At 45.9% G+C, this 72089-nt stretch overlaps 1 protein-coding gene across 1 annotated transcript; it reads right to left on the bottom strand.

The window, feature by feature from the left end:
* Positions 1–23889: 23889 nt before the first annotated feature.
* On the bottom strand, positions 23890–60729 carry Acer2 (alkaline ceramidase 2). Its single transcript, XM_051164024.1, has 6 exons — positions 60504–60729; positions 47351–47465; positions 46447–46588; positions 36490–36627; positions 27431–27568; positions 23890–25039 (listed from the first exon to the last, which is right to left on the bottom strand). The coding sequence occupies exons 1-6, from the start codon at positions 60609–60611 to the stop codon at positions 24853–24855; spliced, it is 828 nt and encodes a 275-aa protein (XP_051019981.1). The 5' UTR covers positions 60612–60729; the 3' UTR covers positions 23890–24852.
* Positions 60730–72089: the final 11360 nt, after the last annotated feature.

The raw sequence follows: 72089 nt of genomic DNA, 5'->3' as shown, positions 1-72089 counted from the left end.
AGCATCAGATGCACATTTCATTCTTACCTGGTGCTGCCTCATCACACACACACACACACACACACACACACACACACATACACACACACACACACACGCACACACACACACACATGGACCTTGGCTAGACTGGGTGCTATACCCTTTTGCATTTCAGGAGAAAAGCAGTAAGGTTAAGCCATTGAAAGATTCGGGTTTGAGTCACATCTCTGCCACTTTAGAAAATACACCACTGCACTATCTTTATAAAAATAAGGTGTTTGACTAGGTGGCCTCAGATTCTCTTTGTTGTTTCAAAGCTCTACAGTCTGTCAGAATATTCAAACATAGCCCTATGTACCTGATATTGGTCCACTTCGTGTTAATTAGATGTTCTGAAAGGACCATGGCAGTGAGCTACTGTTGTTAAATATCAGTAAATATCAGGTTTTCCAGTAAGTAGAGGCATGTGAGAAAACTCATTTGCTTAAGAATCAACTTTTTCCAGCTGGTAAAATGAAGTGTCAGGGTTCTTTTTTTTTTTTTTTTTTTTTGGTTTTTCGAGACAGGGTTTCTCTGTGTAGCCTTGGCCACCCTGGGCTCACTTTGTAGACCAGGCTGGCCTCGAACTCACAGCGATCCGCCTGCCTCTGCCTCCCAAGTGCTGGGATTAAAGGTGTGCGCCACCACGCCCGGCTGAGTGTCAGGGTTCTTATCTTTACTTTTTTACTTTTCAGTTTGGTATGGGGGGCACATGCACCCCATAATGGCCTCACTCGGCTTCATTCATATGTAACCTCTGAGTGCTGGGATCACAGGTGTGTGTCACCTTGGCCAGTGCTGGGGGCTCAAACCCAGGGCTATGTGCATGCTTGCATGTATTCTACAAGCTGAGCTCTATCCCCAAACTCCCTGATCCTTTTTTTTTTTTTTTTGATCAAGCCTTGTCTTTGAAACCAAAACCTTCTCTAATATGAGGCATTGGTCCTCAGAGTATGCTCCTAACCACCTCTTCAAAAAAACTTGTAGGAGAATTAGCAACACGAGATGCAAGGCTAGATAAAATAATACCATGCAAATCAACATGGTGGCCCTATGGCACTGGGAGGCTTAAGAAGCAGTCGCCTGGTGTTTTCTTCCTCTTCTCCATCATCACCTTGGGGGAAGAGGCCTGAACTCCACATAATTAGCTGTGTTTGACATGCTCAGCAGACGTGCACTGGTGCTTGCTCTCTGACAGAGTGAGAAGTGAGCACCTCGCTCTGGAGAGCCTGTTGTAAGGCTGTGGTTTTGCTCGTCTCTCGGTGGTCATCCCAGGGTGTGGCATATCCAGTATAGAGCAGGCCTCTTCTACAACTGAGGCTGCATCTTCTCCAGAAGCTTCTTCGGGGACTCCAGCTCTGCCAATAGTACGAAGCCTCAGCCTCTCTTCACGGCCCCTTCAGTTCCAGGATTTCCACCACACCTGATGCTGCACCTCTCCTGGCTTCTCTTCAAGGAGACTAAAACCCTTGCCACATAGTGCCTCAGCTGTGCTCCATGATCCTTCCATGCTTTCAAAACTAATACCATGGTAGGAGATTCTCATTACACATTATAAAGTTCAGCTGCTGACCTCACTCACAGCCCTAGCCCTGTGCTGGACCACAGCTTCTGTGTGCTGACACTGAAGAACCAATTCCCAGAAGATATGAATTTAAATTATACTGGTCTTTTATTAATTGTGCTGACTTTCAGCTCAATCTAAGCAGCATTTATTGTCCCCATAGAGCAATGGTTTCATTCAGTTCCAAAGATTCTTAATTTGAAAATATCACACACACACACACACATACACACACACACACACACACACACACGCACACACACACACACACAAAATGGTACCAATAAAGTTTTAAAGGGACTTCACAAGTCAGTCCTCCACCAACTACACTGCTCATGTGATTATCTTCCACACTCCCACAGTAAGGCCTGAGCACCCAATGGAGTTTTTTATCCCAAAGTTCCAAGCACTTTTACAGTACTCCCAAAAACAAAAAAACAAAAAACAAAAAAAAAACCAACAACAACAACATGGTCGGGTCTATCACAACAATAACCTTCTCTCTGATACCAATTTCTGCCCCAGTTTACTTTTTGTTGCTGTAGAAAAGCACTGACAAAAAGCAACTTTGGGGAGGGAAGGGCTTGTTTCCATTTCCGTTACACAATCTACCATCAGGAGAAGCCACGGCAGGAAACTGGAGGCAGGAACTGAAGCAGAGACCTAGAAGAAACACTGCTCACTGCCTTGTTCCTCGGACTCCGCTCACCTACCTTTCATCTACAACCCAGGACTACTTGCCCAAGTTACGGAACTTTCTGACCAAAAGGAATTTAAGGGGAAGAAGAGCTTATTTCATCTTTAATTTGTAGTCCATTGTTGGACCCTTTGGTCGAATCTGTCAGCCCTCTGAGGCCTTGAGGACAGAACTGAGCCTGGCTCAAGGATCAGCAACAGTCTCTGGTAAATATTTCTGCATAGGAATGACTCAGCATGGTCCATCCAGGCACATTCTGGTGCAAACCCTGCCTGCCAACACCACCACGTAACACAAACCAAATGGTCCCATAATATCAGGCCACTTTACCTCCTGGGAGATGTCATATCTCCCGACACCTTATGCCCCGCCCACTCCCTATACTCTATATAAGAAAAACCCGCCATAATAAAATTGAGATCTTGCTCCTATGAGACTCCCTATTCAGTGTATTTTTTTCTCCGGGTGTCGTAGGAGGAGGCTGGGTTGCCAACACTCACCATTCCGCTCAGCCCCCCAGGAGAGGAAACAGTGGTCCGGTCCAAGTCTCCTCCCATTCCAGCCCTATCTGCCAGTGTAAGAGACTCAGCAGTCCATCATTGTGGAAAGTCAGGGAAAGAACTCAAAGTAGGACCCTGAAGACAGACATGTTGGTGTTCCACACAGCATTCTTTGTCTCTGACCCAGGAACTCACTCACAGACAAGGAAGAACAGCAGAAACCACAGAGGAAGGAATGCTGATTCCTGGATCGTGCTAGTTCATGCTCTGTTGGCTTCTTATGTCGCTCAGGACCACTTGCCCAGGGAATGGTACCACCCACGGTGGGCTGAACCTTCCCACATCAATTAATAAGCAACACCATGCCTCTAGACGTGCTCATATGCCTATTTGATCTGGGCAAGATTTCAATTGAGACTCCCTTCTTAGGTGACTCTAGGTTCTATCAAGTTGACAGTTAAAGCTAACTGGGACATGTGTCAAGCACTTTATTTTTTAACATATTTTATTAATTTATTCATATTACATCTCAATTGTTATCCCATCCCTTGTATCCTCCCATTCCTCCCTCCCTCCCATTTTCCCCTTACTCCCCTCCCCTGTGACTGTGATTGAGGGGGAACTCCTCCCCCTGTATATGCTCATAGGGTATCAAGTCTCTTCTTGGTAGCCTGCTATCCTTCCTCTGAGTGCCACCAGCCCCCCCCCCCCAAATCCAGAGGACGTGATCAAATATGGGGCATTAGAGTTTGTGTGAAAGTCATATCCCACTCTCCACTCAACTGTGGAGAATATCCTGTCCATTGGCTAGATCTGGGTAGGGGTTCAAAGTTAACTGGATATATTGTCTTTGGCTGGTGCCACAGTTTGAGCAGGACCCCTGGGCCCAGATCTGCCTATCATAATGTTCTTCTTATAGGTTTCTAGGACCTTCTGGATCCTTCTATTTCTTCATTCTCCCATGCTTCTCTCACCTAGAGTCCCAATAGGATGTCCTCCCCTCTGTCCCACTTTCTTGGTAAGTGAAGACTTTCATGGGACATATCCCTTGGGCTAGTATGCACATATAAGTGAGTATATACCATTTGACTCTTTCTGCTTCTGGGTTAACTCACTCATTATGATCATTTCTAGCTCAATCCATTTGTCCACAAATTTTTAAAATTCCTTGTTTTTAATAGCTGAGTAGTATTCCATAGTGTAAAGGTACAACAGTTTCTTTATCCATTCTTCTACTGAGGGACACTTAGGCTGTTTCCATGTTCTGGCTATTATGAATAAGGCTGCTATGAACATGGTTGAGCAAATGTTCTTGTTGTGTGCTGGAGCATCTTCTGGGTATATTCCAAGGAGTGGAATAGCTGGGTCTTGAGGAAGCCCCATTCCCAGTTTTCTGAGATAGCACCAGATAGATTTCCAAAGTGTCTGTACTAGTTTGCATTTCCATCAGCAATGAAGGTATGTTCCTCTCTCTCCACGTCCTCGCCAGCATGTGGTGTTGCTTGAATTTTTTATCTTAGCCATTCTGAGTTGTTTTGATTTTCATTTCCCTGATGACTGAGGAGATTGAGCATTTCTTTAAGTGTTTCTCAGCCATTTGATATTTCTTTGTTGAGAACTCTCTGTTTAGTTGTGAGCCCCATTTCTCAATTGGGTTATTTGGTTCGGTGGTGTTTAATTTCTTGAGTTCTTTATATACTTTGGATATTAGACCTTTGTGTCAAGCACTTTAATAAATGAACTGTATGTCTTTGGTCTTTAACTCTTCTCTTGAAAGTAATATGAACTTTTTTATTCTGAATTGGAAAAGGACACTTTGGCACAGAGCCTGGCACACAGAGAAGGCTCAGATGCTGTTGGGTGACTACATTCAAAAGGGATTGAACTGGGCTCTTAATAGTCTATTAATTCTAGAAGTTTCTTGGTCAATTTTTGGTTATATTCCCCCCAAAGGAGCTATTATCCATTGAATGACTATTAGAAGTACTGTCTCATCATCTCATATTTAGCTGAACACTGAGAATATAGGAAAATTAAGATTGATGTGGCTGACCCAGCACTGGGGAGGCAGAGGCTGGTGGATCTCTGTAAGTTCGAAGCCAGCCTGGTCTACAAAGTGAGTCCAGGACAGCCAAGGCTATACAGAGAAACCCTGTCTTGGAAAAAAAAAAAGAAAGAAAAGAATGGTGGCTTGCCTCCCACACCCAGAAATTTTAATTTAATTAATTGATCTGGGTGTCTTTTATTCCTTTTTTTAAATAATTAATTTATTTTTATTTTATGTGCATTGGTGTTTAGCCTGCATGTGTGTCTGTGTGAGGGTGTCAGCTCTTGGAGCTACAGACAGTTGTGAGCTGCCGGGTGGGTGCTGGGAATTGAATCCAGGTCCTCTGGAAGAGCAGACAGTGCTTTTACCCACTGAGCCATCTCTCCATCCTCTCTGCCTTTTATTCTTGATACAGGTGGTAACTTGTTTCAGTGGAAGCTCAACTTCACAGTCTCTCCTGATTGGATAATCTCTGGAAAGGGGAAGGGGAGGTTCATGGTTTGTAGGCCCTTGTCTGGCTGCCTTGATAGAAAAAAAATTTATATTTATATATATATATATTGCAGATACACATCTTTCTTTAGGTTTTCATTCATTCACCTTGACTCCGAAGGCAAATTTAACCTGCTTTGACCTTGATAAAGGCAAAAAGTAGGTTGTCTGTAGTACACATGCAATCTCAGCACTTAATCCCAGGCTTAAGGCCCTGTGTTTAAAACAAAACAAAACGTGAGGCTATAAATCTACAAGAAAAAGACAGATGCCTGTCCTAGCCGGCTTTTCCAGTCTTTATGACATGGCACCATCACTAAGACAACTTACAGAGAGCAGATCTATTTGCCTTACAGTTCCAGAGTAATAAAAGCTCGTCCAAGCACGGAAGCATGGCAGCAAGCGGCAGACATGGCAAGCTGGCGCAGAAGCTGAGTTGTTCACATTCGAACCACAAACAAGAAGTAGAGAGAGGGAACTGGGGGTGATGAGAGGCACTGGACTGTCAAAGTCCACCCCTGGTACTAGACTTTCTCCAGCAAGACCATACCTTCTAAGCTCTCCAGATAGCACCACCAACTGGGGACCAAGTATTCAAATGCCAGAGCCTATGGGGCACATTCTCAATCAAATCACCACAAAGCCCTTTAGAAAAAAATGTGCAAAAGATGCGATACCAGTGCAGCTGGGAAAAAGATATCCAAGCGCCCACCCCAGACATGCCAGCCTGGGGAAGCAGGAGGAAAGACATCCAATCACTGGCCATGAGCATCACTATGATAAATGAACATGTGATGAAAAGATAAGAAACCTAGATGGAGAGATGGAAGAGAAAGTACAGCCAAGGGGTTCATACACTGTGGAGAAAGATGGAGCTAGAGACTCATAGGCAGTGAGGAACAGGCAGCTGTGAAGAGGCCATGGTGAGGTCCTGACCCACACTGCCGCCAAGGGCCATGTCTGAGTCTGTGGTCCTGTGGCAGCCGGCGTGTGTGTTGATGTCCCAGGCCCATGTCACTACCAAAGGCCATGTACATATTCCTTGTCTGGAATGCTGCCTGATGAGACATTGTACTGAGCTGTCCCTGCCCCTCACTGGCTACTACATTGGAGAAATCTGGCCTGGCCCCTCACCTGGACAACACAATAGAGCTGACTCTGATGACAGGGGAGTGGTAAGCTGGCCCAAAGGGTGTGAGTACGGAGACGTGGCCCTGGCCTAGTCTGCCATGGGGTATTGTAGGAGAAGGGGAGATGCTCCCCCACTGCCCCTCACCACCTTCAGCAGACAGATAAACTGGCCCCAAGGTCATGAGAGTGGGAGAGCTGGCCCCACCCCTCACCGACTACAGCACTCAGGAGAATAGGTCCTGCACCTCACCTGGACAGCACAGTAGAGGTGGCGCTGATGGTGAAAGCCTAGGTGAGCTGGTCCTGAGGACATGAGAGCAAGATAGCTGACCCTGCCCTTTGCTGGCTGCAGCATTGTGTGAGGTAGCTTGGAGCAGTGCTGGAGAGCTTGCCCTGGTGGTATGAGTGCAGGAGAGCTGGTGGAACAACCAACTTAGCCCCTCCCAGGCCAGGAACCAGAGCTTTGAATTGGCCCACCCCAACATCCACCCCATCTATGATCTGCTAGAGCTTGTGAAAGGGCTGGTCCTGCAGACTCAAAGCTGCAGGATCTCCATGACACAGAGCAACAACAGGATATCCCAGAAGAGACTCCATGTGGATCCAGCGTTGATACTGTAGCAGAAACCAGAGGCCTCAAACAGATCAATGACTGATTGCAATGAACATTTGCAAGTAAAAACGTGACAAAAGAGTGTACTGTGTGACACATGGTGATGTGCTACAGCTTCCACGTTGAGCTTTGGGTTTTTTGTTGTTGTTGTTGTTGTTTTTGTTTTTAATTCTATCTTATTTTATTGCCTTTTGGGGAGGAGGTTACAAGAATAGAGGGTGGATGTGACAGGATGGAGAGATGAGTGGGATTGGGACGCATGATGTGAAATTCACCAAGAATCAAGAAGTTGTTTAAAAGAAAGAAAAATGTATAAAGGACTTGGGTTAGCCCTTCCCAGAAGAGGAACTAGAAAGACCAAACGGCTTCTGAGAAAGTTCAGTCTCAGCAGAAGTCAGGAAAATGTAGGCAAAGTCCACAAAGAAGTGAGTGATACTGCCTATCAGCCCCAGAGGGCTCAGTCACAGCGAGACATGTGAGCCGAGCTTAGCAAGGCTTGGGAAACTGGTACTACCAAGAGTTGCAGATAGTGGAAATTAGCACAGGGGCCCCGTACAAAGCTGTAAACTCGCCAGAAAACCCCATGCTGCTGGTGAGAACAGCCCTAAGCCTTGCTCTCCGTGGAAAAGGTTAACCTCACAGCACTTAGCATAACCTGGCTGGTGGCGAACTCTCCACATATGCCTTCCTCAGCTTCTGTTTGATCCTTTCCATAAACTGTAATATTTTTGCAGGCAAGACTGAGAGAACCCAAGAATTTTTCTCTATGGCTCAAAAATCCATTTGCTTTCACTAGTTCCTGTCTCTGGTAAAGCAGTGGATGGCAGAGCCGTTACTCCCGATCACAACATCACTTTGTCATTAAAAAATAAAAAATGTGCCGAGCATGATGGTGCACGCCTTTACTCCTAGCACTGGGGAGGCAGAGGCAAGTGGATCTTTGTGAGTTCGAGGCCAGCCTGGTCTACAAAGTGAGTCCAGGTCAACCAACCTGTCTTGAAAAACTTTTTTAAAATGTTTTTAAAAGTATTTGTGAATAAGGTAAAAGATATACATGTCTTATCCTCTGACAATGTGTCTCAAGTAAATAATGTTGGAAAAGAAACCATTCCCAGTGTTGCACAAACAACAAAGTGAAAGTAGCCCAGCAAGGCCGGTTTGGTTTTGCAAAAGGAAACACAAGGATCCAAACTGGGCAAGCAAGGATCCAGGGCCGGATGTTCATGTTCACTTAGTTCATATCCTAATGCAGGATGATGACTGTGTCCTCTCAACGGTGAAACTTGACCTCCCAGCCTGACACAGCTGGCCAATTCCATGGGAATGGGAAAGAAGTGACAGAGCCAAGCCCAGGGATGGAGCAATCGGACACATGCGCAAGAGTTTCACAAGATCAGGGGGGTGTATGGAGTTCTGGCCCTTGGCAGGCCAGCCATTGTTGATAGGAAAAGACTGCTTTTTACAGTGTAGAAGACATCTTGCTCTTTTGTGCCAGGAGACATCTCAGGGTGCTCTGAGTGGCGCTGCTCACGGTAACAAAGGTGGCGCTGTCTGCTGCCGTGAGGAATGGAAACACTGCTCTATCTGCCATTTATTAGGGATGCTGGGTGAACTGTGATTATGCACATCAGTAAGATGGAGCCTGCAATGATGACGGGGAAAGCAAACCATAAAGGGAACACAGTGTGAGATCCGCTTTGTACAAGGTCAAAGCAGGGGGAAGCTATGACTCCACAGAGACACCTTGTGTAGGGGGAGGGGAGGGAGAGGAAGAGATGGAGGGAGGGAGATGGACTTCCAAGATTGCTCAAAACAAGGGATTGCTGGGACATAAGACTTTCAGTGTTAAAACAGTTGCGGTAAACGGGAGGAGGGGATTGTCAATCTTTGGCTCCTTACCACTGAGATGTGAGGACAAGGTGGTTTGGTATGGTTTGGTTTGGTTTTTCGTGGGGTTTTTGTTTTGTTTTGCTTTTAATGTACACAAGTGTTTGGCCTGCATGTCTGTGCATCACTTGTGTGCCTGCCTGATGCCTGCAGAGCCCAGAAGAGGGTGCCAGATCCTTTGGAACTGGAGCTAAGGACAGCTGTAAGCAGTCATGTGGGTGTTAGGAACAGAACCTTGGTCTTCTACAAGGGCAGCCAGCGCTCTAAACCACTGAGCCATCTCTCCAGTCCCTATATATTGTTGTTAGTGGCGTTGTTCTTTGGACCTTTAGAATATACATGTATGTCACATAAACTTTTATATGTGTTATTATTTATTAATTTTTTTTTTTTTAAAAACAAAGCCACCTGGCTCACAAGGCCTGAACAAAAGAAACACGCTCAGATTTCTGAGCCACAGAACTGGAGGACAGCAAACAGAAGCGGTTTCACATGAGGTCATATGTTAGGTAGCCCTTGGAAAGTGACATGTAGACTAAGCTTCAAGTGGTGCAAACCAATAAGTATCATAAAGTGACCCTGTATGGTTTTGTTATAATGCTAATTTAAAATTGGGGGAGGTTAACAGCAGGAAAGTGTTCTAGATTCCCAAAGTGCACTAGGGACACGAAAGTTTTCAAATTTGCTAAAAATGATTCTATTAATTGCTATCAAATGCAGAAGCAGTGGGTTAAAAAGAGGTCTATCTCTGAAAAAGTATAACGCACCCACCCCCTCGCCTTTCACACTCTGATGCTCATGGGGCTGATGAGAGACTATGGATGAGGGGAGGGGAGGGGAGCTGCTGCTTCCCACTCTTACCCACCCCCAAGGAACCTGTGACAAGAAACAGAGGCAGCCATCTATCTCACATCCCAAAACTCAAGAAACTGGAGCTAGGGGTAAGGGGAGAAGCGAGGGAAGTGTGCCCCTCGAAGGAATAATGTGAGAGAAGCCAGGTGGTCAGTCCATTCAAACTAGGAAATGTTGGGAGACTAGCCAATGGACGCCCAAGTTCAAAGGAAGAATTCTTCTTCTCCTTAGATGTAGCAAAATAGTCTTATGAAAATATCTCTTACATTCTAAGACACAGGAACTTTTGCTGGACTTGGAAGCCAGAGTTTATAATACATCTTGAGATCACTTCAGATTTAAGACTGCTAGACTAATGTGTACTCAACCTGTTTGTTTAATCTACCTTTAGGAGAACAATAGGGTGCATGCCTTTTATCCCAGCACTCGGGAGGCACAGGCAGGCGGATCGCTGTGAGTTCAAGGCCAGCCTGGTCTACAGAACAAGTTCCAGAACATCCAATGCTACACAGAGAAACCCTGTCTCAAAAACCAAAACCAAACAAACAAAAAAGAGAAAGAGAAATGTAAAAACCAACCTTACGGGCCTTGGATTTCCCATGTAATCAGTTTTTACAACCTAAGCTAATGTATAACTTTAATCTTAAATTATGGGCTCTTCCATGCCCCGACCCAGAGGGATGCATGCGTGCATATGTGTGTGATAAATTGCTAAAGACTGCAACCAAGTCAAAAGAAACCTTGTATAATAAATACCCACCATGAATCCTGGCAACAGCATATGGGTATAGCTTGATAAACAGTGTGCTTATATTACTGTTTGTTATCTGAGTCAGTTGGGATCAGTTGGAGCCAGTGACTTAGTCCCTTGGAAAACTTTGTTAGGATTTCTGTAAAGTGTCCCTCATTCCTTTACCATCTGGTGCTTTCTGTGCTGTTCACTGAATTCATAGCAAAGTCCTTTTATTGGGGACACAGACAGAGGGATAAATAGTCATAGTTCATACAGGCATAGATAGACACACAATAGACAGATTAAAGACAAGCCAGAAATTGCAAGTTTCAGATAGACAGAAGACACAGGTCGAGAAGTGGGGAATTCAAACTTGGGATGGCTCTTGGTCAAACTTCTCCCAGAAAGAGTGCTTTGATTTCTTTCCTTGATGTAACACTGTCTGGTTTTGGTGCCTCTGAGGTAACCTCTAATGTATTCAATCTATGAGTGTAGGCATCTTTTTAGTACTTGAACAAGAGATGGATCGCTATTCCAGCTGGACCACAAAAGACGCACCGACTGGACACTGGTTGTTTCTGTGCTCTGGTTTAATAGTTTACTTCCGGCTAATACTCATGGACAGCAAGGGGTCTCCAGAGAAGCAGAACTGGTGATGTTTTATGAGATGGAAAAGGATTTATTATTATAAAATATCTCACCCAGCCAAGCTGATGTAAAATCAACAATGGTGCATCTGAAAGGTGGATGCTGCCCTCATTTTACACATGGGGAGACCCAGGCTAAGAGTAGCTGATTGCAATTCAGCCCTGTCTCTCTGGCTCCAGAAAACCTGGGATGTGGTAAGACTTGTTGGCTGTTGCCTTGAGAGAAAGCCGTGTCTCCATCCCTACACTGATCACTCTTGAACATGTATTCAATGTGTGAGGCCCTGCTGTCTGTTCAGTGAGCAGGAAATTAAAATTTCATTTTGGAAGCAAGGGTAAAAATTTGAAAATATGTGACAGTTCTTTTCTGAGGCACAAGCACTGGGGCTAGGCTCAGGCATCCCCGCCCCAACACACACACACACACACACACACACACACACACACACACACACACACACACACACACACACGAGCCACACTAGGTCTGTGCCAGGACCAGGACCAGGCTCTCTCTCACCTCTCTTTTGAGACTTTCACTCAGAAGTGACCGTGATGACCTTGGAGAAAGCTGAGCATTCAGATTTTGGACTGAGCCCTGGAATCAATCTCCTTGCTCAGGGGGATCACTCCTGAGGTGCCACTGAGGCAGGATGGTGTTCCAAAACCCCTTTTGCAGCAGGAGCGAGGCAAAGTGCTCTCTTAGGATAACCCAACAAGGCTGAAGGCCATAGGTCAAATGTCTCAGAGCTCTGTCATGCTTTCCCGCACATACTCCACACACAGCACCTAGTGGATGTCCCTGACACTGTCCTAAGCCCAGGTTCCATCTCTCAAGATCGATTCCTCTTTTCCTGTGGTTCCTAGCTGGCACCTAACACCTGCCTCCACCCACCCCAGCGGGCGGTGACTAGTGACACCTAGTGGCTGGCCGCAGAGCTGAATGCTCTGGCTTCTCTTCTGATGCTTAGGCCAGTCTCAAGGAGTCTGAGGGGGGTCTCCCTGGAGGGAGGTCCAGAGGCAAGGGAGAAAGAGTGGATTAGGGTTGTGATGTCCTTAGCCTAAGTCGTGACTGTAACAGGAATGTTACCTCATGTATCACTCTAAGCTACCAAGGACACCCTGGCTTTCCATCTTTTCTTGACTCCAGGACCCTAGGAAAGGGCCAAGTGAAGACCCCCTCCAGGATGAGACCTCATGTGAGGCTCCTTGACTTCTCCCTCCTCTGAGCCTCATGGTGTTCCCCTGTGCAGTGCCCTCTGACATCATATAGGACTATTAAACTCAATAATTAGCTTCTAGCTGGGGATGGAGGCACATGCCTGTCATCTCAACACTAGGAAGGTCAAGAGACAGGAAGGTAAGAATCTTCTGAGGCCAGTCTGGAATACATAGTGAATTCCAGACCAGCCAGGGACACACAGTGTGGTCTCTGACACAAAGTAACAGACGTGTCCCCGGTGGCACCAGCCCCATTTCAAGGGCTCAGACAGATGACAGAACCCTCCAAAGTCACAGAGAGTCCAAGAGGACAGTGCAGGCCCAGAGCTAGGGGAATGGGCATCTTAAGCACTTTTGTTCCACCAGTTTTCTTTAGCTTGAGGAAAGAGTAGGAGGTTGGGTGGACCTGGCTGTCATCATTTCACGATGCACAAGCAGGGAAACACAAGGGGACAAAGGAGAGACTGACAGGAGTTTGGCTAGGACTCCTCTAGATGCCACTCCTGGGGCCTCTCTCCCCGAACACAGAGAACATGTGGCAAACTGTGCCTGGCCCTGGAGGTAAGACAAGACACCCCTCTCCTCTCACGTTCTCTTCAAACCTCAGGAAAAGAAGAAGAAATGCCCGGTGGAAATGAGGACCCTGATTTGGGCTGAGAGGAGGCACCCTGGGGAGGCAGGCCACTGGATTGACCATAAAAAATCTAAATATCTCAAAGGGACACCGCATGCTTATAGGGTTCTCGGCACCCTAGTGCCAAGAACAGAACTGTGAGGACTCTCCCCTCCCCCCTCCCCCCACTGTGTCCGTGGGCGGTTCTGACCCTCAGCGTGCATAGCAGTAGCTGCAGGCCAGCACTGCTTTGGTCCATCCTGTTCCGTCTTGATGAGCAGCACACTCCTCAGCAGGTTCTCCTGGCAACGGACCAGGCCTTGAGTCCTGCTGTCTTCGCCTTTGTTATGTATGTACTCAGAGAAGTAGAGCAGGTGACCCGCACTCAGAGCTCTGGTATGAGATAAGCCTCTTGTCACTACTTCCAAATGCTGGGGGCAGGCATGTACCATTTAATGTTCCTTGATTCTAGATACTTAAGAAGGGATCACAGGATCTGGAGAGATGGCTCAGAGGTTAAAAGCACTGGCTGTTCTTCCAGAGGTCCTGAGTTCAATTCCCAGCAACCACATGGTGGCTCACAGCGACCTATAATGAGATCTGGTGCCCTCTTCCAGGCGTGCAGGTGGAACATGTATACATAATAAGTACATCTTTTTTTTTTTTTTTTTAAAGAACCCACAGGTCTCTTCATCTCCAGTAATAAAAACAGAAACAGCAGGTACATCCATGGTAGGAAAAGAGAAACTGCTACAGAAACGCAGGAAGGGCACTGAAAACATTCTAGGGTTAGCAGGTTATCCTGGGGAAGCTCACAGTGAGAGAGTTTTCGGGGAGTAACCTTGAGAGCAATGGGAATGCTGCCCTGACTCAGCTTAGGTCATCTGAATGTGCCAAACTACCCTTGCTAATATCACTCCACAACACTCTTCTTCTGGGTTAGGTGGGTCTCAGAGCACACTTTGGTTCAGCTTATCAGAAACCGTGTCCATAGCCAGCCACTGCTGCTGGAGCACCACCTCACCCCAAGACCTCGTCTTTTCACAGGCTTACTTGCTTCCTGCCTTAAATAAGCAGTGTCTGTGGCCCCAGGCACACTGAGGATGCGCTGGCTGGCAGTATGCTTGCTGTGTTCCAGGCCACAGTCAGGCACGGTATAACAAGGCCCCCAGACCTTAGCACAATTGGTTCCATGGTGGAAGTTCTGTTCAGGCTATAAACCTGAGCATATACACAGGACCACCTGCCAAAACAAAAACCGAATCCATTGAAGTCCACAATCCTGCAGAAAGTCTCTAACCTTGCCTTTTGGCTTCTGTAGTTCCACTTCTGGCTAAATGTTCTTGTTAACTGAAGTATGCAACCCAGAACATGTTTTTTTGTTTGTTTGTTTTGGGGTTTTTGTGTGTGTGCTTTAAATCTCACCCAAAGAAAGACTCAATGCTACATTGGAATCCTAAGCACCCAATATAGTCACCGACCAGCTAATAAAGACTTTCTATTGTCTTAAACCTATGTCTGAGCAGTCTTCTTTGATGAACACCCACACAACATTTCCAGAGGTCCCACCAAAAATCCCAGAGCAAGACCTTGCAACACCAGGGGTCTCAGAAGCCCATCGGATCCAGGAAGGAGCTCCCAGGGGAGTGTGCGACCTCAGGTCCAGGTCTCCCGAATACCCTTTGAGCAATCACTGTCTTTTGGATGAGCCTGATACTTCCACCCCAAAAGGAAACAAATTAGAAAGTCACCTGGTGTGTCACCTCCAGAGGTAATAAGTCTGGTTAAGGCACCTTCTGTTTGAACACACAGGAGGGGCTGGACGCTACTGCTTAAAAAAAAAATTAAAGGTATACATAGGTCTCCATTGCTGGAGGTAGCTCAAAGGTGTTTAACAACAGAGAATTGATTGAAAGCCACTCATCAGCCTCTGAGAGCCCTGACCCAGAGGGCACCTTACCTTCACTGCTCCTGCACACACAAAGGCAGGTCACTTTCTCATCTTGGGAGACTTTGTTCAGCAAAGGCCCTCCCACCACCGTGTCTTTTACTCTGTGAACTAATTGATGCAGTGATGTTTGCACCAGTGACTGACAGGTCAGCCCTGCATGCCTCTGGGAACATACACACCAAAACCTCTCTAGCCCAGATGGGAAGTGTGTGACAGGAAGGCTTCATCCCCCTTAACACCCTAATGTCCACAACAGAGGACTTTATGCCAAGCAAGCTTCCTAGCACCCACTTTTCTATCTTGCCTACAAATCTTTCTCAGCATTCACTGTGTCTTTCCACAGCAGAGTGTGGATGGAATATGAGAGGGAGAGAGAGAGAGAGAGAGAGAGAGAGAGAGAGAGAGAGAGAGAGAGAGAGAGAGAGAGAGAACAGAAGAAGAGGAAGAGAAGAGGGGAGGGGAGGAGAGAAGAGGAAAGGAGAGGAGAGAAGAGGGAGAAAGAAAAAAAACACATGTACCTAGAGGTATGTCTTTTCCTATCGATTTTTATGCAGAGTCACAGTGGGGATGGGCCCCCACATTTTTAGCTGATGTAGGAAGCATCTTATAGGGAGCCTGGAGTAGGCTGAAAAGCTGTCCCCAGCCCTCACATTCACCCATACCAAAAGTGACTTAATTGGAAATAGGGTTGGGCTGGGTGCCCTCTAGAGATCCGTGGAGAGCCGCTCCATTCTTCCTCCACCATGCTTGTCATCGTCTATGCAAGAGCACTGTTTCCTATCTGTGTGGTCATGTGGCTTCTTTGTTGGCCCTCTTCTGCCTAAATCTCATTCTCTTTTGCCTTAAATATATGTCACTCACTATGTCTAGGGTCTAACTGAATTCAGTGTGACTTCGCCTCAACTAATTATACCTTCAAACGCCCCCCCTTTTTGAGGCAAGGTTTCTCTGTGTAGCCCTGGCTGAACTCGATAGAACTCACTTTGTAGACCAGGCTTGCCTTTAATTCACAGAGATCCACCTGCCCCTGCCTCCTGAGTGCTGGGATTAAAGTCATGTGCTACTACTATGCTCTGCTTGGAAGATCTCTTAAGGGGGCAAGGTCAGAAAGCTCAGAACACATCAAGAAGAAGGCGAGGACAGACCAGGCGCAGAATCTACAGCATGTGTGCACTCTTGGGGTGGGTGTGACTCAAGAAATGGCAAAAGTGAGTAGGACTCAGTCTTAACTGGATTTGTGTTGAAGTGTTTATCATGTGTAAGTGGGGCTGCTGATCCTGGGAGGTGGGGAGTCCTCCTAGGAGCTGCAGTGGTGGTGGGGACCTCCTCCTAGGATCTGAAGTTGGGGGGACCTCCTCCTAGGAGATGCAGTGGGGGGGACCTCCTCCTAGGAGATGCAGTGGGGGAGAACATCCTCCTAGGAGCTGCAGCTGGGGTGAGGGTGGGGCAACCTTTTCCCAGGAGCTGCAGCCACGGCTCCAGGTTAAAGGTACTTGCTGTTCTTACAAAGGACAGGGTTCCATTCCTAGCACCCACATGACAGCTCAAAACCCTCCATAACTCCAGTTTCTGGGGCTCTGACACCTTCTTCTGGCCCCCAAAGGCACTAGGCACACATTCAGGCAAAACATTCACACACATAAAATAAATAAATATTATAAAACAAACAACCAATCTTCTCTTAACCAGGTCTCTCTCTCTCTCTCTCTCTCTCTCTCTCTCTCTCTCTCTCTCTCTCTCTCTCTCTCTCTCTCTCTCTCTCTCTCTCACACACACACACACACACACACACACACACACACACACACACGCAACCTCAGTCTCAGAAGGTGGGGGATCAGAAACTGCAGATCATTCTGGAATTTAAATGAAGTAATTAATATTGAGGTTAATGCCAGAGTGAGCTACATGAAACAGACAGACAAAAATCTTCCTCTAGATGACATTGGTTTTACATGCAGGAAAATATTTGTTTTATTACACTGAGCAGGTTTTTAAAATTCTAGTAAGACCCAATACCCTAGGCCATTAAAAAAAAATGAGCTGCTGAGGGAAAAGGGAAATGAAGGCCAGAGAGATAGTTTAAAAAAAAAAAAAAAACCAACAACAACAACAACAAAACCTAAGGAAACATGCAGGAGCCCTGAAGAAACCTGCAAAATTCATCAGACACTGAGTTTGGAAACAAGCAGGCACCACTAGTGGCAATACCACATAGAGTCACATGGTGGCACAACTACTCCTTTAGTTCCTCTCCACCCTTCTGGCCCAGTGTTTATGCTAGCAAATACCATCAATGCCCTATCTATTCATCTATCTGCATATATATATATATATATATATATATATATACATACATACATATATATGTATATATTCTATCTTTCTATTTATATATTTTTAAATGTTGTGCTTCTGGCCCTATATTCTGTCACTTTTACATGTACTTTGGGTGTCATTGGCCAGAGATGGTCAGAGACAAAATTGCCACTTGAGACAAAGTAGGAGGGAGCTGCCAGAATTTTGAAAAGTGGCAGAAGCATGGTCTAGGCGGCCCTAGCTTACTCCAAAGGCTGAGGCAGGAGGACCACTTAAGGCCAAGAGTTCTAGTCCATCCAGGACAATACGGCGTACCACTGTCTCCATGCCAGTACCTCCAAAAAATGGGGCAGCCCCACCCAGAGTGGAGAAAGAGATGCAGATACTCTATTTTAAAATTATTTTTAAAAAATTCAACAGTATGAGACTCAAATATATAAAACATAGACTATACGACAAACCCAAGACCACAGACCATGTTAATAACTGTCAAAGGGCTGGAGAGACGGCTCAGCACTTAAGAGCACCGTCGCTCTTCCAGAGGTACTGAGTTCAGTTCCCAGCAACCACATGGTGGCTCACAACCACCTATACTGTGATCTGATGCCTTCTTCTGGCCTGCAGGTGTGCATGCAGATAGAGCAGTCAAAAACATAGAATTTACAAAAATAAAATAATAAAATAAAAAACTGTCCAAACTGTAAGCCTAGAGAGAGGCCTTGCAGAAAATGAAGCTCCCTCTTTGTTCATCACGCCGTGGCCTGCCCCTCCCCAGCCTTATTTAGTCCTCGAAAGTCTTTGAATGTGATGCGTCCTTCTTAGTTGTCACACCATAACTGTACATATTAACGGAGCACCCATGAATGCATGTACATGGCACGTAACAATAACATCACAGCATCTAGCACTGCTATCCCCGTAACTATCTCACACGTCTGGGTGCGAGGGCCCTGGAGGCTCAATTCTTCTCTCCCAGTTCTTCCTAAAATGTATAATAAGTTGTAAATTATCCTGTGCCACAGGACATTAGAAAGATCCCTGTCGTGCGACTACCCACCCCTGTACCCCCGATCCCACCCTTCTGTGTTAGTCAGCTCTCTAGCTGTGACAAAGTGCTTGAGAGACAAAAGCAGGAAAGATTATGGGGACTCTGGTTTCAGCTGATGGTCCTCTGGCTCTCACGTTAGCCACCAGCTGATAGAAGCACACACTACATATTATTCAACCAAAAAAAAAAAAAAAGAAAGAAATCTTGCCATTTGTGACAGTTGACGGAACTGGAGGACAGTATGTTAAGTGAAATAAGCTAGGCACATAAAGAACAATATTGCATGTTTCTGTATATAAAAGTTAAAAACAAAACAAAAACAAATAAAAAGACTAAACTAGTGTCTCAAAGAACTGGAGTAGAGCCAGGCGTGGTGGCACACGCCTTTAATCCCAGCACTCGGGAGGCAGAGGCAGGTGGATCTCTATGAGTTCAAGGCCAGCTTTATCTGCAAAATGATACAAGTCTACACAGAGAAACACTCTTGAAAAACCAAAAAACAAAACAAAACAAAAAACAAGCAAACAAACAAACAAAAACTGGAGTACAGCAGTCAGTAGAGGCCACAGTTGCTATGGCTTGATCTGAAAGCTCCTATATTGAAGGCTTATCTGCAGGCTGATGGGACTTTGGGAAGTGATTGGATCATGAAGACTCTGACTTCATGAATGAATTAACATATTGATAGGTTCATAATTTAATGGTGCTTTCAGGAGGTGGTGCAAACTTGGAGGTGGGGTCCAGTTGGAAGAAGCAGTCACTGGTGGTACACCCTAGAAGAATATTTCGTCTGTGGCCCTTTCCTCTCAATCCCTTTCCTGGCCACCTCATGGTGGGCAGCTTCCTCTGCTTGGTGGTTGATTCTGTATCGTGGCAATTGTGAACTGTGCTGGAATGGAATTGGGAGCACGGGAGCTTCTCTGACATATTAGTTTCATTTTGCTTGGAATGCTTGATCTCATATTAGAATCTTTTTTTAAATTACATTTTATTTGTTTGGTGGTGATGGTGTGGGAAGAGTGTTAGAGGACAACCTGCAGCTCTCTCTCTCTCTCTCTCTCTCTCTCTCTCTCTCTCTCTCTCTCTCTCTCTCCAAATGGATCTTGGGTAATTGATCTATAGTCAGCAGGCTTGATAACAAGTGCCATTACCCACCAAGCCCTCTCATCAGCCGCTCATATTGGCACCTTAATGTAATGCACATCTTTTTTCTTTCTTTCTTTTTTTTTTTTTTAAGATTTATTTATTTACTTATTATGTGTACAGTGCTCTCCCTGCATGTATACCTGCAGGCCAGAAGAGGGCATCAGATCACATTATAGATGGTTGTGAGCCACCATGTGGTTGCTGGGAATTGAACTCAGGACCTTTGGAAGGGCAGCCAGCGCTCTTAACCTCTGAGCCATCTCTACAGCCCCACACATCTTTTTCTCTTGATTCTCTCTCTCTCTCTCTTTTTTTTTTTTTTTTTTTTTTTTTTTTTTTCTCCTTCCAAACAAGATACAAGATCTCACTACGTAGCTCTGACTAGCCTGGAACTTACAAGGCAGATCCACTGTGCTCTGCAGTGCATGTGTTGCGCTCTTGCCCAGAGTAGTGACTCCTGCTTGTAATCCAACCACTCAGAAGCCTGAGACAGTGACTGCTGCAAGAGTTTGGGATCAGCCTGGGCTACAAAGTGTTCCAGGCTAGCCTAGGCTACAATATGAGCTTCTATCTGAAGGAAGAGAGTGAAAGAAGAAGGGGAGGAAAGAAGGAAAAATAAATTAATTTTCATTATAGATATTTCAGAAATAATTTTGAAGATCCAGGCATGGTGGCTATTTTAGTTACTTTTCTATTGCTGAAATAAAATACCATGAGCAAGGCAACTTATAAAAGAAAGATTTCAATTGGGTCTCCAGTTCCAGTGAGTTATAACCCGTGATGGTGGAGCAAGGACTTCTTGGCAAGAAAAGCTGGGCTCACATCATGAGCCACAAGCAGAAGGCAGAGGGAGTGCACTGGGAATGGTAGGGGTTGTTTGTTGTTTTGCAACTGAAAGCCTGCCCACAGTGACACACCTCCAACAAGGCCGTATCTAGCCTCTCCCAAATAGTGTCAATCACCAACTGGGGACCAAGTATTCAAACATGTGAGCCTATGATGGCCGCTCCCATTCAAACCAGTGCCCTGTAGTCCCCGCACTCGGGAGGTAGCGGCAGGAGCATCACAAGGTCAGGGCCATCCTCAACTATATGTGGCTCTAAGAATGGACTGGGCTTCGTGAGATTCTGTCTAAAAGAGAGTGGGGGAGGGGGGAGAATAAACAACAAACAAACAGGTGAACAGGATGGCTCAGCAGGTAAAGGCATTTGCCACCCAAGCCTGGCAATCTGAGTTTAACTCCTGGAACCATACAAAAGTGAAAGGAGAGAGCTGTATGTAAAAATAACTTAACAGAGACCTGTCTCCAAAGTGTGGGGGTTACCATTCATATACACATCTCACACACACACACACACACACACACACACACACACACACATGCATGCATACATAAATGCACATACAGATAATAATAATAATAGGATGAAGAAATTTCAAAAATAGATACATTTACATGTTTATTCACAGAAAATGCCAGTTAATAGCTTTAATATTAACCATGATTATCAGAGTTCACAAAAAAAGCATAAAGTGCAAAAGGTCTATAGATCCCCCAGAGCAATGATTAATGCTACCTTAGCCAGGATACATACCACCTGGGCACAGCACACCCTACATAAAGCATAAACCACAGTATATATGTGAAAATACTCTATCTGCTTGTCTTACTTATTGTGGTTATAAAATAGTTTTAAATCTGACTTGACATGTAAGAAAAGATGTACGCCTTTCAGAGTAAGGGCCCTGTTTTAAAGTCTGTGGGAAAATAATATCTATAAAATCTATTGAGAATCCCAGTCTGGATGAAGATGTATCACTGACCAGCGGGACCAACAGCACCCAGGTCAGGCCCTGGTTGGGGAGAATCCAATTTCAGCTAGAGAAACTGCTGGGAGAGAGGCCCTGGTGGCCAAGTTCCAGCCTTTGCCTGTCCCCAGAGATGGTTAGTTGTCAAACCTGAGGGAAGAAAAGCCAGGGAAGGTTCAAATCCCAGTGCTAGCTCTGAATGGGGGTAAGGGAAGAGGCCCTGTAAGGAAAGTTTCAAACACCTGAGAAATCCAACCAGTGGAACGGGTGGCGTTGTATTTTCACAAAGCCCATGCTTGACAACCATCCAGCATTGTCCCTCAACACAACACTGGTTGACCAACAATGACTGTTTTAGGCACTTTTAACTGGATTAGGCACCCATTTCCCCAACATGGATCATGTTACAAATGGATGCAGACAGAAAGAGCTGACTTTGGCACCATGAGGCACTAACAATAGAAAAGTTCCAAGGCTCAGCGATGACCAAAACTGTAAAGCCTCTGGTAGAGGTGATCACATGCTAACATTCATGGTTCCTATGTCCGGAGATTCCCAGGCCGACTTGGAACAGAACAGGGTGACACACGCACTGGTAACAGTGGCCATGATGTCGTCATCCGTTAGTGAGCTCAGCTTGTTCTTTTTACCATGCTCAACACGTTAAATTCCATGATGTTCCAGCTTTGACAGCGGTACTATGACTCAGAGATGCAAATGTGAGGTGCTACATTGCAAAGCCAAAACCGGTTCACAACTCAGGGTTCACTCGAGACCAGGTCCGTGGAAAAGGTGGCTCCAGTAGTGAGCTCAGAATCTAGCAATCAGCATTCGCGAGAAAGCCAGCTCAAGAGCCCTCCACGCCAGCTCTCTGTGAAAATGCTTGTGTGTCTATTCCATTCAAGGCTAAATGTTCCAAACTTAGAGAATAGAAAAGAAACACACCCAAAAGCCAAAATATTGGCAGTGTATGCTCTAAGGCAATAGAGGTATGAATAACTTTTTTCTTCTGCTGCTTTTCTGTAGTATCCAAATTCCCTCTAAACATGTAGCGTTTTAATGTCAGTATGAACAATGCCCAAAGCCCAGCTCAAAATTAGATTCATACACACCTACTCCCCTGAGTAGTCTGCCCGTGCTAGCAAGCTATAGAGATTTCTGTTTAAAATGGGTGTGATCTCTCATGCCTATAATCACACCGAACATTCAAGAGACTGAATCTGGGGACCCACCATCAGGTTGAGGCTAGCCTCGGCTAGATAGTGACTATTGACGCCAGCCTGAGACATGTAAAAGAGCAAACCTCTGTCTGAGACAGAAGGGGACGGGGAGTTCTGTTTGCCCCCAAGCCAGGATGAAGATGCCCACTGAGTCACTGAGTCAGGTGACCAGTTCCTTGCACGCAGTGTGTTCAAGCACATCCATCATTACTTTATCCCTATTCCTAGAGATGTCAGCGAAGGCTCTTGGGAATAATTCCTTGCCCTGATGAGAAGAAATGGTCCTCCCCTGACTTTTGAGGACAATGCCATGGTCACGGAAGGCCCTTGGGACAAATTAAACTTTACATCTAAAAATCCTGTCGTACAGCCATCTTTTTAATGTATTCATTCACTTCTTTATGTGTGTGACTGTTTTGTCTGCCTGTGTGTATGTGTGCCACATGCACACCCGGTGGTGCCCTTGCAAGTCAGCAGAGGGTACCAGACCCCTGGGACTGAAGTTATAGGTTCTGAGCTTCATGAGCATGCTGGGAACCAAAGCCGGGTCCTCAGGAGAGCAGCTTGTGTTCTTAACCACTGAACAAACTCTCCAGCCCCAGGCAACCCTTCCAGATGAAGGCAGCTAGATGTCCTCTTCAGGGCATTTATATAATAGACTAGATAGGAGCAGACCCCATCCCTGGCAGGGTGAACCAGAAACAAGGATGGTTTGATTGTGTCCTCTGAGAAAGTCTAGACTGAAAAAACCAAAGGACTCAGCAGCAATTCTGACCCAGAACCCCTAGGTTGCCACAAACATTCAACAGAAAATCATTTTAAATATATGTTAAGCTACAGTAAAAATAACATACACCATTTTATCACTCAAAACCAAGTATTTCTGCCTTGGAAATCGCTAATCAAATGACTCATGTGTTGCTTATACAAGTTACTTATAAAGCTTCAAAGCCACATTCAAACTAGAATGAAGTCTATTCACTTAAAAACCCTAAGTTCAGTTTCCACTTTGGACCCTGTGAAGCTTCTAAACAGGGTCAGAGTTCCTCGGAGTGTGTGACCCCCATCCCCTGAGCGCTGCCCGACTCCCCACAGTGGAATGTCAGAGAGCAGAAGGTGCCTGAGTTACAAACGTCCCTGAGATAACCCATCCTACCTCATACCCTGAAGACAGCCCAGTGAAGACCAGCAATGAGGGTGAGAAACATTCAGGTCACAGTGTGCTCCTCCCCACCTGTCCCTAACCAGCCAATCAGAGAGTGGTGACTGCCCAGCATCAAGAAGAGCAGTCAAGTGTTCTAGGAAACCAGTTAGCACCAGGTATTGTGAAAGCAAAAGCTGTAGGCCCACATCCCCAGGAGGCCCACATCCCCAGGAGGCCCACATCCCCAGGAGGCCCACATCCCCTGGACACAGTAGAGAAATGGGCTCAGAGTGTTAGAGAGGTAATAACATAGTGGACACTTCCAATAAGAAAAACTTTCCAAAAGCCTCCCGGGTGCTCCGCAGTCAAAACCAGAGCTGCCTCGGTGATTGAAATAGGTCCCCGGGGCTCTCGCAGAGGTCAAGGGGTAAAGCAGAGGGGCTGTGCGTGGAATCTTCACACCAGAACAATTCTCTGTGGGTCTGAGGCTGCTGAACTTCAGGAGGAGCAGAAACAATGTCAATATTTAATGTGTGCTTAAAGCGGAGGGTAGGTTTTGGCAGAGAGGGTGTTACGAGCTTTGCCCTCTGAAGCCAAGGCTCCATCTCTCAGAAGAGGTAGTGGAAGACGGATCCACAAGCACGTGGAAGACCTGGGAAAGCTAAGAGGAACAAGTGATGAGCCACCCCGCCCCTCAGCCATGGCCCTCATGTGTCTGTTTCGTCCACTTGGTTTGGGTAAGGGACAGTTTCTCCCAAAATAAAATTTGCTCTGGGACCTTCCATCAAAAATTCAGAAGGTCTTGTGTGTCAGAGAGGCTGACTACTATGTAACCAGAGAGCCTGGGAAATGAGGGATCTACAGCAAGCCACCTTCTAACCAAGAAGCCTTGGGCCACCTAGGTCTCCCAAAGATCTACTGTGCCAGGGCCATTACAGACATAACCCAGCAAGCCCATGTGCCTGGAAGGGATGCTGAGAAAGACATGCATAGTGTCCCTGAGTCCTCCGTTCCCCAGCCTAGGGAAGGATGGACCCTCCTTCCCAGGTACAGTGGTCCAGTTAGAGCCCAAAGGAACAGAATTTTAAACAGACACACCCATACTGATCCTTCAACCCCCCCTCGGCTATCTTTGCTAGCAAATGAAGCCCAGTGCACGAAGAAAAATAAGTAGAGAAGCCAGCCACTGCCTTGCCATCACGTAATCTTGACTGGCGACTTCTTGTGGGCACACAGGAGAGACACGTAGGGGACACCGATAAAAGCCCATTTCTCACTGGGCCAGAATCTGATGACTGGACCTTGCTCAGGTATCTCCGAAACAGCATCAAAATAGGCAAAGCACACACAGCCCAGGTATGCGGCAAGGCAGATGAGGATGTGCCTGCAAAAGAGGGAAAAGGTGACTCTGATGCAGTGCTTCTCCTTGGGCCCACCCACCTTCCCCGCTGCCACTGTCATCCAGAGGGCATGTATAACAGGGAAAAGATGAGATACCCAACAGTGCCCGAAGGGGTATGAGAAATCTTGTGCACTTGAGACTGTCCTAAATTTGAAAACATTTCCACTTGAAATGGCATGGTGACTCCAATCTGTAACCCCAGCACTCTGGGAGGCCAACTCAAGAAGGGTGTCACAGTCAAGTGTGGTGGCGCACGCCTTTAATCCTAGCACTTGGTAGGCAGAGGCAGGCGGATCGCTGTGAGTTCGAGGCCAGCCTGGTCTACAAAGTGAGTCCAGGACAGCCAAGGATACACAGAGAAACTCTGTCTCAGAAAAACAAACAAAAAACTGCAAAGATAAACTTCAGGTTGTTAATATCTTTCTTTGGGGAGTAGAACTACGAGACATGTTTTCTATATGCCTATGTTGATTAAAACTATTATTCAAAAATTACTTCGTGGAGCTGGAGAGATGACTAAGTGGTTAAGAGCACTTGTTGCTCTTGCAGAGGACTAGACTTCGAGTCCCAGGCTCATAGCTGCAACTCCAGTTCCAGGGGCACCAACTCCCTCTTCTGGCTTTCTCGGGTACTGCATGCAAGTGGTGCACACACTTGCAGGCAAAACACTCACGCACATAAAATTAAATTAAAATTTAAAAAATTAGTTCATGTATCGGGCAAATGGCTAGTGGGTAAAGGCATTTCCTCCAAGCCTGATGCTGTGTTAGATGCCTGGCATCTATGTGATAGAAGAGGAGAACAAACACACGAGCACACATGTGTACACACATTCCCACAGGCTACAGCATGCACCTAACATGAACACCCACCCTACATGAGCACAATCACTTCATGATGGGGAAGAAAGATGGCTCAACCTAGAGAAACAAAGCCGACACTATGAGTGAACACCTCAATTTGTGCTGCTCGATTTGGTTTGATCCTTTGAACGTGATTCTGGAAGCCTCCAACACGTACATTTCTTGGAGACAAGGGTTGGGGGCGGTCTCACACTAAAATGCCTAAGCTTGGCAACCCTTCCTTAAGGAGCCCACACGTATGCTTGGATGTGTTGCATTCTTCACTTTCTCTTAGCCCTCCTACTTAAAAATCTACATTAAATCTTGAACTCCAAACTCTAGTTCTGTATTTACACACAAATTGAAGTTCACCTGGGTAAAAAAATTTCTGTTGTGTGAGTGCATGCGTGTGTGTGTGTGTGTGTGTGTGTGTGTGTGTGTGTGTGTGTGTGGCCTATACTAACCTGAATCTTCTGGCAAACGTACTGCCTCAACCTCTCAGGGGCTGGGATGGCAGGTGTGAGCCACCATGCCCAGCTCACAATGGCATCTGAGGATGGCTGTGGATGTGGGTTAACAAGGCTCTATACCTGTACAGCTTCCCCTGCATGCTCCTCATCTACCAGCACAGCAGACAACAGTTTGTTTGTTTGTTTCGTTGGTTTTTGGTTTTTCGAGACAGGGTCTCTCTGTGTAGCTTTGGCTGTCCTGGACCCGCTTTGTAGACCAGGCTGGCCTCGAACGCACAGCGATCCGCCTGCCTCTGCCTCCCGAGTGCTGGGATTAAAGGCATGCGCCACACGCCTGGCTTCACAGTTTGTTTTGTTTCCTGACACCTTTTGTATTTAGCAGTCATGAGGACAGAAGCAAATACACTGCCTTCTCCTGGGTTTGGAGTTGAAGCATTTCCTAGGAAGAAAGCCCCTCCGCATCCCCACTTCCTCCTTTTTTTGCTGGAGTTTGAGCCCAGCCCAGGGGCTTATCCACAAGCAGGCACAGGCACCTTATGATAAACAGTGAGTGATATTCAGGCACAGACCTCAGTCCCCTAGGCTTTACCTGGAACTGTAAAAAGAATGGGTGAGGCTGTCCCTAGCTGACCTGTGGGGTCTAAGCTTTCACCTGGCCACAAGAGCCCCGGAGGTGTGGTTCCTCTTAAGGACGGTCTTGTCCTCGCTTTACAAAAGGTCCCCAGGCCCCCCCTCCCCCCACCTTCTAGCCAGACCCGAGAGCTCAGGTTGCAGACTCGGTTTTCAGCCTCCCCAGGACTAATTAAGGCGCTGCGGGCACCCACTGTGCAGCATAACAATTAGGTCTTTGGGAAAGTTTGTTCTGGCTAAGCCAGCTCCCAGGAGCCACGTTCACATTCTTCCTTACTTTCCATTGTTTCTAACAGGTCTGAGGAAGGGGAGAAAGAGCAGGATGGCGGGCTTTGTTTGTGCCTTTCCTCTGAACCCACATGTACCCTGCCCAGCAGCAAGTGGGGACACCAGTGCTGCAGCCAGCGAGGAGCTTGCCCGCAGGAACTTACCACACACAGTGCAGGTAGGGGAAGTGGAAGGCGGAGAGCAGCTCACAGAAAGCCCGGTCGCTGATCCAGCAGAAGACGGCGAGAGTCCACCAGAGGCCAGAGAAGAGGCCTAGCTTAAAAACCCGGACATTGTCACACCTGCGAGGGAGAGGGAGAGAGATCGGTTGGTTCCGGTTTCCACAAGCTTTGCTGGCTACCTCTTCTGTGTGTCCCTAGCTCTTGGCATTGGCATCCTAGTGAACACAGACTCACAGATGTAAACATCACGTCTACACACATGACTCACAGAACCCTATTTGGTGCACGGGCCTGGCCCCCTGCCCCTGACTGAATACACAGAACCACCCGCCATCTTCAAAGGGTACCCATCATGTCTGATGCAGATACAGAGCTAGTCTGTCCCCTTGCCTACAGACCCCTCCCCCCCACACATCCAGTTTCTTAGCTCTTCCTTCAGAATCCACCCCAAATCTGCCCTCTGGCCATGTGGGGCCAGGCCCCCATCATATCTTCCTCTCTAACCCACTCTACATTTTGTTCTGGTAGCCGCCAACTAGCATTGCTCTGTTGCAGTGCTTTAATGAGAGAGCGAGGCACAGCACCCACAGGTGGCTCCCTTTTTTGTTTTCTCTCCATACTTTGACCCTTTGCTCAAACTCTGGTAGATCTGGGCTGTTTGTTGAACGCCCCACTGAGCCTTAGCACGAATGGACCCTACAGCCTCCCTACTTGCTTTGCCTTGTCCGGAGTGCTTTGCCCTCACACAGCCGTGTGGTTCACTTGTCTTCAAGGGCCTGCGCAACATCATTCGGGCAGCCTAGACTGGTTTGAACGAGGCTGTCCCATTGGATGAATACTTGGTCCCCAGGTGGTGGTGCTGTTTGGAAAGATTAGATGGTCTGATCTTGTTGGAAGAATTATGTCACTGGAGGCAGCCTTGCCTTGGCTTTCCACACACTGACAGTAAGGCCCCATTGCTGAAGACAACACACATACACACTCAGTGAGCACAGAGAAGTCAAGCCGGTGCCTACCCAGCGCCTTCACTCTTATCGACTGGTACTCATAGTACGGAGGGAAACACCAACCCAGTTACAAACCCTGCAATTTACATGAAGGACCTGCCCGCAAGATACACCGGTGTCATAGTGGCACAAAGCATATTGGAGTAACCAACCAATATCTGCTCTGAGACCCACGTCATGAGATGGAGCCCATACCCAACATCACTTGGGTGGCCAAGAACCTTACAGTAGGATGCCCAAGGAACTAGGGGAAAACCAAATACTACTGCTCTGCTTCAGGTAGGTAGCAATAAAATGCTATTCCTCATAGATCCCTGGCCTCGCTCAGCCATCATCAGAGACGGTTCCTCCCGCAGCAACACAGAGACTCCCAAATACAAAAACCCACAGTCAGACAATATGCAGACACTGGGAGGCCTTAGAACACCCAGCCCTAAAAGGGATGTCTCCATCAGATCCCTCCCCTCAGGTAACTCTTTAGAAGAGGAGGCAGAAAAATTGTAAGAGCCAGAGGAGAGGAAGGACACCAAAGAAATAAGGCCTTTCAAACCCAACAGGACCACAGAGATGGTGACAGCAAGGCACAGGGCCTGCATGGGCCCTCGAGCTGAGTGAGCACACTTGCCTGTCCCTCACCCAAAAGCTATCTCCAACTGATGGCCACTTGCATTGTTGTTGTATTGAGGGTTTGTTTGTTTGTTTTGTTTTTGTGTTTTGTGTTTTGGCTTGTTTTTAGAGAAAGAACTTAAAGTTAGGTGGGTAGAGGTCAGGAGAGGATCTGGAAGTCCTTGGCAGGGAGGCAAAAATATGGTCAAAATACATTTAAATTTAAAAATTGTTTTAAATAATTTTTTTAAAAAATGTGTAAAAAGAAAAGTCCGTTTTCTCCAAGTGTTCACCCTTGGGGAAACGAGCCACCCTTAAGGGTGGGTTCCAGGCCAAGCACTGGATGTCCAACACAGAAGAAACCCAAGCACATCTTTGGAGGGTCTTCGCCACAACATTAGGTCAGAGCCTTTCTTCTTCAACCTTACGGGTCCTTTGCATATATATTATGGCTTCCAGTCTTGGTTTTTTACAGGATTCCTGTGAAAATATATGTGAGTCTCTGTATCTACATGAGTTTTTTGCCGGACGTGGTGGCGCACACCTTTAATCTCAGCACTTGGAAGGCAGAGGTAGACGGATTGCTGTGAGTTCAAGGCCAGTCTGGTCTACAAAGTGAGTCCAGGATGGAAACCCTGTCTCAAAAAACAACAACAAAACAAAACAAAAAAACAAAAAAGGAGTTTCTTATGCTCTCTCTTTAGGTCTTTTTCTTGTTTGGTTGTTTAATCATATTCTGATGTCTTTGTTTTTTATTTATCTTATTGCATTTTATTGTATTATCATTCCTTAGATGTCGGTTTTGTAACAAGAAACAGAAAGGGTATGGATCCGGATGAAGGAGATGGGGGGAAGTGCTGGGAGGAGTAGGGGAGGGGAACATGTAATCAGAATATACTGTACCAAAAAAAAAATCTATTTTCAATAAAAGAAAAAAGACAAGTTACCTTCCTCGTGACCAAGTGCTGGGATTAAAGGTGTGTGCCTGGCTGCCTGGCCTGTTCCTCCTTTTCTTTAACCCTCCCGGTGTCTAGTTCACTGTTTGTCCCCCAGTGGCACATAAGCTGTTCACCCTAGTGTCCTCAGCACTGCAGCAGTGTCATGCATAGAAAAAGCTGTCGAGATTTGGTAAAATTTTAAAAAAGAGTTCTTACACACTTGGAAAAAATGTTCTTCTGAAACAAGTCCTGTTGGTTGTCAGAAACCTACAACAGTTTGTTTTTGTTTTTGTTTTCTTGTTAGGGAATTTTTCCTAAATTGGAAAATGTCTATTCCTGGGGAGAAATGTCTAGTGAGCCCACTGACAGCTGAGGGCTGAAGAGATTCTAGATCTTTCTTCCAGGAACCTTTTCCTCAGTAGACTACTCCTGAGTAAGTTACAGTCCTGCAGGGGGCTCAGCATCTAAGAAAAGGCTTAAGTCATATTTTCTGAGCAAATGGACAGATGTCATAAGCCCACCAGGCCAGCGCCATACCAACTGCCAGATAGAAACAAAAACAAAGGCTTCAGTGAAAATGGTATAAGACAAGGGGTACGTCCTCATGAAAAACTTTACCTACCAGTAAAGTGGGTCAGAGGGGAGGACATCTTATTGAGACTTTAGGTGAGAGAAGCCTGGGAGAATGGGGAAATAGAACGATCCAGAGGGTCCTGGAAAACTACAAGAGGAACTGTATGACAGGCAGATCTGGGCCCTGGGGTCCTCCTCAAACTATGGCACCAGCCAAGGAGAATATAGGCAGTAAACTTCAAACCCCTAACCAGACTAGCCGATGGAAAGGACATTCTCCACCGTTAAGTGGAGAAGGAGATCTGACTGTCACACAAACTCTGGTGCCTCATATTTGACCATGTCCCCTGGATGGGGAGGCCTGGTGGCACTCAGAGGAAGGATAACAAGTCACCAAGAAGAGACTCGATATCCTATGAGCATATACAGGGGGAGGAAGTCCCCCTCAGGCACAGACATAGGGGAGGGGAGTAGGGGGGGGAAGCAGGAGGGAGGGAGGAATGGAAGGATACAAGGGATGGGCTAACAATTGAGATGTAATATGAATAAATTTTTTAAAAATGTAATCTGAACAAAATAATTAAATAAAAAATTTAAAAAGTAAGAAAATGGGATAAGACAGCAGTTCACAAGCTCTGTTTAAAAACAAAACAAAAGCCGGGCGTGGTGGCGCACGCCTTTAATCCCAGCACTCAGAGGCGGAGGCAGAGGCAGGCAGATCGCTGTGAGTTCAAGGCCAGCCTGGTCTACAAAGTGAGTCCAGGACAGCCAAGATAACATAGAGAAACGCTGTCACCCCCCCAAAAAAAAACCCAAAAAATTAAAAATTTAAAAATTAAAATAAAACAGAGCAAAACAAAGCAAAATGCTCTCTTAGAGGAAGGTCAAATGCCACATTTGAAAAGTATTTCTGAAAGAACAAATAAAGGTCCTGGACACATAGAAGCCATTAACTTCCGTCTGACCTACTTTGCTTCTTATTGCAATGACAAAAATGTCATGACCAAAAACAAATTGGGAAGAAAAGGGTTATTACACGTTACAACTCCCAGGTCCCAGGCCGTCACTGAGGGAAGCCAAGGCAGCAACCAAAGCGAAACATCTGGCAGGAGAAACTGAACAGACACACGAAGAAACACTGCTTTCAGGCTTGCTCTTTATGCCTGTACCTCCCTAGGACTGGCACTGCTCACAGTGGGATGGGCCCTCTCATATCAAGCAATAATAAAATATTTTTTTAAAAGCCCAGAAGGGCTCGAGAGATTGCTCAGAGGTTAAGAGCACTGATTGCTTTTCCAGAGGTCCTGAGTTCAATACCCAGCAACCACACGGTGGCTCACAGCCACCTATAATGTGATTTGATGCCCTTTTCTGGCCTACAAGTGTACACGCAGATAAAGTACTGTATACATAATAAATAAATAAATAAATCTTAAAAAAAGAAAGAAAGAAAGAAAGAAAGAAAACGCCCAGAGACATGCCTACAGGCCCATGTGATGGAAGCATTTTCAACTGAGTTTCTCTCTTCTCAGATGAGTGGAGCCTATGCAAACCATCACTGTAACAAACTACCTGAGACAAGTGACTTAAAAAGAGGAAAGAAGCCGTGCATGTTGGCGCACGCCTTTAATCCCAGTACTTGGGAGGCAGAGACAGGTGGATCGCTGTGAGTTCCAGGCCAGCCTGGTCTACAAAGCAAGTCCAGGACAGCCAAGGATACACAGAGAAACCCTGTCTCGAAAAACCAAAAAAAAAAAGAGGAAAGAATAATATTGGCTCATACTTGAAGACATTTCAGGCCATGGCTACCTTGGCTCCTCAGGACAGGGAGGATGAGGACAGGCAAATCTACTTACTTTGTGATTGCCAAGAAGCAAAGAGACAGGACCAGACAGGTTCCCAAATTCTCCTTCAAGGACATGCCTCATGTGACCTTACTCCCTTCCAGAAGGCTCCAGTCCGACTAGTTCCAAGGCCAGCAGCCAAACCTTAAGCATTTCCAATACTTAAGACATAACCCCAGTGTTCCCCAAAGGCATACACTAAGGCGCAGGCAAGATGGCTCAGGGTTAACAGACTGGCTGCTCTTCTAGAGGACCTGGGTTCCACATGGCAGCTCACAACTCCAGTTCCAGGGTATCTGACACCCTCTTCTGATCTCTGAGGGCACCAGGCATGCGTCATACATGTGACACACAGACATACGTGCAGGCAAAAGAGGGAGGGAGGGAGGGAGGAAGTGGGGTGGGGGGAATATGAGTAAGCCAGGTGTGGCAGCACACGCCTTTAATCCCAGCACTTGGAGGACAGAGGGAGATGGATCTTTATGAAGTCAAGGCCAGCCTAGTCTAAATAGCAAGTTCTAGGCTAGCCAGGGCTACAATATTGAGACCTTGTCAAAACAAAACAAAAAACACTCTAGCCCTCCTGTGAGTAAAAGAAAGCTCCCAAAGAGCATCTACCGTGAGCCCACCACCTTTTCCTCAGGCCCCCGTCAGAACACTTCCTGAACTGCATGCTCTACACGGCAGCCGTCTCTTCATGCTGCACCCTCTCACTGAGCCTGGCTGCTCTCCTTCACATGGCTTATCACACGCTGGGGCTCCATAGCCTCTGTGTAGTGATGTGCTTCATGCCTTGCAGGGGCTAAGTAAACACTTGCTGAGTAATAAAGAGTAATCAAATAGAGGGGCAACTTCAGCTGGACTCCAGTGATTTGGGTAGAACTTTATTATTTTTACTCAGCCTTTGCTTATTGGTCTTGAGGCATGTCCTGCTGCAGCCGATGATCAGGATGCTCGGGTCAGCTCAGGACTGTCCCAAACCTGGCTCAACCAGGTTTTAGTCTCATTCTCAGAATATCAGTGTGAGGTCGGGTTTCAGAAGGAAACAAGCGGTGCAAAATTAGTATATGCGACAGGACCAGACTTCGAGGTACAAAATCCTGAGAGCAGTGCCCACTATTTCTTCTCTTACTGAGCCTTTATTGTGAGGGAGGGAGGGAAGTGTTTTGTTTTGCTTTTGAGACAAAATCTCACACTGTAGCCCTGCTGGCTGTCCTGAAACTAACTGTGCAGACCAAGCTGGCCTTGAACTCACAGAAGTTTTCCTGTCCCTGCCTCCCTGGGACTAAAGGCATGTACTGTCACACCCAGCCTCCTTTATTGTATTCTCAAGGTGCTTCTTTTTTTTTTTTTAATTAATTTTTTTTACATATACATTTATATTATTACACATATAACTTGAGGTGCTTCTTTTTTTGTTTTGTGTTTTGTTTTTGTTTGGATTTTTGTTTTCTTTTGTTGTTGTTTGAGGTGCTTCTTAAGAATAAAATAACCATTTTTAGAAGCAGAAAGAGATGTGTTTTTTTAAATATCATTTTTAAAATGTTTGAAGTGTATCTACTTTACACGGATGAGCATTGTGCCTGTATGTCTGTATGTGTGTGCACCATGTGCATGCCTGGATGTGCAAAGGCTCCTAAAGAGAGTGTCTGGTCCCCTGGAACTGGAGTTATTGTGATGGTTGTGACCCATCGTGCGGGGGCTTGGAATCGAAAGCTAGTCCTCTGCAAGAGCAATAAACAAGTGCTGTAAACCTTGAGCCTCTCCAGGCCCCACAAAAGGTTGTTTTTAAAAGTAGTTCAAATGCAGGAGAGTCTTTTAGCAATGAGATTTAAACGTCCCAGAGTTCAGCAGTATCAGGTCATGACCCTGAATCGGAGTAAACTTTCATTTTCTCCTGGTGAGGGAAGGTTCAGAAGATGTGCTTCAGGAAGGAAGGCTGGAGAGAGCACAGTCCTTCCTCTTTGTCCCCCAGGCAAAGCAAGGCACACTGGGACCAACTGGCTTAGACGTGACAGGTCATGCGAGAACAAACAGAGAAGATGCGGAAGGAAATGCACGGCGCGCCAAGAGCACCCTTTTTTCTGGGAATATTACCAAAGCAGGGAACCTTTCCTTTCCCCTTCCTCACTGGGATTTGGGCGGTAACTGAGTTACAGCAGGGAACGAAAAGACCTGAGCCCTGTCCACTCCGTGTTTCTTTGTCCTTCTGTGACAAATGGGAAATGAACAAAACACAAATTACTTCCTAATCATGGTTGCAGTGAGTTACGTAAAGGAAAGCAATACAAGGACACACAAGTGGCCCAAAACTAGAGGACCAGCAACAGTTAAGCACGTCAAGGGTCAGAAATGGGAAGTGTCACCAAGGGCCTGGACCTAGAGGGACCTGGGCTCAGGCTCAGAAGAAGACAAAGAAGTCAGAATGGCCGAGAACATACGGTGGGGGGAGGGACAGACGGAGGAGGGGGGACACAGGCTCAACTTACAGGGGCAGCAGAGATGTGTATGAAAGACTTTGAATTTTATTGGCATTGCCATGACAACAAATAGAACAACAACCAAGACCAGAGCTGTTCTGGGAAACACAGCTTCTCACCTGGACATCGGGACACATAGTACTCCTATTTAGCACAACTGGAAACGCTATGGAGAAGACTAGGGATGGGAAAGACAGCTAAGGAGCCTGACCTTGTCAACTTGAACTCTCCATGCCTGTGATCCCTTCAATTGTGGGGTCAGGTGAGCAGCTAAGAAACTAAAGATAAGAAAGACGACGGCACAAATCCGGTGTGGAGATGCACGCTTTTAATTCCAGGAGGCAGAGGCAGGCAGATCTCTGAATTCAAGGACAGCTAACTTGGTCCAGAGAGCAAGTTCTAGGACAGCCAGGGCTACACAAACAAACCCTGTCTGAAAAAAAACAAAAACAAACCAAAACAAACAAACAAACAAACAAAAAAAAAACAACATTTGGAGGCTAGAGAGATGGTTGAAGGTTTAAGAGTACTGGCTGCACTTTCACAGGACCCAGCTTCAGCTCCAGCATCCATATGGTGGCTCACAATCATCTTTAACTCCAGTTCCAGGAAATCTGATGCCTTCTTCTGGCTTCCCCAAGTACCAGGCATGCAAGTGGTACACACACACACAGACACACACAGATACACACACACACATACACACACACACACACACACACACACACACACACAAAGCACCCATGCACATAAAGTCTTTTTAAGTTTTAAAAAGTCACTCTTGGGCACAGTATCTTCTACTTATAACCCCAGCCCTAGGGAAGCTTTACTGGGAGGATTGCTATGAGTTAGCCCCCAGCCTGGCCAGCTATGGCTACATAGCAAGAGCTGGATTAAAAAAATCAAGACATTCAGTGTTCATAATACGAGAAGCATAGATTCAAATACACTTTTAAAGTAACAACCAGAAAAACAAATGTTTTCAGCAAATCTTAAAATGACAGCAATAACATATGTATTTGTGGCTAGAAGACCAACACACAAGACCTAAAATAAAATATTTGGTTTTTTTTTTTATATTTTAGTTTTGTACGTATGAATGTTTTGCTCAAATGTATATGCGCCATGTACATGCCTGGCGCCTGCAGAGGCCAGAATCAGGTGTTGGATGCTTGGGAGCCACCATGTAGGTGCTGGGAAGAAAACCAAGGATGTCTGAAAGAGCAACATGTGCTCTTAACCACTGAGCTATATCTCCAGAGCCCATAAAATGTTTCTGAAAGGGCTGAAGTGGAGATCTGGCTAATTTAGAAGTGAAGAGCACCTATTGCTCTTCCAGAGGACCCAGATCTGGTCTCAGTACACATGTCACTACTCCAGTTCTGGGGACCAGACTACTCTTCTGATCTCTGAGGGATCCTGCATGCACATGGCGTTATGCATACATCCAGACATATATACACACACACACACACACACACACACAAATCTTTTAAAAAAATGTTTCTGCATATGAACATGACGTCTTCATCTACAACATCCCAGAAGAAAGTGGTTACCCAGGCAACAAAACGCTGGAAGAATGGTACCCACCTCTTCAGCTCTGCGATGAGCAGCCCAGTGCATGGAACCCCCAGAATCATCAGAGAGATATTGTTGATGGCGGGCTTGACAAATGCTAGGCACGTTGTAACTGCAGACAGGACACACACCACTGCCTTGAACCTGCCCCTAAACCAGTGAAAGTGAAACAAAACCCATTAGCAAAGGAAGTCACGCTTGTTCGTTTAACGTGCTCCCCCCAACCTCATGGTGAGGACTGAGCCCAAGGCCTTGTGCATGCTGGGCAAGCACACTCCCATGGCTGGCTTGTTACTGCTGTCTGGGCAGACCAAGAGCTTCTACACCAGCACGTCTCAATTATCCTAATGGTGGCGAGCCTTTGATACAGTTCCTTGTGTTGTGCTGACCCCCAACAATAAAATTATTTCGTTGCTACCTTCATAACTGTAATTTTGCTACTATGATGGATTGTAATGTAAATATCTGACATGCGGGAGATCTGATGTGTGATGGGGTCATGACCCACAGGTTGAGAACCTCTGCTTTACTCTGTTATATCACAGAGGAGCCAGATCTAAAAGCCATCCATCTGCTCTGCTTCTTAAGAGCTGGTTGTTGGGAACCCAAAGACTTGGGAAACATTTAGCTGTGAAAATGGTTAAACCTCACTCAGCCTCAGTCTCTGGGGGAGAGACTGGTAACGATTTCCCTACTCTTATCTTTCTGTGTTTCATCAGATGTTCTTCTGGAGGACTTGACAAGCCCTTTCTGTATAAGCCAGACATAGTAGCACAGAACGATATTCCCAGTACTTGGGAGGTAGAGGCAGGAAGATCAGGAGTTCAAGACCCTGTCTCCAAAAATAAAAATTTTAAAACCTGTAAAGGCACAGAAGCAGTTTAGGCTTTGTAGGTCCTAAGCTCTTTGCCGCAGTTACTCAACCCTTTCTAAAGATAAGTTCAGGAATGTCATGCCTATGTGCTGATAGACATCACAGAATCCGTTTAGCCCCAAGGAGTTTGCCAAGCCCTGCTCTACCAGGTCAAGATGCATGACTTTTATGAGGCATCAGAGACCATTAATAAAGCATAAAGTTACTACTTTTTAAAAAAAAATCCTGGGCCAGAAGTGGTGGTGCATGCCTTTAAGCCCAGAGAGCCACTCAGGAGGCAGAGGCAGACAGATCTCTGTGAGTTCGAGACCAGCCTCGTCTACAAAGCAAGTTTAGGACAGCCAGGACTACACAAAGAGACCCTGTCTCAAAAAAAAAAAAAAAAAAAAAAAAAAAAATCCTGTGTTCCCAGCCTACAAAACCAAAAGTTTCACAGCAAAAAAAAAAAAAAAAAAGAGAGAGAGAGAGAGAGAGAGAGAGAGAGACTATCCTGGCAACCTGTAGGTCTAGTATGACTGGAAGTTTGTATTGACAAGATTTTTAACATGACACATGACAAAGCACTGACACTCTCCTCATGGCCTTCCAGGAAGTGGAGCCAACCGGAAGTGGGGACGTGACCCTGGACGTGCTTCCTCCTCTCCTCAGCAACTCCGTTTCCTGATCTATAGAGCGAGAAGGCCCAGGCCAGGCCATTCTCAGGCCTTATCTATGACTTAAATTAAGGAGCACATGATTTTCCTGTAGTTTCTGTTATTTGTCATTTGCAGAATTTCTTTTGGCCAAGAGCCCCGGACCAGGTCACAGTTAGGAAACTGATTGGAATGAAGTTCTAGAAGAAAGAAATCAAAGGGCATCGGCCCTTCAAAACACAATTGTATCTTCTAAAGGGGGAAAGCATTTGTCATCAAGGCACAGGAAGTCATTGATCAAGCTGACAACGGTCTCACTGGAATAAGCAGGCTTTGTAGCCCTGAACCAGTGGGGAACAGATGTGTGTGAAAGGAAGCAGGCAGCAAATGCTTAGGACGCTGGTGTTTTCTTCCTGACAAGCCAGAGCTCTTCAGCCACCGGAAGCAAGGCTGCTGCCTGTCCAGCCTGAGGACATCCCCACCAGCACCAGGCACATAGCGTCGGGGGCACCAGGCAACTCTCCCGCCAGCTCCTGATGCGCCAAGGAGAGGGCCTTTTGCTGGTCTCTCTCTCCTCTCTTTGTCACAAGATAAGCCCATGTGTTTCCATACCTTTTCACTGTACACCACATCTGTATATTGTTACACACGCACACATACACACACACCCACACACACCCACACATACACACACGCACGCACACACATACACACACTTCAATTGGGAGCATATAACCAGAGATTCACAGACTGGAGATGTAGCCAGGTTAGCATGATGCCTCCCTATCATGCCCGAAGCCCTGAGGTCCATCGCTTGCATCTCAAAAATGGGTGTGGCCGTGCATGTTCGTGATCCTAGTACATGAAAGGAGGAGGTTGGGGGTGGGGAGTGATTAGAAGGTCCAAGTCATCCTCAGCTGGCAAGCTTGGAGCCAGCCTGGGACACATGAGAACTTGTTTTTGGTTTGGTCTTTAAGAAAGAAAGAGAGAAAGGAAGGAAGGGAGGGAGGGAGGGAGGGAAGGAGGGAGGGAGGGAGAAAGAGGAGATCAGAGAAGAGAGAAGCTGAGATGCTGCAGGGGCGGGGAGGGGGTGGAGGGAGGGGGACGAGAAGTGAATATATTTCCAAGGCATAGCACTTGCATACCCAGTGGTTTAGGATTCGAGCACAAGTTAGAAAGTGGAATACAGTAGTTAAAAAGCACAGATGTTTCCGATGGACGGATGGAAAATCCTGCCCACTGTTCAGTGGCTGTGGGACCTTCGCAAGAAGCTTAACGCTTCCAGACTTTGCCACTGAAACTGAACCAACTACACACATGGCATTCTTGTGAGAACTACAGTCCTTAATGCAGAGCCCAGGACATGTGATGTGCCAATAAGACCCATTAGCACCATCTTTTTTTTTTTTTTTTTTACAATAAATACTATGTTAACAATATTACTATTGTTGAGCTGGGCATTGGGGTTCATAGCTGTAATCCCAGCATTTGAGAGTCTGAGGCAGGAAGATTGCTATGAGTTGAAGCCAGCTAGAATAAGAGTGTGACCATGTCTCAAAAGGAAACACAACAAAGCAAACAAAACAGAAAGAAAAAAATAATAATACTATGCTGACAATATCTTCTGAGGGAGAGCAGGCTGGAGAGCCGTCATAATTCCCCAACGGCTCAGCATACTACTGCCAAATAGTTTAAAGGCTCATGCTTCAGGAGGCAGTCATGGACACCTTCCCACACGGGGTCTAGAGGGAGTGGAGGCATGTTCTGGACAATGAGGACATCCTGTGTGTGCACGCAAGTTTGCAACCAGTCGAAGTAAACAGAAGCCACAGAGCCGTCAGAAAGCCAGCTGGCCCAGCATGCCTAAGCAAGAGTCACCAAAGGCCCTGTGCATTACAGTCAGAAATTTCCCAGGATCGAGAGGCCCTGACAGTGCGTGTCTTAAACTGAGACGACAGGTGGTCCCTACAGCCCAGATAGTCTTGTGCCAGAGCACACAGTGACAGAACTCTGAGTACTCCTTTCTTCTGTATTCCCTGAGCCCAAATCTAGCAACCCAACTTCCTGCCCATTATCTCATAATAAAGCTGTTGCCATCATCTATCCCTTAAAGAGGAGGTTTTCAACCTTAATGATCCTGTTTCTTATATTTAGTACTTGGGTATATCACCTTTACCCCTGTAAAGTGAAACAGACTTTGCGAATGATAAAACCATGTCCCACAAATGTCTGCGATGTTCCTTAAGATGCTTAGGACTCATTGGCTTTGACCACCAGAAAGGAAACACAGCTACTTAAAGCAGCCAGCCCTTGCTATCCATGGTGGTATATCACTCGGCCCCAAGGAGGGGCTCAGGGAGCTCGCACAACCTTGTTTAATAAGTGAGGCACCGAGTCCCAGGGACTGTAAGCTTCTAACCTTCCGTGTGCTAAGACAGACAGGGGTTAGCCTGCTCCCTAGCCAAGACAGGCAGGGGTTAGCCTGCTCCCTAGCCAAGACAGGCAGGGGTTAGCCTGCTCCTTAGCAAATCAAGATACTAAAAATAAAGTAGAACCCCAAATGAGGTCTGGATGTAGGTTTTGTAAAAAGGAATCATACAAGCATAAGTGAGGGGTTCTTTGGGAAGCACATTACACTAGCCTATAATAATACTCTTTTCTCTCTCTCTCTCTCTCTCTCTCTCTCTCTCTCTCTCTCTCTCTCTCTCTCTCACTTTGTCTGAAAATTTTTTAAAAATCTAAAATTATGAATAGCCACCAGTAATACAGTGTATATTCTGAAGAGCTTGGCTTTCTAAGTAAAATGAGACTCTTATCTTTTCCTAACCTATCAATGACATTGTATTGGCATGGTAAACACTGACTTTCTATAGACCGCATTCTCTTTTATGTTGTTGAGTTTTTTGTCAACTAGACTCTTAGCTGAGAAGGCGATCCCATCAGTTGGTCTGTAGGATGTCTCTAGAGGCATTTGTCTTGATGAATGACCCATGTGGGGGAGGAGGGCCCAGCCCACCAAGGGTTGCTGGGCAGGGATGTGAGAAAGATAATTGAAGAAACCTACAAGTAGAACATTATGATGTGCAGATTTGGGCCCAGGGGTCCCGCTCAAACTATGGCACCAGCCAAGGACAATAACAGCCAAGTAAACTTCAAACCCCTACCCAGATCTAGCCAATGGGCAGGACATTCTCCACAGTTGAGTGGAGAGTGGGGTATGACTTTCACACGAACTCTGGTGCCCCATATTTGACCACGTCCTCTGGATGGGGAGACCTGGAGGCACTCAGAGGAAGGATAGCAGGTTACCGAGAAGAGACTTGATACCCTATGAGCATATACAGGGGGAGGTAATCCCCCTCAGGCACAGTCATAGGGGAGGGGAGTAAGGGGGAAATGGGAGGAAGGGAAGAATGGGAGGATACAAGAGATGGGATAACCATTGAGATATAATATGAATAAATCAATAAAATTTTAAAAAAGAAACAAGAAAAGAAAATGAAAACAATTGAAACAGAAACAAATAAATGGAAAGATACCTGGGGAAAAAAAGAAAAGAAAAGAAAGAAAGATAATTGAATGTGAGCCTGGGGAGCACACCAGTAAGCAGTACTTTCTCCTCAGTCTCTGCTTCTAGCCTGAACTTCCTGCCCTGACTTCCTGTCATGATGGAATACAACTGTAAACTGAAATAAACCCTTTCCTCCCCACGTTGCTTTTGGTCATGGTACTTATCACAGCAATAGAAATGAGGACACCTTATAAATGTATGTCCGGATTTGTGTTTATAGTAGCTTCTTGCACTTGCCGAGTCCTCATATTGTCTGTGAGCAAGATACTATATGTATCTTTCTTTATTTCATTTTCTCTTTTAACTAGGACTTGAACTCAAGGCATTGTGCATGCTACAAGGGCTCTGTAATAAACTACACTCACACCCATCTCTCATTTTTCCTCTGATCCCCTTAGGGCTGTGTGTGTGTGTGTGTGTGTGTGTGTGTGTGTGTGTGTGTGTGTGTGTGTGTGTGTGTCTGGGTCTGGGTCTGGATATGAGCTGAGAGATTACTGATAGGAGTTCTGAAGGCTGGTCTGCTGCCTCCCTGCAGAACAGCCACCCTCTGTAATCCCAAGAAGCCCCATGGATGCTTGACACTCTGCCTTCCTGTCATGGGAGACTGAAGATGGTCAAATAAGCACGAGCCTCTCGCTTGCTTTCCCTTTGCTGTGTGCTGCTGCTTGCTCATTCAAGTTCTCCAAGCCTGTTCACCCCTTGCTTTGTCCATGTACCTCAGAAACCCAAAGCAGCGCTGTCCACTGTGTGCCACTGGCAGCCATGACAGCTGAGGAACTGCACTGACCATGCTGTTCAGCATGGTGCAAAGTGTGTGTGTGTCATCTCAGCCCTGGGGAGTTCACAGATGAGGAAGTAGCAAGCCAAGCCACCCATGTTCTAAGCAGCATCAGCAGGAATCCAACCCATCTCCAGTCAGGACACAGGACATGTGGTCCGCAGCCGCCAGGGTCTCTCCACATACCAGGGCACAGTGCTCACATCATCACAACCTCTCCAGGGCAGCACTGCACAGTGCTGTGATGGACAGTCCCTTGTAGGTCCCAGACATTGCTCAAACTGTTTTCATTAGTAAGTTGATAGGTTTCAATTTAAGACATCAATACCCTGCATCCTTTTCTCCTGTTGCAACATTCCCCACTAGTGCCCCATAAAAAGAGGAAAGAAAAAGGGTGTCTGTGGTTGATAGAATAAAAACTGCTGCTTGAGCCGGATGTAGTGGTGCACACCTTTAATCCCCCGCACTCAGGGAGGCAGAGGCAGGTGGATCTCTGTGAGTTCAAGGCCAGCCTGATCTACAAAGTGAGTCCAGGATAGCGAAGTCTACACAGAGAAAGCCTATCTCAAAAAACCAAAACCAAACAAAAACAAGAAAACTGCTGCTTGGAGTTTCAAAGCCAGGACTACAGAATGCCACAAGCTGAGAAAACCCTTATTCTCATTTCTTCAGTTTCGAACTCAGATCCTAAGATCTGAAAGATGACTTCTTAAGGGAAAGCGGGTCCTCAATGCAGAAACTAACACACACTGGAATGTGTAAGGGGGTGAGGACATTCTGAGTGTATGTATATCGATGACACAAGCATGGTCAAGTTAAGGACCACAATGCCTCAGACTCAGGAATGGCAGAGCCTTCCCCTGGTCTGTGTGCATGCTAACAATGTGTGCAGAAAATGTGCACAACGGCTTCCTCCTCTCTATATTTACAACCTGGCACGGCTCCTGTATAGAGACCTCCTGCCAAGATTAACTAGCCTTGCCTCCTGCTTAGCTGTATATAGTAACCCTGCCTCCTGCTTAGCTGTATACAGTAACCCTGCCTCCTGCTCCAGATGTTTGCAGTAACCCTGCCCCCTGCTCCAGATATTTGCAGTAACCCTGCCCCCTGCTCCAGATGTTTGCAGTAACCCTGCCCCCTGCTCCATAAGTTTGCAGTAACCCTGCCTCCTGCTCCAGATGTTTGCAGTAACCTTGTCCCCTGCTCCAGATGTTTGCAGTAACCCTGGCCCCTGCTCCAGATGTTTGCAGTAACTCTGTCCCCTGCTCCAGATGTTTGCAGTAACCCTGGCCCCTGCTCCAGATGTTTGCAGTAACCCTACCCCCTGCTCCAGATCTTTGCAGTAACCCTATCCCCTGCTCCAGATCTTTGCAGTAACCTCGCCTTGTTCAGATATATAAAAGAAAGGCACTGAATTTCCAAGTTGCTACTGCTATCGTTGCATCTCCATCAGACCCATGGCCCACCGGATCCCAGTTTTCTGTCTATATGTCTGTCATTTCTTTATTCCCTTGTTGCTCCAGGTGAGTCAGTCCCTAACCCTTACAGAATGCAACACCAGAGGTGACCAGTGGGCACCCCAGGAGCTGGTGGGTAAAAGTCCTCACCTGCAAAACCACCTTGTAACAGAGCCACATGCTCTTTCTTGGTCCCTACCTTGCACATCTGTGGCTTCTCCTGAGATGGACCAAATTTTACAAGAGATCCTGTGGTCACCATAGCACCCTGCACACATTGTAAAGCACACTTTCTGTGGCTGGGGATGTAGTTAAGTGGCAGAGAGAGTGCGAGGATATGAGTTCAATCCCCAGTAACAGACAAAGGCAGAAAGAAGGCAGAAAAGGAAGGAATGAGGAACCCGAGAGTATTCTTTTCTAATTTGCTCTTTCTTATTTTTGTTTTTTGAAAATTTTCTTCAGGATACTTCTAAATATACATTAAAATAATAGTACTCAAGTCCTACTTCGAAAATAAAGATTAATTCACTTGGGCCGGGTATGGTGGCACACACCTTTAGTCCCAGCACTTGGAGGCAGAGGAAGGCAGATATCTGAGTTTGAGGCTAGTCTGATCTACAAAGCGAGTCCAGGACAGCCAAGGTTACACAGAGAACCCTGTTTCGGAAACAACTCCACCCCCAAAAAAGGTTAATTCACTTAAGGAATAATTTATCTCTACCTCATTTAAATTTTAATCTTTCATATTACAATTAATAATGCTCCTTGTTTTTATATAATGTAAACTAGTTTAGATTAATGATAAAAATAGACATCTCTGGGCGTGACATGGTGGTGCATGCCTTTCTTTCCAGCAGTCAGGAGGCTCTGTGGATTCAAAGCCAGCCTGGTGAGTTCCAAGCCAGCCAGGACCCTGTCTCAAAACAAACAAATAAAATAAAACAAAAATACCTAACAGCAGCCAATGGTGGTGTTCCCAGGCTACCAAAATGTCTGTACACATATAAAAGGACATATTGAGCAAGCCAGGCAAAGTGGCACATGCTCATAAGTCACATATTTGGGAGGGAGAGGCAGGAAGATTAGAAGTTCAATTTTCAGCTCAGCTACCTAGGGAACCCTAGTCTAGCCGGGAATGCAGGAGGCCTTGTCTCAAAACAAAGAGGAAACCACGAAGGTTCTTAGTCACGGAGCCATAGCTCCAACCTCTGAAATCTTAATCCTTAATAGCTGCATAGCTCCTACTCCTTTCCAACAGGCAGGGAAATTATCATTAATTGCTTTCTTGTTCTGATATAACTCTTCCCTAGGCAGGCATAGCTTGCTTCACTGACTCCAATCTTTTCAACTGTCTATCCGTATTCTGCATAAATTTTGGCAAAACAGGGTAACCTCAAGATGAATATGTGATTAGTAGGTTTGGGTACAAGTCTCTTTTTTTTTTTTCTTCTTTTAAGATTTATTTATTTTATGTATACAGTGTTCTGCCTGCATGTATATCTGCAGGCCAGAAGAGGCCACCAAATCTTGTTATATATGGTTGTGAGCCACCATGTGGTTGCTGGGAATTGAACGCAGGACCTTTGGAAGAGCAAGCCGTGCTCTTAACCTCTGAGTCATCTCTCCAGCCCAACAAGTCTCTTCTTCACTGGGCTGATTTACTCTGTGCCTTCAAATGAGAACAACCTCACACAGGTTCTCACTTGGGCTTCCTCTGATCAAACTGAAGTCAATATGGACGTCGCTGGCCCAGCCCACCAGCTCCATTTGCCAACATGGCACTCATCATCATTTGTAGCCTGATCTGCAACTGGGTTCAGTGAAAGTGCATTAGAGCAAGGAACTGTTGCTCTGTTTACTGTTATATCTTAGGTTGGAAAAAAATACATAGTATAAAATAAGTGTTCAAAAATACTTGCGTAATAACCATATAATCCTAACACAATGTATATTGAAATGCATAGCTTCCTGAAATGAAGGAAAAAAAAAAAAAAACAAACCAACCAAAAAGCCAATATGGGGGCTGGAGAGATGCCTCAAAGCTTAAGAGCACTGGCTATTGTTCCAAAGGCCTGAGTTCAATTCCCAGCAACCTCATGGTGGCTCACAACCATCTATAATGAGATCTGGTGTCCTCTTCTGCATGCAGGCACACATGCAAGCAGAATACTGTATAAATAGTAAATAAATAAATCTTAAAAAAAAAAAAAAAAGATAATATGATGCAATGTAGAGCTAGCTCTGTGCCTTCGAGAACAAAACTGAGCGCAAACCCTGCTTCATGTGTGTGAAGCGGTGGACGGGTGACACTTGAAGACATGTTCTAGCAGGAAACCAAAGGACTTTGAAATACTATCCAAAAAAATGTCTCTTCTATTGGAAGTGTTTTCACTCTTGCTTGTATCACACAAATCAGAACTCTGACTTTTTGTCTTTACCATAATATAAGTTTTCTCCCAAGCAGTTCTTTTATCTGTCAGCCAAATGTATTGTCAGATCATTGAACTAGTGTACTATAAGAAAGTGTGTGATGAGGGTGTCACTAGCTGAGCTCACCCACACAGTAATTTGGTAGGTAAGTGTGTTACACTGTAATTCAATGCGAGTTGCATTGATAGCGGCATCTAGTAAAGCAAAAGGCTTTAACACAAGCTTACCTGTCATTCCGAAAGATCTTTGGTAAATATCTCCGGGGAAACCACATGGCCAAGGCACACATCAGAACCCAAAGGATGGCAAGCTCATCGATCATCTGACCCAGGAAACTAAGAGTTGCATGGAAGTAGACTGAGCCAATTCCTAGAAACGACACAACCAACAAAGAAGAGATTAATGCAGAACAGACTTACCGCTTCAGGACAGCCTTTCTCCAGGTACTAACAGATTCATGAGAGAGGGAGGGAGGAAGAGAGAGAGAGAGAGAGAGAGAGAGAGACAGACAGACAGAGACAGAGACAGAGACACAGAGAGAGACAGAGAGACAGAGACAGAGAAAGACAGAGACAGAGACTCACAGAGTCCAGGCATGCAGACCTAGAGGCTAGAAACAGAGTTTGAAGTTGGGCTCAAACGTCAGCACATCACAACAGTAAGAACTCCACACCCAGGCACACTCTGTCTCCATCCTCTCTGAACCTTACTGATAACAGGCAGTAAATAGAGGTCAGCACTATCTCCCCGTTAAGAATTCCAAAACAGCCGGAGAGGAAATGGAAATCACACAAGCATTTCACAGAACAATGAGGGGCCGCACGTCTAAATATTTTTCTTTCGTTAAGTCCTTTGGAGCCACATCTCATCAGACTTCAATTGTTCCAGAAGTTCTTCAGAAGTTCTCAGAAAGCCACCGCTGGCACACCACAGACGCCCAGTGCCGATCTGTGATTGGTACAGGCAGCGCTTGTTATCAAGCCAGCATGGTCCTTTCGGCATCAGGGGAGCACTGGCTAAGACGTCAGAGTGACTCTCTGGTTTACAAAACATTGTGTTCAGAGGGGACAGGAAACATGCAGGGTCCCACTTCCTGCCTTTCAGCCGCTGGTCCCACATGGCTCCACTTACCCACTACAACCAGGAGGGCCCATATTAAGTAGATGCCGCTGTTGAAACACGCCGCGTACTGGCGGAACAAGCACATGCAGATGGGAGGCAAAACGAAAAATAAGACGTTGCTGATCTGCAGGGGAGAGAAACAAAAAGACGAGCTGAGCGTCCAGTAAAAGCACAAAGCAGCGCAGCTGCTTGTTCCAGGTGTGTCCTTTACAAACCAGGGTGAAGGTGGCTGCGAGTCTTGTGCAAGCTCTGTGCTTTTTTGAATTGCAGGCACACAGCTCGAGCAAGGGTGCAGGGGGTGGGTATGAAGGATGCGACAGAGGGACTTAGAACACCTTAAAGACCATGTAGGAGGCTCCTTGCTGCCTTTTTTTATCATAGGAGCAACTGTAAACAGTACCAGCAAGGCTAGAGGCATAGCTCAGTGATAGAGCCCTGGCCTAGCATCGAACCCTAGGGGTCAATCCACAGTGGAAGTGGGGGGGTGAGTGGGCGGGGGGCTGGGGACGTGGGGTGGATGGCGGTGCATGGGAACACATGAATACTTGGATCTACGAAAATTTCCTTAACTCCCTCTACTCTTCAAAGAACCAACAACTCTTGCTTTTCACACAAGGAAATTGCTTTTTCTAAGGTACCTCTTAAGTTACCCTGTCAGTTTTCTTACCCTAATCAAAACCTATTTTTAGAAGAAACTCAAGTTTGTAGATTCTTTGCCTGGTGGTGCAGTTTAGTGATACCAGCACTCAGACTGAATCAGGAGGATCAGGAGTTTGAGGAGAGATTCAGCCACACACTGAGCCTGGAAACATGAAACTCTCTGCCACTGCTGCTGCCACCCACCTCCAAAAAGAAAAGAGAAACCTGTGTTTCAACTTACAAGTTTTATTTGCACTTAAACCTATTATGTCTCCAAGAAGCATTCAACTCTTGCAAAAAATTAATAATGGCCAGGAGTGGTGGCGTACACCTTTAATCTTAACACCTGGGAGGCAGAGGTAGGCAGATCTCTGTGAGTTCGAGGCTAACCTGGCCTACAGAGCAAGTTCCAGGACAGCTAAAGCTGTTACACAGAGAAACCCTGTCTCGGAAAATAACAACAACAACAACAAAAATTAATAATGTTTTATCTAATGTAATATACTATAAATATCATTGTCTGAATATGTAATCATTATTAAAAAATATCTTTAGTCTAGCAAGATAGCGTATACCTATATCCTAGCTTGAGGGAAATAGAAGCTAGAAGGACTGTGAATTTGATCAGTTGAATTTAGGCAACCAAAATAAATAAATAAAAATAAGTGAACCAAAGCTGAGCATGGCGGCTCATGCCAAAATCCCAACACTTGGGGCAGGCAGATCTCTGTGAGTTCAAGGCCAGCCTGTCTACAAAGTGAGTCCAGGACACCCAGTGCTACACAGGGAAACCCTGTCACCGGGGAAAAAAGAATAAATAAAACAAACTAGGAGCTGGCGAGATGGCTTAGCAATTAAGAGCACAGGCTACTCTTCTAGATGCCCTGGGTTCGATTCCCAGAATCCAAGTTAAGGGTCACAGCCTTAACTCTTGTTCCAGAGGATCCGAAGCCTTCTTCAGGTCTCCACAGGCAATGCATGTATGTGGTGCACAGCCATACATGCAGGCAAAACATTCACACAAATAAAATAAATATTGTTATTATTGTTTATGTATTTAAAATAAAATAAATAGGAGCTGGAGAGATGGCTCAGTGGTTAAGAGCATTGGCTGCTCTTCCCAGAGGATCTGGGTTCAATTCCCAGCACCCACATGGCAGCTCACAACTGTGTATAACTCAAGTTCCAGTGGATCTGACACCCTCACACAGACATTCATGTAGGCCAAACATGAGATGTATATTAAAATTTAATTAGCCAGGCATGGTGGTACATGCCTTTAATTCCAGTACTCAGGAAGCAGAGGCAGGTGGATCACTGTGAGTTCGAGGCTAGCCTGGTTTACAAAGTGAATCCAGGATACCCAAGGCTACACAGAGAAACCCTGTCTCGAAGAGGAAAAAAAAAAAAACAAACCCAAAATTTAATTAGCCAGGCATGGTGGCGCACGCCTTTAATCCCAGCACTCGGGAGGCAGAGGCAAGCGGATTGCTGTGAGTTCAAGGCCAGCCTGGTCTACAAAGCGAGTCCAGGACAGCTAAGAATACACAGAGAAACCCTGTCTCGAAAAACAAACAAACAAATAAATAAATCTTTTAAAAACAGTAAAACAACAAAAGAAAAATAATATTAATAAAAATAGTATACGTTCTTTGGCTCATACCAAGGCTTTTAGAGCCAGTGTAAATTTCATGGATATAGCAAGTCTCGTTTTTAGCCACCTCTCCTGTGTTCACAAGCCACACTGTAGAGCATAGTGCTACAACCTGACTCTAAGTGTTAAGAGCCTGGAGTATATCTCTGTTATAGGATGCTTGTCTGACATTTGTGAGGCCCTGACTTCAATCGCCAGAATCGCCACAATAAAATAAAGTAAAATAAATAAATAAATAAATGAAACAGAGGAAGAAGGGGCGCTGGAGGGTGGGGGGACAGGGCGGGAGGCAGCAGCAGGGGAGCTGAGCCCTCCCCAGACAACAAGTCTTCTGGCTCCTCGTCATGTACTTCCAGCCTGTAGAACTGTGAGAACCTCTGCTATTGTAAATGACTGGATTTCAGGAGGATAGGCAGCCTTGGCACCAGTGACTTGGTAATTCTACACTCAACAGTGGACTTTTGAGGGGTTTCGCTTTTGTTTTACGCTCTTACCAATAGTGTACAAGGGTTCTATTCCTTGCCAGAACATACTGTACTCTGTTGTTTGTTTTTAAAGTAAGGCTGTCCTAGAAAGTATGTTGCAATGGACAGTCTGCTTTTTAAGTGTCTTCCCCAGCTGCTGAAGGAGGAGCTCTTGGTCTAGGCCTGTGTATGCAGAATGTCAAGATAACATCTAACTCTCAACCTGCTTTAACACTGGAGGTGAGGTGGGAGGCAAAAGACTTGACAAAACAAAACAAGTGACTCAGCAGTTAAGAACACGTGCTGTTCCTGCAAAGACCAGAGTTCACAGAACCCACATCAGGCGGCTCTCGTAGCTGCCTATAACTCCAGCTCCAACACACACACACACACACACACACACACACACACACACACACACACACACACACACTTAAAAATAATAAAAAGAAGGCTAGCGAGATGGCTCAGTGGTTAAGAGCACTTGCTGCTTTTACACAGGATCCTGGTTCAGTTCCCAGCAACAACATGACAGCTCACAGGCATCCATAACTCCGGGTCCAGGTGATCCAACACCATCTTCTGGCCTCCTCAAACACTAGACAGGTATGTGATGCCCACATACACATGGAGACAAAACATTCATACACATGATATACAACAAATATATCTTCAATAATAACTATTATTAATATCATTATAATATATAAAATAATATATTGATATATAACATAAAAAATTATAATGTCTATAACCGCAGATACTCTGGAGGTGAGCCAACAGAATCACAAGTTCAAGGCCTTCCTAGGCCACTGTGTGAACTAATAGCCAGCCTGGACAACTTAGTGAGACCCTGTCTCAAAATTTTAAAAACTCAAAAGAGCAAGCCTGGCAAGATGCCTCAGCGAGTAAAGGCGCTTGCCACTAAGCCTGTCTGTCGATCAGAGTTCAACTCCTGGGACCCACAGGTGGAAGGGAGAACCAACTCCCTTGAGTTGCTACAGTAGGCAAACAGCCACACTCACTAAGTCAATTAAACAAATGAAAATTTAGTAAATAAGAAGAGGGCTGGAGACATAACTTGATGGTAAAACCCTCCCCCAGCATGTGTGGGGCCCTGGTCCAATCCTTAGTCCTGTCAGAGAAATTCAAGGATGGATAGAGCGGGTTAAGTGTCTTGGGGTTTCTGTTGCTGTGATAAAGACCAGGACCAAAGCAACTTGGGTGGGGGAGGGTTTATTTCCTCTTAGACTTTCAGGAAACTGTCCATTGCTGAAGTCAGGGTGTGAACACAGGCAGGGCAGGAGCTGATACAGAGGCCATTGAAGAGTCTGCTTGGCTTGCTCATCCATTACTTTTTCTTTCTTTCTTTCTTTCTTTCTTTCTTTCTTTCTTTTCTTTTCTTTTTTCTTTCTTTCTTTCTTTTTTTTTTTTTTTTGGTTTTTCAAGACAGGGTTTCTCTGTGTAGTCTGTCCTAGACTTGCTTTGTACACCAGGCTGGCCTCAAACTCACAGCGATCCACCTGCCTCTGCCTCCCGAGTGCTGGGATTAAAGGCATGCGCCACCACATCCGGCTCATTACTTGCTTTCTTACGGCCCACCAACAACGGGCTCAGCACCCCCACATCAATCACTAATTAAGAAAATGCACTATGATTTGCCTATACGCCAATCTCATGGGAATCTCACTTCCCAAATGACTCAGCTTTTGTCAAGTTGATGTAAAACTAGACAGCCAGTAAAAATGAACACTCAAAAACAGGGCCAAACCGGGCGTGGTGGCACACGCCTTTAATCCCAGCACTCGGAAGGCAGAGGCAGGTGGATCACTGTGAGTTCGAGGCCAGTCCTGCACAGTCAGGGCTGTTACACAGAGAAACCCTGTCTTGAAAAACAAAAAAACAAAAACAAAGTAAGAGAGGGCTGGGGGATATAGCTCAGTGGTACAGCATTTGCCTAACGTGCATGAGACCCTGGGTTCAATCCTCAGCATGAGGAGAGAAAGAAAGAAGACTGAGGAGGAATGGGACATGGGCTTACCTACTGCACACACACAGGTTTTGCTCATGCTGTGAGCACAGCTTCTCACTTCTGGTGGAGCAATTTAAAGAGCCAGTGACCCTTCAGCATTAAGCTGGAAGGTCTTCAAAGCCATCCCTTAAAGGGGACATGAAGACGCAGAAAGGCTCCAAGGCTGGCTACTAGCAGCAATTACCCAGAGCCATCCAGCCAGCAGGCTCCTCCCACTGCCCCACCCAGGTTTTCACATCCAACTGTCTTCCCTTCACTGGGAGCTAAGAACTGTGAACGCCATCACACTGCGCCTGCATGCGTCATCACGTGGTGTAAACTTAAGGTTCATAGAGTAGGGGGAAAGTAGATGAGATGGGAGATAGTGACAGGGGAGCAAAGAGAGAGGAAGAGGAGAAAATTTTAATTGTAGCTTAATCGTTCTCCCTTATGCCATGGGCAAGCACTCCCTCTCAGGGACATCCTATGAGGTAAAAACTCCTTTCTACTCTTCTCCTCAGAGATCAAGCCTTTTCTGGATGCAAACCCTCAGTATATTTCTTTGCATTTACATGAATAAAAGAAGACATGTTCCATACTGCAATGCCATCATTCTGTTAACCTTTTCTTCATCATCATCACCACCACCACCACCACCATCATCATCATAATCATTATTTTGTTTTTCGAGACAGGGTTTTTCTGTGTAGCTCTGACTGTCCTGGACTTGCTTTGTAGGCCAGGCTGGCCTCGAACTCACAATGATCCACCTGCCTCTGCCGCTCTGAGTGCTGGGATTAAAGGCGGGCGCCATTCATCTCAGCACGCATGGATTTAGCACCAATTTAGAGTCTCCTTTATAATGCTGGGAGATACGATGCACTTGGGGATGTGTTTGCTTGTTCATGGTAGGATCTCAGGTAGCTCAGGCTGGCCTTGAGCTCACTGGTAGCCAACGATGACCTTAAACTCCTGATCTTCTGCCTCTGCCTACCAAGCACTGCAATTACAGGTGTGCAATGACATGCCCTACTCTATCAGGCATCTTGACTTTTACTCCAGCGCACCTTTCTTGCCCTGGAGGCCTATCAATTTCTCTTGCTTCAGCCGAGTGCAGCTATGACTGGCAAGCTGTCCATTACATACATGGCTCTGAAGACTCATATTACCACAGGCAAGGAACACTCCTGTCACACATAAATATTTTCATATGTTACTCATGAAGCCATGAGTTCATTTATGGTACCTGCACTGCTACCGTCGTTTAAAGCTTTTGAGAAGGGTCACACAGTGTAGCCTGGGTTGGTCTTAAACCGTAGCAATCTCCCACTTCATTTGGCCTTTTGAATGCTGGGATTACAGGCATTTTCCATCACTCCACACTATTTTTAAGTTCACAGGTAAGCCCCATTCAAAGCATTATTTTGATATATGTTCCCTACTTACACTAAAATCACTTTATTATTTTTTTTAATGAACAGCCTATCTACCAAGGCTTGCTGGCTACCACTTTTAAAGACATCAATAAATTAGAGGGCGACCATTCTCAAAACAAAAAGAGGAAGTAATACCAAAATAAACACGGAAAGACAAATGAGCTATGGCTAAAGACAGACTCTGTGGCTCCGTCTCACTGAGAAACAAGCTCTCCTGCAAAATGATGTGGGTCTCGAAAGCTGTAGGACAGTCCAGCCAGAGGGAGCTTGTTTTAGCTCACTGCTGAATTGCTGCTTGAAGATTTGATTGCTCCCTGTTTACAGACTTTTTTTTTTAACTAAGGAAAACCACAGCTTCAAACTGCATTAATCGTTTCCTTTAAGAGTTCCTTATTCTGTGACTTTGTACCTAGCATTTGTTCCAGTCCTCTCACGGACACACGGTGCTCTTGTTCTGCAGCACTGGCATGAGCCTTTGCCACAGAAGCAGGGAGCCCTGGCCATCACCTGGGCAGGAAGCTTGCTCAGCATAGGTTTGGGAGCAGCCTAGGATGTCACCCTGGCTAAGTGTATTGTCTGTGCATCCCAACTGTGTGTAGATTCCTAGTCCTCCATTGAACTGTCCCACTCCTGCCTGTGGGCTGGCCAAATGTCCTGGTTCACCCGGAGCTCAATGTGTCTTTCAGGTCACAGGATTTCCAGTTGTGAGAATCAAGAAAGTTGGGCAGGAGACGTTTTCAAGCCAGGCATGACCATTTATACATGTCACACAAAAGACTTGAATTCTGTCCCTAAACCCAAATGGTAGAAGGAGAGAACTGACTCTCACAAGTCACCTACCTCTGGCTTGTACATGTACACACACACACACACACACACACTATACATACATGTATACATACACACACACACATACATACATACATACATACTAGGGGTGAAGATATAGTTCAGCAGTTAAGAGCACTGGCTGCTCTTGCAGAGGACTCGGGTTAGGTTCCCAGCACAACACAGCAGTTCACAGTCCTCTGTAACTCCAATTCCAGGAGGACCTGATGCCCTCCTCTGGCCTCCATGGTCACTGCACACACACAGAAGCAAACTTTCATACACATAAAATAAAATGTAAAGAAATTAAAATAAGCAAACAGAAATGTTTTTTAAATTAATTAAAATCTTCAAGCAAAATACTTAGGTTATGTTTACTCAGATGCCTGCCTGCAACCCTCCCTCCCAGCCCTATGATGCACACCCTGAAACAATGAACTTCAATGCCCAGTGACTATTTCTAGATCTGGTTTCTGTGACAGGCTCACAGCAGTAAATGCTTAAGCAGGCCTCCTGCCAGGCATATTTTGTCCAGGAAGACCCAGACTTGGACACATAAGGAAAGCTAAACTTGGGCTACAGAGATGGCTCAGAGGTTAAGAGCACTGTCTGTTCTTCCAAAGATCCTGAGTTCAATTCCCAGCAACCACATGGTGGCTCACAACCATCTATAATGAGATCTGGTGCCCTCTGCTGGCATGCAGGCACACATGGGGTCAGAGCACTGTATAAATAATAAATAAAATCTTAAAAAAATAAAAGAAAAGAAAGAAAGCTAACTTTCCTTTTTGTGAAAGTTGGGTACAAAGGAGGAGGCAAGAGACCATGGACTGATTTTATGCATGTATTTCATTTTTTAAAAATATCTGTAGATTTCTGTTTCCCAAGTCGCTGGTCAAGAACAGAGTGTTCAAAGGCCAGATCCAGTGGCCACAAAGCAGACTGCACTTTTCTCCAAAGCAGCCTATGTGGTAGGAGGCCCAAAAGGAGCCAGACATGTTGGTTCATACCTGGAAGCCCAGGACATGGAATGGTGAGGCAGGATTTCCTTGAGTTCAGGGCCAGTCTGGGCTACAGCATGAGACTGTCTTTAAAAGCAAAACAAACAAGCTCACATCATTCAACCCAGTAGAGGTTGGTCGTAGAGAAAACAGTATCCTAGGTGACCAAGTGAAGGGGAAGAGTGAGTTCTTTGGGGGTTGTTTGTTTGTTTGTTTGTTTGGAAACAGTATACCCTGGTTGATCTACATGCAACTTGCTGGTTAGACCAGGTTAGCCTGGACCTCGCTGAGACCTGCCAGCCTCTGTCCCCTGAAGGCTGAGAATGAAGGTGTGTGCCACCCCACTAGGTATAAGAGACAAGGCCTTGGAAGAGATACTTGGACTTGTCTGAAGCCAAGGGTGATAAGAGGGACTGAGGCAACAGTCACAGAGTGGAAGCAAGTGTGTAACTCTCTTTGTGGGGTCCTTTGGCCACAGTGATCAGTATTTACAGTGATCATCTTCAAGCCAGGAAGGACCACTTTACCTGTAATTTCAGCACTTGGGGAGTAGAGGCAAGAGAGCCAAGAACGTAATGTCATCCTCAGCTGCATAGAGAGTTTGAACTCAATCTGAGCTAAATGAGATCATTTTTTTTCCAAGAAAAAAACAAACAAAAATAAAGTAAACACATTGATCTGGGCAGGTGTTACATGCCTGCAATCCCAGTATTTTAGGCACTTAGACAGGTGAGGGGGGGGGAGAATCATTGAAGTTTTAAGTCAGTGGTTTTTGGGGGTTTGTTTTTTTGTTTTTGTTTTTGTTTTTCTTGTCTTTTCTTTTCTGTTTCTTTTGGATTTTTGAGACAGGGTCTCTTTGTGTTAGCCTTGGATATCCTGGACTCACTTTGTAGACAGGCTGTGTTTTGTTTTTTTCTAAATTTATTCGTTTATTACATACACAATATTCTGCCTGCATGTATGCCTGCCCGCCAGAAGAGGACACTAGATCTCTTTATAGATGCCTATGAGCCACCATGTGGTTGCTGGGAATTGAACTCAGGACCTTTGGGAAGAGCAGCCAGTGCTCTTAACCTCTTGAGCCATCTCTCCAGTCCCCTTGTTTTTTGTTTTTGTTTTTAAGTTTTATTTATTATTATGAATACAGTGCTCTGTCTGCATGTACACCTGCAGGCCAGAAGAGGGCATCAGATCACATTATAGAAGGTTGTGAGCCAACTTGTGGTTCTTGGGAATTGAACTTAGGACCTCTGGAAGAGCAGCCAGTGCTCTAAACCTCTGAGCCATCACTCCAGCCCCTTAAGTCAGTGTTTTTATATTAGCAGGTTCCAGGCCAGTTAGGACTAGTAAAACTATATTCCAATATAAAGTTAGAAACAAACAAACAAAAACCCACTGAACATTCTCTTCAACACAGCAATTCTCCAATGAGAATTGACACTTGTAAAATGCATCTATGTGGGCCAGAGCTCAGAAGTAGAGCGCTTGTCTAGTGTGCACACGGCCCTAGGTTTGATTCCTAGTGATGGAAAAAAAAAAAAGTCTTTCCATATGTGTAGACTTTCTCCGTATCCTTCTTTAAAAGCCAAAATGAAAACATCCTTAAATGTTTATTAAGACGGAGTTAATTAAGTAGGTGTGTGGTGCCACACGCCTTTAATCCCAGCACTCAGGAGGTAGAGGCAGATGGATCTCTGTGAGTTCCAGGCCAGCCTGGTCTGCAAAGCGAGTCCAAGACAACCAAGGCTACACAGAGAAACCTTATCTCGAGAGAGAGAAAAAAAAACCACCAAAACAAACAAACAAACAAACAAAAAGTGCTTTAAACAAACTGGCTCTCTGTTTGTTTGGTTTAGGTTTTGGTTTTTCAAAACAGGGATTCTCTGTACAGTGCTGCTGGTCTGCAACTCACTCTGTAGACCAGACTGGCCTCACACTCAGACCTGGCTGCCTCTGCCTCCTGAGTGCTGGGATCAAAGGTGTGCGCCACCACTGCCTGACTGAAACAAACTGGTTTTTACATGAAGCAAATGTGTGTTATTCTGTCAATAAGATGGTTCCAATATAGGCATTTTACATTATGGCCCAACTAATATGCTAAGCACATAAATATTGAGTACTGACATTTACAAGAGAACTCTGACAAAATCAAAAAGCCTAAAGCTCTAACTCCATCTCTGTCATTGTCTTGGCTTCAGCAAGTGATATAAACTAAGTGGGCCCTGATCTCCTTTTTTTAATCTAGTGAATATGTGGTACACCATGCCTACGGTGATGGCAAAGTATCCAACGGAGCCGCAACACACAACCAACAGCTAAGTGTAGCCAGTGGTTACTAAAGTGATAATAGTCACCTATTGCCCAGTAAAACTCATTAAAGCAGCCCTCTCCTACTTTCATTGGCAATTCTTTTATTTTTCTTCAACTCCTTCAACTTTTTTTTCAAATTTGATAATTATCAGTTTTCTTACAAAATACATAATTAAACTAGGCATGGTAGCACATGCCTGAAATCCCAAGATCCCAGTTCTGGATCTTGATACATTTGAGGACAGTATGGGCTACATACACAGTGAGTTCAAGTTCAGCCTGGGCAATAGGAAGACCCTGTCTTAAAAGGAAACAGATGAGATGAGCAAGGTGACTCACACCTTTAATCTTTTTGTTTGTTTTGTTGTTTTTTGAGACAAGGTTTCTCTGTGTAACAGCCCTGGGTGCCCTGGACTCACTTTATAGACCAGGCTGGCCGCAACTCAGAGATCCGCCGGCCTCAGCCTCCCAAGTGCTGGGATTAAAGGCATGTGCCACCATGCTCTGCCCACACCTTTAATCTTAGCACTCTGGAGGCAGAGACAGGCAGATCTTTGTGAGCTTAAGGTCAGCCTGGACAACATAGTGAGGAGCAGGCTAGAGCTATACAGTGAAACCCTGTCTCAAAACAAAGAAACAAATGAACAATGAACCCTGCTGTATTAGTGTGAGCAGCTTGGGAGATGTTTACCATCAACAATTCATTGGTACTCTCTACGTACGAGACAGAAAGGCTCAGGAAAGTCCTGTGGTGGCACCAGCAGGCCAGCAAAGCCACAGTGGGGGTTTACACTCACCAACCAGCTGACCAACTATTTCTCTGTGACCCTCCACATCCCAGAGAAAATGCGGTGGCTTATTAATCCCAAGGAAAAGGTTTGTCAGGTAGAGGGGCTAGATTAAGCAGCCACAAAACCCTGCATCTCTGTTATAAAACAGAGTTTGACACTCACCATACACAGGCTTAATGGGGTGAGACTGAGATGAAAAAGAAGCAGCCAGATGCACAGGCTGTTTGAGAGGCTGAGACAGGAACACTGCAAGCTTAACCTCAGCCTGCTCTATACAGAAAGACCCTTGTCAGGAAGAGAAAAGCTAAGAGAAAGGGGCAGGAGGGGAGGGGAGTACAGAGAAGGAGAGAAGGAAAAAGGAGGATGAGAGCCCCCTCCTCCAGCACTGGGTGGGGGGGGGGCAGCGGGGCACAAGGCTCACTCAGAGCAGAAACGCATGAGCTTTAAGGGACTTTACCACAGGGCTGACCCTGTCTGAGAGGCCTCACACTTCACAGAAAACTGGCGTGGTGGATGTGCAGGAACCTGCCACACAACCTGCCATTCCTTCAACTCTGGTAAAATCTTTAATATTTTCCAGCAGTTCTCCACTTGTTAACTGGCTGGTGTTTCTCCTCCTTGAAAGTACCACCCCCATCCATACCCCGACCCCCACTCCCCTGCTCCAGCCCCTTCTGTTGCTGCCTGTGTATACCTCAGAGCAGAACACACCGTACACCCCCAGCTCCAGCCCCTCCCCCACCCCGTTGTATGATAAGAACAAAGTGTGGCCACTTCCACTAACTAGATCTTTTCCTATGCCTCTGAATGGCAAAGGTCTGAGCAACTAACCTAGTCATATAAAAAGAAATTGAGACGCTGATACAGAGGACAAGTCTGTATTTTAGCACTGAGGTGAGGCACAGCGGTGAATTCTGGGTTGTAGCCCCAGACATACCAGCATGTGAGCATGACCTCTCGATGCTCAGTAGCCCAGTCTTTCTGACATGGAAATGAAACAGTAATACAAGCAAAAACTGGGGGTGGAGGATCAAAAGTAAAGGGTGGGGAATAAAAGGGATCAGAGGTCTATCTGGGCAATAATGCCTTATTCTTGCTGAGGACATTTTTTTTTTTTTTTTTCAGAAATCCAAGAAAGAGGGAAATCCTAAATAACAATCTCAAACTCACAATGACTCAAGCCAAAAGTTCCTGTTTTCTGTGTCTCAACAGCAAAAAAAGATAAGCCAGAAAAATGACCATGCAAAGTCACATTGGGTACCAGAGTCCTGAGAGACTGGCACAGGGGAAAAGCAGAGACATTTCCTCTCCTACGGAGAGCCCTTCCCTCTTACAAAAACCAAAAATCCCAGGATTCTGTAAATTTCCACTTGTCCACATCTAGGGACCTAAGCAAGTCTAGAAAACCCACCCGTTATCACTCTCAAATTTCACTGTGACCACCAGGAGCTGGCTCAAAACTGGACTCTAAAAGCAACGAGAAAAAGAACTCATAGTAATTAACTTGATTCAGGACGAAAACAATTCGACCAACATTGTCATACTTTAGTGGAAAGGACATACCGACTTGTGGGAATGGGCCCAGCCCCTGTACGTGCTCAGGGCTCCCCTTTCCCAGGACGCGCAAAGCAGGTACCCAGCGCAAAAACGCACAATGAGATCCAGGTGCGTCACGCCACAAAGATCCTAGGCAGGGAGGAAGAGAGCTGGCCCTGTGAGTTCATGTCCCCAAATGACCCAAACTGGAAAAAAAAGGTTGACGCGGACCCCTGGATCCCGGATTACGGTAGCCAAGCAAGACAATAGAGCCATAAGAAGAAAATGACAGGAAGACCTGGAGGAGCCCATAAGCCCTGGATAGGGACTGGAGATCAGTGCAGAAATGGAGCTGGAAGTATCTCCCGGAGAAGTGGGCGTGGAGTGACTCTGCCTCGGACATCCACGGACACCCACCGCCTGCTTCCAGGAGCCGCCGCCACTAGGACAGCTCCCTCTCTCCGCCCGCCCGCCCGCTTCCGCGTCCCGCACCGTGTTGTAGAACTCGGCGATGGCAGGCACGATGGTGTAGTTGTCCTCGCACCAGTCCACCTCGGAGCTGCCAGCCCGCAGCTGGTCCCACCAGTGCGGGACACCCATGGCCGCTCTGGAGCATCGGAGCAGCTTCTCGGCAGCGGCTACCGGCCCGAGCGGCTGCGGGGCACACGGTGCGTCTGCCGCTTTATGCGGTGCCCGGCAGCCTCCGGATGCGGCGCCTCCCCACGGGCCTCCCCAGTCCCGCAGTGCCTGCCCGCTACCGGCTCTGCTGACCCGCCCCGGCCCCGCCCCCGGGAGTCCTGGAGCAGGGCGGCCACGCCCACCAGGGCGGGACATGACAGGCAGAGGGCCCGGGAGGGTAGAAGGGGCCGGGGCGTTGTGGAAGACCGGACTGGAGCTGCCAGCTCGCTCTCTCTCCGGTTCCACGCTGGTCGCAAGGGCCTGTAGAGTCGCTCTTAACCGCGTGCGTCCAGGTGGTGTAAAGAACGCCAGAGGGGCCCCCACCCCCCTGTAAAAATGTAAAACGTAGAGAAAAGCACGGAGACCTGGACCCCTTTGGATTCCAGCAATCTGCTTCACTGGCCTTGGGACGCCAGTTCTCAGCCTGAGGCTTTAACAGAAGCAACCCTCTGCTGGCTTGGGTAGAAAGATCCTCCAGGTAGTAGCAACAGGCTTTCTGGACCCTTCCAAGGAGCTTGGGCCATCCACTCCCTGGGGGAGTGCTTCTGCAGTGCTGAGTGTATCCCCTGCCCTTCTTTAGTCTTTTGTGGGGAACAGAGGCTTAGGGAAAACCTTCAGCCATCCCAACCCATCGAGGATGCACTATAGCAGCAGGTAAGAACACAAAAGTGCAGGACATAATACATACACACTATACATAATAATGTGTTCTGGGCACTATTGGGAGTGTCCATATGTCACTTTTTGTGTTTGTTTGTTTGTTTGTTTGTTTGTTTGGTTTGGTTTTTCAAGACAGGGTTTCTCTATGTAGCCCTGGCTGTCCTGGACTCACATTGTAGATCAGGCTGGACTCTAATTTACAGAGATCCGCCTGCCTCTGCTTCCCGAATACTGGGATTAAAGGCGAGCGCCACCATGCCCGGCTCCTATGTCACTGAAGCGTCCCCGGTGGGCGTCCTGCGCAGTGAATTCTATTAACAGACCCTTTCTGCCCGTGTGAGTGTTAGAGCTAGAAATCAAGTTCAGGCCGGATGGCCTATCCGCTCCTAACGGTCTTGCATCTGCGATTATTCTGTAGTTTCTAAATGTAACCATTTTCTTAGGAACCATCTGATTCCTAAGATCTTGGAGAAAAGCATTTTCTTCTCTTCTGTGGTAACTAGGGCGCCTCCTTCTTGGGAAGTTCCAGGTAAGGACGGCGGTAGCTGTCTACGCTGATGGCCACTTTCTCACGCAGGCCAGCCTCCTCTCTAGCTGGACCACATGTAAGCAGTGCTTGGTTGTTGTCTCTCTCCCACAGACACCCATACAGCCATTGTCTCCATGGCTCACAGAAGCTTTGGGTCTCCACTTCCTGCTCACCAGGAACTGCAGCTTTATTCCCTAAGGGAGAAACCACACCTTGTGTCTTCATCATCCCACCTCTGTCCCCTCTTCCTTCTCCAGAGCCAGTTCTCCTGAAACCCAAGGAGGAAAACAAAAAAATACTGCGACCTTCTTCTAGAGTCAGTTATGGGCTAGCAAGAGTGAGCAGGCCAGAGCCACACTATTGTATATTGAACACCAACTGTCCAGCAACAGAACTGCTTTCCTATGTGCTCATATTTTACTCCTCCCAATAGCTTAGGTGAAAATAAGCTGGGTATAGTAGCATATGCTTGTAATCCCTGGGGGTGGGAAGCTATCCACCGCCACCCGTTTCTAATAATATAAAACAGTTATTATACGTGCCAACTTTCTCAAATTGTGGTCCACATGATCAAAATGTCCCCTATTAATATTGTAACATTATCTACCACTTGCAATGTTTTTGCTTTTAATATTTCAAGATGGGGTGTTATGTAGCCCAGGCTGGCCTCCAAAAGTGCTGGGATTTATGGGCCCATACCATCACATCCAGCTTCCTTCTCATTTTGTAAAAAAATTAATATGCATTTTAGCTTTCCAGATGCTTCAATGTGATATATGGGCACCTAATAAAATGTGTTTATGCATCCATAGGCATTAAATACCTCAGCTTAAATTCCTAGCATTGTAAAAAAAAAAAAAAAAAGCTGATAGATGATAGGTAAGTAGGTAAAAAGACAGATGCTAGACCCACCTACACAAAGGTTATTTAGCGGCCTTGGTACTTTTTAAAAGACTGATTAATACGGAATATATACACACATACATACACACACAACACACACACATGGGGAATGCTACACAAACCTGTTCATGCATAGAGAGGCTAGAAGAGAGTGTCAGACAGCCGGGCGTGGTGGCGCACGCCTTTAATCCCAGCACTTGGGAGGCAGAGACAGGTGGATTGATATGAGTTCGATGCCAGCCTGGTCTACAAAGTGAGTCCAGGACAGCGAACCTTGTCTCGAAAACAACAACAACAACAGAGAGTGTGTCAGGTATACCCTCTATCACTCTCTGCCTTTTCTTTCAGACAGGGTCTTTCCCTGAAGTTGGAGTTTGAATTTTCTTGACTATGCTGGTCGCCAGCAAACTCCAGTGCTGATGCTGCGTCTGTCTCCTTGGAGCTGGGTTACAACTGTGCATGTTCCAGGTTCTTACATGACTTCTGGGATTTGCTCTCTGCCCTTCATAACGGCATCACAGGCACTCTTAACCACGGATTCATCTTTCTCCAGCCCCTATCTTAGATTTTTTATTTTTATGTGTATGGGTGTTTTGCTTGCCTATATGTTTGCCCACTACATATATGTAGTACCCATGAAGTGATGGCTGGAATTACAGATAGTTATAAGCTGCCATGTGGGTGCTGGGGATTGAACCCAGATCCTCTGGAAGCACAGCCAGTGCTCTTAACCACTGAGCCATCTCTCCAGAGGTCATCCAGCTCTCTACTGGAGCACACACATTGTCAGAAACAATTCAGGTTTAAAGTCAAAGTCCTCTCCTATGGGAGAGAGTGAGCTCTTTTATGCCCTTGGTTCTTGTTTTTGTTTTTTGGAGACAGGGTTTCTCTGTGTAGCCTTGACTATGCTGGACTCACTTTGTAGACCAGGCTGACCTCGAATTTACAGCAACCAGCTTGCCTCTGCCTACCAAGTGCTGGGATTAAAGGCGTGTGCCACCAGGCCCCGCACACCCTTGATTGTTATGTAGGGCCTTTGGCTAGATTTAGGATTCCAATCAGTACAAAAGCTGCTTGGTTGACATTGACAGGAGAAAGGGATGAAAGCTTTCTTAGTTTCACATGTGCCTGTGGGGCTTCACAAGGAAGTGAAGTCTGAAGAAATTCTCAAAGAATAATATTTAAACTAGAGTATTACTTTTTTTTTCTTTTTTAAAACAAGGTCTGACTTTTTTTCTTAAAAAACAAAACAAAACAAACAAGCAAAAAAACCAAGGTCTGGCTGGCCTTGAGCTCACAGAAATCTGCTTGCAGTGATGGAGTTAAAGGCACGAACCACCATGCCCAGCCTAAGAGCAATAATTTCACGAAGTGAGTGGACGATGGATCTAAGGCAGTGGTTCTCAGCCTGTGGGTGGAAAACTCCTTTGGGGAGTCAAATGACCTTTTCACAGAGATTATCCAAGACCATCTGCATATCAGATATTTACATCACAACTCATAACATTAGCAAAATTTCAGTCATAAAGTAGCAATGAAAATAATTTTACAGTTGGGGGATCACCATGGACATGAGGAACCGTATTAAAGCGTTAGGAGGGTTAAGAACCACTGATCCCGGGGACGCTACTAAGAGCAATGTGAGGCAGAAGGGTGTAGCCAATGCAGTGTGCACAAAGAACCCCCTCGAGACAGGGTCTCTCTGTGCAGCCTTGGCTGTTCTGGAGCTCACTCTGTAGACCAGGGTGGCCTCGAACTCGCAGAGATCCACCTGCCTCTGCCTCCCGAGTGCTGGAATTACACGTTTGCACCACCATCGCTGGGCTGCAAAGCACTCCTTTCTTTATTCGAGCTCAAATGACCAGATTCCAGTGCTCTATGCTACATTTTAGCCTTGGTATGCATAGGCCATCCTTCTCCCACCAAAACGCCTTTTAGTTGTTTTTTCATTACTGTGTTGCTGGAGATAGAAGCCAGGACCCCAAGCATGCTAAACACTTCTTGCTACATTTCAGTCTATGCCCCCAAAGAACCCTTATGGCTAGCTGCATACAGGGAAGAGACTGATGGCTCGGTATGAAGGTACACTCCTTATGTTATTTCAGCTTGAAATATCAATACGCAAGCACAGCATTTCCTGCCTTAACGCTTTCGCCTCCTGAACCCCTTCTTACTACACAGTGTGAGCCACTAGCTGTGGATGAGTGGCAGAGAACACTAAAGGTACAGACCCCTCCAGTGCCACCAGCATTTGTCTGCTGATGACTATTAAGGCTTTTTCTGATGATAGCACTTTCCCCATAACAACAACGCACTAATTTAACAATGGTAGGCGCTGTCACGTAACTAGTCTTGACAGTGACCTCTACTAACACTGTGGTGCTTTATTCAGTGGCTTCACGCTCAATTCTGATACCTTGTAAATGGCTTCTGTGTGTGGGGGGGTGGCAGGCGATGAGGGCAAAGCCTGGCTCCATTCTATGGCGAGCTTGTTTATTGTATCTTTAGTCTAAATATGAATCACTGATACAGAGTCATGAGACCAGGTTCTGGAGAGCCACCATGCAAGCAAGCCAACATGCCTGTGATATCTTGAGGTTTTATTTGGCGTGCAGCAATACTCACCTAGGCACATATCAGATGGGAGGTATCCAGCTCAGCTGGCTCCGTGAGTGAAACTTATCAAAGCACAGAATCTTTCCTGGGGAAAAAAACAACAAAACAAAACTGTAGGCAGCTGAGTAAGTGAAGCAAGACGTGCCCCCATCAAGGATGAAATTCTCTGCATTTTTCTGTTTGGCTGGAGTTTGCTCAGTTTGCTCAAGCTGGTGGCTCATTCTCAGGATAAGCCCAACAGCAGCAACCGCTGCTGGGAACTTTTCACATATGTAAGTTGTCTAGTGCCCACCACAGACGTATTAAAGGAAACCCCCCAATCCACCCTCAGGCATGTTTGAGAAGTGTGTAAGAAGGGTACAATTTGGGGCTGGAGAGATGGCTCAGTGGTTAAGAGCACTGTCTGTTCTTTCAGATGGTCCTGAGTTCAATTCCCAGCAACCATATGGTGGCTCACAACCATCTATAATGTGATCTGGGCGTGGTGGCATACACCTTTAATCCCAGCACTCGGGAGGCAGAGGCAGGCAGATAGCTGTGAGTTCGAGGCCAGCCTGGTCTTCAAAGCAAGTCTAGGACAGCCAAGGCTACACAGAGAAACCATGTCTCGAGAAACAAAAAAAAAAAAAGAAAGAAAAAAGAAAGAAAGAAAAAAGAAAAACAAAGGGGGCTGGAGAAATGGCTCAGAGGTTCAGGGCACTGCCTGCTCCTCCAGAGGTTCTGAGTCAATTCGCAGCAACCACATGGTGGCTCACAACTATAATGTGATCTGATGCCCTCCTCTGTCATGAAATCATAACATGTAGGCAAAGCAGTGTATAAATAATAAATATACCGTTAAAAAATATTAAATGCCACCGGGTGGTAGTATCGCATGCTTTTAATCCCAGCACTCAGGAGGTAGAGCAGGTGGGTCACTGTGAGTTCGAGGCCAGCCTGGTCTACAAAGTGAGTCCCAGATAGCCAGGGCTATACAGAGACACCTTGTCTCAACAAAACAAAACGAACCAGAAACCAGAAGCAGGAAGACATGCTCTGAATGTGGGCAGTTCCATCCCACAAGTTGCTGTCTCGGACTGAATGAAACAGGGAAGAAAACTAAGCACCAGCTTTCACCTCTCACAGCTTCCTGACAACATACAGTGTTGCTTGCTGCTCACTCACATCACCATGTCTTCCTTCTAGAATGGACTATATCAACTGTGAACCAAAATAGGTCCGTTCTCCTTCGCATACCTTATGTCAGATATTTGGTTGCAGCAACAGACAGAAATAATTAAAACATATGTATGTTGAAAATGTCGTAATGAACCCCATTACTTGCTCAGGGCCCTCCTGCCTCTGCCCCATAAGTGGTAGGGTTACAGCATGCACCACCATACCTTACTCTTTGCTTTTAGTTTGAGCTCAGAAATGAGGGAGAAGGCTGGGTTTAACTCAATGGTACAGTGTATGTACATCATGTACTAGCCTGGGTTCTAGCCTCTGCACCACAAAAGAAAGTGGAAGAGAGAAAGAAGAGGAGGAGGAAAAGGCAGAAGAGGAAGAGGAGGAGGAGAAGAAAAGGGAGAAGAGAGAGAAAGAGAGAAGGGGTGGGGTTTGCAAGGCAGCAGCAGATCTGTGCTAGAAAAAACACTGCAGCTGCCAGAGCAGTGGTGTAATCCCAGCACTCGGGAGGCAGAGGCAGGAGGATCTCTGTGTATTCGAGGCCAGCCTGGTCTACAGAATGAGTTACAGGACAATCAAGCCTACACAGAGAAACCCTGTTTCAAAAAACTTAATGATGACGATGATGATGATGATGATTTTAAAAAAGAAAACACTGTAGCCTACTTGTTTGCTGCTAAGCCCTTGATGGCCTCTCCAAGTGTCTCTCTTCTGGCTCTAATCTTCGATGAAAAACTACAATGTTAGAACAGGATGCAAAGTAAAAATAAGTAGCTTTGAGGTTAAGAATGTAGCTCGGTTGGTAGAATGCTTGCCTAGCAAGCCCCATTGCCATGTGTCTGAGGCCCTGGGTTCCATCCCCAGCAGCATATAAGATTGGGTGTGGTAGCACACACCTGTAATCTCAGCATTTGGGAGATGAAGGCAGGATGATCAAAAATTCAAGGTCACCCTTGGCTACACAGTGAGTCTGACACTGGCCTGAGCTTCAGGCAGGAGACTCGGTCTCAAAAAACAACCTGCAGAGGAGGAAGGAAAGTAGAAAGCATTACCTGCTTGCAGGTATGGGATATTTATGGTACATTTTGTCTAACGCTTCTGGAAAGAGGGCTGTTAACTGGCTCTGTCTTGCACAGATTTAACAGACAGTTTTTAAGCATCTTCATATTAAGTGATGGATAATAAAGACCAATAAAAGACTGCTCTTGCCCCCAAAGAATCTAATCCAATAGCAGGATGTAATAACAGAACTCTGTACCCCAGCACAGAAAATGAAGAGGCAAGAGGCTTGCTGCAAGTCTGAAGTCAAATTGGCTTCATAATGAGTTCCAGACAAGACGGAGCCACAGGGTGAGATGCTCATTAAAGCAAACAAACAAACAATGCAGCAGCATTAAGTGGCAAAAAATGAAGGCTGGTGTGTGGTCTGAATGCCCTTAATCTCAGCACTTGAGAGGCAGAGGCTGAAAGATTTCTGTGAGTTCAAGGCTCAATAACATGCTTTCAAACCTATGGGACAGGGCTTGGGCACTTTTTTTTTTTTTTTTTTTTTTTTTTTGGTTTTTCAAGACAGTTTCTCCGTGTAGCCTTGGCTGTCCTGGACTCACTTGGTAGACCAGGCTGGCCTCAAACTCAGAGCCATCCGCCTACCTCTGCCTCTCAAGGATTACAGGTGTGTGCCACCACCGCCTATGGGCTCAGGCCTATCATTTGTTATGGCCAACTGAAATTATTTATGCCATACCTGAACAGGAGTTAAGTAAGATATGCCTCCCCCCCCCCCCCCCATTATATTGCCATCTGGGACCATTCTTTGGCCTGTAATTTAGAATGAAGAAAATCCATGACGCAAAGCAAAGCTGGAGCAAATACTTGGCCAATACCTAATTTAAGCACGTTGTACTACGTTGAAAATGACTGGCATGGAGGCTTTGCTCTCACCCTAGCATGATTTAGTGAAGACTAGCAAGCACAGGAGAGTTAAAAACAAAAACAAACAAACAAACAAACTAAGTCTCTAAGAAGAAATTAGGGCATGAAAGAATGAAAGAAAGAGTGGGGAGGAATAGAAACAACTTCAAAAAGTAGGTTATTAGCCCAAAGTCCAGATAAAAGGGAAAGCGGGGATTTAGATTTGACTTGAGTCAGGGTGCAGGCTGAATGTCTGATTAAGAACACGTTGTGGTTAGAGGGATTTGCAGGTCATGAGAAGGAGATCCTTGGAAGCTGCAGCCGGGGAAGAGTGTGGGACAGCGCCTCCTTGGACATGCGGACATCCACAGAGCCTGGCTACTGAGCAGTCACGGGGTAGAGAGAGAGCAGTGGGCAGGGCTGAGACGCGAGAGACGGAACATCCCCAAAAAGCACCTCAGGAAGAGCATGGCGGTGGGACATGGTGTGTGGTAGTCGTGGTGGCAGCTAAGCCATCAAGACTACTTCTCAATAGACATGACTATATCCCAGCATATATAGTTCATGACTATATCCCAGCATGAGACAGGATGGTGCAGGTGGATCACCTCAAGACCCAGAGCTACATTGTGAAACGCAGTTGGAGGAAAAAGACTCCTTCTCACCTGCCTCTTACTACCAACCTACAGCAGCAGAACCCCTGTTGACCTTGCTTAGTGTTGCTAATGCAGATGTGATTTAGCAAGTCTGGGTTGTGGTGTATGTAGAGATAGAGGCTCCTAGAGCCCAGGGTGGCTTTGAACTAATGGCAATTCTCTTGTTTCCATCCTCCCATGTGCTAATATTATAAGTGTATGCCATTGTGCCCAGCTCCACAGTTATGTATTTTTAAAAATATTTATTTTTACTTTATGTGCATTCGGTGTTTTGCCTGTGTGTATGTCTGTGTGAGAGTGCTGGATCTCCTGTAACTGGAGTTATAGACAGTTGTGAGCTGCCATGCCGGTGCTGGGAACTGAACCTCCAGCTCCCCCACAGTTATGTCTTAAACGGTGGGACGACCATGGCTTCATCCTGGCAAATATAAAGCTACAGTAGAAAGCATATCCATGGCTGCCTAGGGATGGGAGAGAGAATTCACTGCAGATGGGCATAGAGTTCTGAAAGGTAACAACTTTATGAGTTCTTAAATCTCAGGATTTAAGGGTAAATCTGATCACACTAAAAAATAAACAAAAATAAATAAATAAACAAACACACACACACACACACACAAAGGAAACTTGCTTAGAGATCTAGGCTGAAGTATTTAGATAAAGTAGAGCATGTGAGACTAAAGAGACTAGTCTGGTCTGGTTGGGAGCAGCATTGGCCCAAATGGGGAACTGTTGAAACTAGGGGACAAGCATTTTGGACAAGTATCTTTACTTGTCACACATTTACATTGTTTTCAGAAACAAAGGGTTTCTGTAGATTATCTCCAAATGCATCACATACCCAAGAGCAGCAGAACTTCAAACTAGTGGCAAAGGCAGTTTCCGGTCCACTTGTAGCCAGTGTCTTTCATCTTTACTTCAGAGAGCATGAGGGAAGCAATCACGTGTCACCCTATCTGAAGACTCAAAGGACATCACTCACTTTTCCTGGAAAAAATTGGAAGCTCCAGTGAACAGGTTACTACTATCAGCATGCTGGGTGGGTCTAGACGGTTCAGTGGCCACAGACAAGTTAGTCAGTGTCACAGTCTCTAGTCAAGGGGAATGGGGAAGGTGAGGGAGCTAACACTGGCACATCAGGACTGCCCACTCTATCTCCGGGAGCTAGCTACGTAGAAGTAGCCTCCTACCCAGTTCATGTCACTCTGTCAAAAGACCAGGAAACACCAGAGAGAACAAGAATTGGCACCAACAAAGAAAGAGAAGAGGGACAAATCCAGATAGGGTAAAGTGTCACCAAAGAGCACGTGATGTTTCTATGACCCAGAAGGAAGGCATGTGTATTGACAGCTGGAGATTAAGGGACATGGGGTGTTCCTTTTGCATAGGAAAGTTTGGGGGTAAATTAGACCCCAAAGAAAAAGGTGCCTGAGGGGGCTGGAGAGATGGCTCAGTGCTTAAGAGCACTATCTGCTCTTCCAGAGGTCCTGAGTTCAATTACCAGCAACCACATAGTGGCTCACAACCACCTATAATGTGATCTGATGCCCTCCTCTGGCATGAGGGTGCGCATACAGTCAGAGCACTCACATAGATTACATAAATCTTTAGGAAAGAAAGAAAGAGAGAAAGAAAGAAAGAAAGAAAGAAAGAAAGAAAGAAAGAAAGAAAGAGAGAAAGAAAGAAAGAAAGAAAGAAAGAAAGAAAGAAAGAAAGAAAGAAAGAAAGAAAGAAGCCGGGTATGGTGGCACACACTTTTAATCCCAGCACTTGGGAGGCAGAGGCAGGCAGATCGATGTGAGTTCGAGGTGTTTCACCTGCATGTATGTCTGTGTGAGGGTGCTGGATTGCCTGGAACTGGAGTTACGTACAGTTTTGAGCTGCCATGGAGGTACTGTGGATTGAACCCATGTCTTCTGAAACAGCAGCCTGTGCTCTTAATCACTGAGCCATCTCTCCAGCCCTTAAGATTTATTTTTTTTTAGCCAAGCGCACACCTGTTATCCCAGCATTAGGAGAGTCAGAGACAGGAAGATCTCTATGAGTTTGAGGACAGCCAAGGCTACACAGAGAAACTCTGTCTTATTTTTATATGTATGTGTGTGTGTGCTCTGCATGAGTTTTCTGTGTACCATATGTCTATAGTAACCTGGAAAACCAGAAGAGTGTCAGATCATATAGGACTAGAACAATCATAGATGGTTGTTAGCCACCATTTGGTGTTGACAAACAAACACGGGCCCTCTGCAAAAACAGTAAGTTCAAGGCCAGCTGGGTGTGCACAGTAAGTTCCAGGCCTACCAGGGCTACATAGAGAGACCTTATTTCAAAACAAAACAAAAACAAAAGGCAAGCAGTAAGTGCTCTTAAGTGCTGAGCCATCCCCTCTTGCCTACTATAACTTCTCTGGCCATTGTGACATGAAAGGCATGGGGCGGAAACACAGCCAGCATATTTGGGTGTGGTCAGCTGTTCATGGGAAAGCTGCAGACTAGTCATAAGAGTAAAGAATTAATGCAACCTTAGGGACTCTAGTTAAGGGACACTTGGTGCTCCCCTCAAATGTGTAAATTTAAAGACACTTCAATCTAGAAATATTTGATGGTTCCCTAAATGGACTTAATAAAAACTTTCATTCACACAGAAAAGTTACTCACGTTAGCACAGTGAGGTTGGTCTCATCCATATTTTTCAACTTCTTCCTTCCATGTGCTGGGGTTACAGTCATGTACCCCCACACCTGGCTGCACCTCCTCCTCCTCCTCCTCCTCCTCCTCCTCCTCCTCCTCTCTCCTCCTCTCTCTCTCTCTCTTCTTCTTCTTCTTCTTCTTTTCTCTCTCTCTCTCTCTCTCTCTCTCTCTCTCTCTCTCTCTCTCACAAATTTTCTTTCTGGAAAGATTATTTTAATATCTCTTGTAAACATGGCATGGTGGTGAATGCCTTTTTTTTTTTTAAGAT

This window comes from Acomys russatus, chromosome 2 (genome assembly GCF_903995435.1).
Source record: "Acomys russatus chromosome 2, mAcoRus1.1, whole genome shotgun sequence".
Lineage (NCBI taxonomy): Eukaryota > Metazoa > Chordata > Mammalia > Rodentia > Muridae > Acomys > Acomys russatus.
This window is presented reverse-complemented; position numbering and strand designations above follow the sequence as displayed.

Bases quoted from the DNA above. Each gene is read 5' to 3' on its own strand.
- Acer2 (XM_051164024.1), bottom strand. From the start codon at position 60,611: ATGGGTGTCCCGCACTGGTGGGACCAGCTGCGGGCTGGCAGCTCCGAG. The intron at 27,569-36,489 runs GTGGGTACCATT...TCTCCCTCGCAG, and splicing joins CTCATCGCAGAGCTGAAGAG to GTGTGACAATGTCCGGGTTT. The intron at 25,040-27,430 runs GTAAGTTCCTGC...CCTCTTTTGCAG, and splicing joins CCCTACCTGCACTGTGTGTG to GCACATCCTCATCTGCCTTG.